Raw genomic sequence first — 72,089 nt, 5'->3', positions numbered from 1 at the left:
AGTCCCAGGGAAAACTGTGGAATTGGATGACCTTTTTTTCCCCTCAGGAGTTCTGGAAGGCTGGAGGCTTCAGTGTGTAGTTTCTTTGAAATTAGAGGTTAGTGCAAAAAGCTTAAACATGCCCCTTGTGAAACACAGAGGTCAAAAAGAGTAAAGATATGGAGACTCCTCTTCCCTCATGCTGATCTGGCAGATAAACCAATTTTGTCTCTCTAGGAGGGGAAAGAGCTTGCAGCCGTATGGAGAGTACAGAAAGAGTTGGGAGGCCCATCAACCCTGCTTGGCTCAGAGCTCTTCCTTGATGGCCAACCCTCAGAAACGTTTCCAAGCCTTTCCTGTCATTAGCTGGTGGGTTACTGGAAGAGGTCCCTTTCTGGGTGAGCCCTGACCCATTTCTCCAGACCAGTGTACACACCTGTAATGACTGTCCCATCCTCAAGGGCTTGGCAGAGAGTAACACATGGGGAGCACAGTCCCCTACACCTGTGGCTCAGCAACCACCTAAAACAATCTGTGCACTGCTCCTGACTGGGCTTGCTGGTTTGTTTTTTTGTCTGTTTTTGTTTGGTTTTTTCCCTTTAAATTTGTCACCTCTCTTTCTGCTCCTTTTCTTCCCTTTCAGATCACGTGGTGGGAAGGACGGGAGGGAACTTCTCTGCATTTCAAAGTCACTGCATTGCTTTGGTGTATTAATGTGCATTCAGACAGATTTTCAAACTTCTCTTTGTAACATATTGTAGGAAGTAATGATATATTTTTGCAAATCTCTTGAAAGACTTGAAGGAACAGATCTATCATGAACTCCTGAAATTTTGATAATGAAATTTACTCAATTGATTCAGCAGTAGGTTTTTCTCTCCCCCTTTTGAAGTCTCATCCTCTAGAGGCAAGTGACTACTTGAGAAATTCAGCTTTCATTTATTAAAAATATTTTTTTCAGTGCTCATAATCATAGGTGGATGCTTAAAAAATAAAAACCCCAAAATCTAGGTGTTGACTAAGCTTCCAGGAAGATAAGGAGATTAAGAAGAACCAAATATTGTCAGGTTACAATTACTTATTTTTAAGCTGCATCTCCTGACCATCTGAATTTAGCTTTTTTTTTTTTGTTTGTTTTTAGAGTGCCACAGGCTGTCAGTACTTGTCTCTACTAAAAATCTCTTCCTAATAAAACCAATTTTTACTGGTGTGATTTCAGGCCTGATCAGTCCCATGCTAAACTAATTTTAAATTCACCTTGGCCTTTTTAGGCAAAGTAATAAGTTGTGTTGCATGTTATTTTACCAGTGTATTGTGGTTATCGTTGTAGTTATATAGAGTTTTTCCCTTTTATGTGATAGATTTACCCAGTATAGACAGGAGAGTTCAGATACACATGTACTGTATAGGGTACATTTGTAATTCTTGGGAAGCCAATAACTAGCTGTGTTATCCCTAAATCCCTGGTTCAGATCTGGCCTCCAGTACATGGTGGCTGAAACACCCTGCCGACTTCTTCCCAGCTTCAAGCCAGTGTGATGACAGTTGAGGATACTCAGGGGCTATATTTTTTTTCCCCATTTCTAATGTCTGTGACTAAGTAAAAATGAGGCTTTGCATTGATGATTCCCATCCCCTCTTTTAGATGCAAGAGCTGCTTCTCCTTATTTTTTTTTTTTTCCAAAAAGTCTACTTCCAGGACATGGAGCTATAAATCCTTCCCAGCTGGATGTGTGAGTATATTGAATATGTTGATCTTTATAATTTTGAACAGACTTTTTTTTTCCCCCCCCGCCTTTTCTTTTAACCCCCAAACCACCAAAACTCCTGAGTGGAGAAGATTTCTTTCCTTTTTGCCCAATGGCACTTGACTTCAGCCAGAGGGGTTTGTGGGCAGCCCTTGCGGTGCTGCTGGGTGCGGAAGGCAGACAGGAGGGATGGGCTGAGCGGGCAGCCAGCACTTCCCACTCGCGGTGGCCTTGCAGGCAGCTGATGCCAAGCAAGTTTCTCTGTGTGGGGCTGTGAGTCACTTTGTAGCATCGTTCTGCCAAAATGAGGGATTGAAAGGTATGTCAGGGCTAGTGAGAAAGTATAATGGAGTGATGCCTGTGCCTTTTTGTGCCACATTTCAAGGAGTGTTTGTTTGGTTTTGTTATTTATTTTATTTTTTTTTCAACAGTCAGTTTCTTAGCATCTGTAAATAGATTAATCTTTCTTTTCTTGTTTGGCGTAGTGTCATGGTCCTCTCCCTCTGGATCTGTCAGCGATAAGAGTTAATTTGCATTGTACCAAAGAGACTTTGTTTTGCCTGGCTCATTTAAATGCAGAAATCATCCTTTGAAGTGCCTGATGTTAACTTCTCCACTCTGCACACAGCCCTCCATCTCTATGGTAGTGGGACGCTCCCATGGCCATGGTGGAAATCTTGTGTAATGTCAGCTGTGACAAAAATCTTAGAAAAATGCTGACAGTCTTTGCAGCTGAAGCCAATACCAAAGAAGCAACGGTGTGCAACCAGCCCAGGTCAATGGATTTCTCCTCAGGTGTTTGCTGCCCATGGTGGTCCAAGGGCCCTTGCGTGAAGCCTTGGAGAAACTCTTCTCACTGACATTTGGCTTTTGGTGACTTTTTTTTTTCTTGAAAGTATATGTTAGGCTTAGCTCCTAGGTAACTTATTGCATATCTTTGTGCCTTTGAGAAAGGTGATGCATAACCTACCCTTTCTCATAGGTACTTCAGCTTCACAGTTGTGTCTTTTCCCTGCAATAATAACTGGCAAAAGGCATCTCTTGCCCCATAATGATGATTGATAGGCAGCACACCGGGTCTGCACAGAGCAATAAGGAGTTGGGGAGAGCTGATGGGAAGAGCAGATGCTAGGACCAAGCAGGTTGGCACCAACACCACTGGCCACCATCAAAGCCAAAGGGGTTTTCTGACAATAGTGTGGCATTTGAATTGAGGCTCCTCTCTAACGTGAATTTATACTTCTGGAAAAAAAAGTACACATGGGATTACATTTGCCAGCTGTTTGATTGATTTTGTTGAACAGGAGCAAGTGTTATCACTTGGTGTTTGCTGGGGAAATCTTCCATCCACAACACTGAAGGCTTCATTTATGTTTGGTGACAGGCTGATAAACATCACCGGTCAGGTTTGTTCTCTGCACCCAAACAGAAGGATTAAACTGCACGAGTGGCTTAGGAATGTGGGACTTGGCAGGATTTCACTTTTTGAAAGAGGAGTCCTAGCAAATGGCTGCTCAGTGATGTTTAAGGAGTCTTTGATGAGAACATTTAAAGAGCCAAAGTTAATATATGAAGGCCATTCCCCTTTTGTTTCTCTACAATCTCTGCTATTGTTGTAAAAGAAAACACAGCTAGTTGCTCAGTGGTAGAGCAGAAGGCAGTGGGACAGTAGTATTCCTAGAAAAACAGTGAAGTCTTCCTGTTTAGTGATTTTGTGTAAAAAAGAAATAAGACAACCATCCTTTCTAATCCCAGGTGGACCTCTGGAGAGTGGTAAATGGCATTCTGAATGATCCCACAGGCTTGAAGAAAGCTTCTGGGCTGTATGTGCTGGGCTGAGTGGGCACAGGAGCAGCGAGGCTGGAGGGATGGAGGCTTCTCCCCGACGGGTGTTCGCCAGGCAGATTCAGCAGCTGTTGTGGTAGACTTGGTCCTGCCTTGTGCCCTGGGCATCAATGAGGTCACTCACCGAGGTTTCTACCAGCATTGTTTTCTGTGAGTCTCAGATTGCTTGTATTTAGACTTAACCTCTGCTTATCTGCTGCATGAGATATATTTCAGTCCAGGGAATTAGGTTTATTTACCTCCATTTTGCTCTCAATAAGCTGGCAGAAAACTGGCAGTAAAAAAGAGAGAGTTGTGTTTTTGTTTTTTTGTTTTTGTCTCTCTTTTTTTTTTTTTAAACTTTCAGAAGTGAAGTGCTATTTAAAGGTGACACGCTACTTTCCAATTGCATCATATCAGCATTAAAAATGTAAATACAGAGAGAATTGTACTTGGCTTTGAATTGCATTTAATTAATCACCCATTAGCTATCCTTAGGATTTACTATTAGTGATCTATGATCAGAGAGCTTACTAATGCTCCAAGTAATCTAGGTGTGCACAGTGGATGGGACAGAGGGGCAGAAGATGGGTTTCTCTTTGCAGCTCTTCCTGCATGTAAGCTTGCTGGAGTCTGATGGTGTTGCAGTGGAAACAGAAGAAAGCAAGTAGTCCACACCAGGAGGCACGTAACTCCCTTTTAATGTTAGTAGACAACAAATCCGTTATTTTTCAGTAAGCTTTTAAGAATTTGCAATTGATCTGTATTGTGTTGCTTATTGTTATTAGAGAGCAAGAGTAATTGATATATCTTTAGCCTGAGGCCTAATTTTTCTTTATACATGCAATGTAATCCTTAAAAGCTTTGAATATTGATGCAGTTATGCAATTGAGAAAAGAAGGCAGTAAGGGGGAAAAGGAAAAAAAAAAAGATCATAAAGGAAAAATTAAGTGGTTAGGCAAGAAAAAGGGATGATAATTTCCTAATACTGTCAGCATCCTGGTATGGAACAGCACAGGGGGTGACTGTGACTCCACAGCAAATGGAAACCCTGTGGCCAGGTGGAAGGTGCTGGGCAGCAGCTGCAGGGCACCTGTTGACTTCTCTGCATCCCTTGCAGGTTTTGAAAATCTCGATGATCTGGGACACTGCTTCCCACCCAAGGAATTCCAGTGTGTTTCCATGTCGCTAGTAAACCCTCAGAGGACATAGAATCATAGACTCATAGAATGTCCTGAGTCGAAACGGACCCAGAAGGACCATCGAGTCCAACTCCTGTCCTTGAATAGCACAACTCCACAGTTCACACCATGTGTCTGAGGGTGTCGTCCAATCTCTTCTTGAATACTGTCAGGCTTGGGGCTGCAACTGCCTCCCTGGCGAGCCTGTTCCAGTGCTTCACCACCCTCTGGATAAAGAACCTTTTCCTAATAACCAATGAATGATGGGAGGCAAAGGACAGTTGCTGGTGCTGCAGCTCAGATCCCAGCACTGAGCCCAGCCAAGCTTGTTCATCGCTGAAGGCCATGGGCACTGTGCTCTGTGGTGCTGGTGAGCCCACCCAGACTGCTCGGGGCCCACCGTGTCCCTGCCAGTGCTGGGACTGGATGGCCAAGTGGTGCATCATGGCATGGCTGGTGCCACAGCCTGAGTGACGTGTGGGCAAGCAGGAGGTGGCTGCATCGCCTGCAGCCAGCTTTGCACATACACACGGTCTTGACCCTTTACTTGTTCACCAGCATCTTATTTTCACCATTTGTTGCTTTTGCTGTGCAAGTGAGCACCAAAAAGCAAGCAGCTCAGGAGGGTCTATATGTTGCTGGAAAACAGCCCAATAAAACAAACAGATGCTGTCATTAAAAGTAAAGCAGAAAGTCTGTTGAATATAGCTTCCCTTGAAGAAAAGGAAAGTATTTCGTGCAGCGTATGTTACATTTCCTAGGGTTTATTTTGGTTATTTTGACCTGCAAATTTCCCAAAGCCTCAACCCAGGTGTGCATGTTGCCGTGAGACTGCACATGCTTGGAAGGGGTCTGCACCCAACGCTGAGAAACTACAGTGGCTGAATTTTTCAGCAGTACCTCAACGTTGGTACATTGTACGTGCTGGCTTTCCAGAGGAGCCTGCTATTGAATTTTACATGCAGAGAAAAATAGTTGAGAAGTATAAACTTTGAGCTCAGAGGGCCTCAACTATTTTTTTTGTTTGTTTGTTTGTTTGGTTTTTTGCTTTTGTTTGGTTTTTTTTTTTTTTTTTTTTCCCACTTGAAGAGAACAGGACTGTTTCTTGCAGTCTGTCTTTCTGCAGAAAACCTGCCAAGACAAAATTAGCAGATATTTTGAGGAGTAGGCCAGCTGCAGGGGGATGCTGAAAAGGAAACCCCGCTGCTTCAGGGTAGCCTCAGCTCTTTGGAAGTAGGAAAAGACAAAGACAGCATTGACCTGTGATGCTTCCTGAGGATAAACTTTACAGCACTTCAAAGGTGGCAGCAGAAGTACCTTGACAGATTTTGGAGCAGTGTCTCAAGGAAGGCTAGAAGATCAGGAATCCTCCTTTTCTCGGTGGTCTACTGATACAGCCCAGACTTTGGTGTTACTGAGGAGACATCTGATGATTTAACTCACGCTAAACCTTTCAGTTTTATGGATACGTGTCTCTGATATGTGGCTGAATTCCTTCACTCTCAGGCAAAAGCAGCAAGAACTATTAACAAGCAGAAAAGGAGTAGGTAGAAGTGGCACAGCAGTAGTGATCCAGGAAGAACCTCTTTTCAGCCACCTCATATCACATCATTACTAGTTTTAGCTCTGATGACATGTTGTTCTAAGACTATCACATTTTAGGGTCTTGCACTCTGTGATTGCTTTTTAAAAAATGTTATTTTTAAGTTGAATTTTTTGTTACAGTCTAAAATGTCTGTTATAACTTAGATACTGTATAGTTAGTAGTCCATTTGCCAATGAGATGCTTGGATATTGCAGTGCCCTGGCACTTCCGGGAGTATATTTCCCTTTTTGTGTAGCATTTTTTAATAGCTCTGTAGGGAAAGCTGGTTTGGATGTGGTTAGGCTTGTGAGTTACCCTACAGGGAATCTCAGACAGGCCCAAAACCAACAAGTAAACAAATTCATGTTTTAAGGTTTCTCTGATAGTTGTTTGTACATGTGTTAGGGGAATTAATTCCACAACTTCTATAATGTTTGAATTTCTCATTCCTTGTCAGTACTTCAATGTCTTCAGAAGGTTTTGATCATCCTGAAGAATTTTCCTAGTAAGCTTATGTTGGAAAATCTTTCCCTCATTATTAAAAAAAAAAAGTATGCTATAATATTTAAGGCTGATCTTTTTATGGCCTCACAAAAGCAAGGCAATGGAAAATGGCACTCCATCCTGGTTTATGTGCTGGTTACTGACAAGGGACACTCCCAAACTGAAAGCATGAACTTTTTCAGCTCCAATTAAGCTTCTCTTTAGCTGTAACAGACATGTATTTCTATGTCTCCGCGCAGAGAAGGACTGGAGTTGTATCTAAATGTATATGTATCTGCTAGTAGTACTCATCAGAGAAGAGCTTGTTTGAGATTTTTGGGGGAGGTCCCCCTTCTCACTCCAAGTTATTTACTTGCAGAGACTGTGTGCAAGAATTCATTTTATTTCCATTTTAAACTTCAGAAGAAAACGTAATATAGTAAATATGGTTTGAAAGATTGTTGTGTTTTTTTTTTTCAAAAATCCACTTTGGAATACATCTTTCTGAAACATTTGTGATAGAATAAGGTCCAACTTCATTTCATTTTCATGAGATTGTTTCACTCTATTTTCTACCAATTTGGGCAGAATTGAAGCAGCATTTTCCATTGAAAAAAACTGCCAGTGAAAAAAATGCCTGGATTCTGTCCACCTCCTGTGTGTACACATCTACATGTGGACCTTGTGATGTGGCAGTGCTGCTCTTTGGTCCATGGACAATGGACTAGTTGTGCAGGCCAGAGTTTCTGCACAGCTTTCATTTAACCTCCCACTACACTGCAGATTTTCTCTGCTATTCTGTGGAGCTCTTCTGGAAAGTTTTCCTTGCTGCTGTTTCTTTTTTGTTTCCATAGAGCTGGAAGTAGGTTCTCCATAATTTAAAAAAGAAAAATAGCTTTTATCACAGGGCCTATGCCAAGGTCGTGATTACTGTAAATCAAAAAGTTGTTGGTGGTTAATTAAATGTGGTGGAACAGTAACCCTGCTTTAAAAAGTATATTATTTCTTTCTGGTAAGGAAGGGTGATGCAGTTACCAGTGTCTAGCTGTGTACTATGAAGTGACAGCAACTTTGTTTGCACTGAAAAAAAAGTTCCATATGGTGAGTACATAAATTAAAGTTTAGAATTAAAAAATATTAAGTTAAATACACCTAGGTGAGATTTGGTGGTGTATCAAGGAATCCAGTAAGGCCTAGAAAGATGCCTTAAAAACTGGCATGTCAAGACCAGATCAAAGTATGCTTGTTGGTGCCATCTTGATTGTGTGGGTTTTTTTGTTTGTTTGTTTGGGTTTTTGTTTGTTTGTTTTCTTTTTTTTTTTCTCTCTGTTCTGGTTAAGGATGTTCATCCTTAAATTTTCAGCCTTGATATGTGCATTTGCACTGTGGCGTTTTGGTTTCTTTTTTGTGGTGTTCTGGTGAAGCTTTTTTTTTTTTTCTGCCAATCTGGTTAGGCTCTTTTAGTTTGTAGATTTTGTCTTTATTTAACCTTCTACAAGGGCCCCTTCCTCCAGCGCAGCTCAAGGGATACAAAACAGCTGTATCTTGAAGCTCACAGTGAGGCTCCTTGGCTGTGATACCCCACAGCCAGAAGAGGCTACCACCAGAATCTCACTTATCATGGTCTGTCACTGGGACGTAAACCATGTCTACTGTTACTGCTTTGTATGCAGATGACCTTGCTGAAGCACGCCATGAGGATCAAGTTAAGTTTTGTTTTTGATTTTTTTTTTTTTTTAATTTAAGTTTCTGTGGGATTTTGGCAAATTGTTTTGATTGTCTAGTCCCTTGATTCGACACCAAACCAGCCAGGGAAGAGGTGGTGCCTCAGCAGCTGTGAGCAAACCCACTGCAACTAGATCTGCTGTGTTTCCTCCAGACATCCGGCAGGTCTTGCAAGTGAAACTTTGGTGCTAGAGCCAGCCATGGTGAAGCTGTGCTTTGCTGTTTCCATTTTCTGTTTGAGAGTGAAAGGCCTGGCATCATGATGCTGGGGAGATGGTCTGTTACCAACATGCTAAACCCATGCTGAGTGGTTTGGGATGAGAAAGGCCAGTCAAAGGTCCTCCCCCACATCTCTGGGGCTATGAGCAATGCCTGTTGACAGCTTGACCTCTCCAGCCCAGTTGCGTGAAGGGTAAAATACACCTGTCTAAAGGCTTGTCTCCCTTTGGGAGACTGATGAGTTAATTCAGGTACGCTGAAGCACCCTCTCGGGCACCTCTTGTGTGGTGGTACAGAGATGTCAGGGCAGGGTGAGCTGAGGGATTCATGCACTACATGGGGGACAGGCGCTTGCTCAACAAATGTCCTGCCTGGGGGTGCAGGGTTCATCTGGGGCAAGGGAGGCACAGGCAGAATTAAGCAGGTTTGCTCTGCCACACCATACCACACCACATCCCACTATTACAGCCCCTTGTAAGGAAGCCAGGGGTGAGGGTGTCCTCAGAGTAATGAGGTGCATGGGATGGAGGGTCTAAAGGTGAGCACGTGGCATGGTGTTTCTCAGTTGTGTGGGAGACCAAGAGAACTGGTGAGAGGTGGAAAGAAATTTTAGCCCTGTCTCAGGAATTGCTAAACATAAAAGCAAGCCTGGCGATTCAACAGACCCAAGCAAATTGTGTATTTTTCTGCAGAACATTTTAGAGGGTTTATTGGTATGAGGTGAAACCACTGATGTCACCCATAGCATCACTTACTATGGTGACGTTATCACTACCCATACCACACAGGCAATCGGCAACTTTAAGCTTCTAGCTTTAATCTCCTTGTATCCTAATCAATGTTATAAATTTGCAGAGTACCTTTTTCATGCCCCCTTCTTCTTTTCCTTTGGAAAGCAAATTCAATTCATTTTTAATTCTTCCAGAATTAAAGGCAATGTTGTGGGAACTGTGTCCGAATGTAAATGTCCCTTTTTTTTGCTAACATATTATTGTCAATAGTAGTTTGTTTGTTTGTTGTGTGCTAATTTTAGGATAAAAAAGAAAAGTCTAGTGACAGCTGGATTTACATTAATCTCAGCTAAAAGCTTTTCAGCAGATTAACCCTGGAAGGCAAAAAGGATGTGAACACAGCTGGAATAAATGATTGTTTTATATTTCAAAGGAATACCCATAAAGCTCTTTATTTTGGGAATTCACATAGAGTATTACAAAATTATCTCTTTCTGCCTTCCTTCAGACTTCCCTTTAAAAGTGTCCCAAGAGGGACTTACTGCGTAAGTTTATCTCTGTTAAGCTGCTAAAATAAGTTGGCTAAATCCTTCCTACTCTTCTTCATGACTATTGGTGATAGCTCTGATTTCTTAGGGATTTTACCTTTTTATAGTAAATTTACTGGGAATTCATTAGCGGTAAGACCAAAATCAAGGATAATAGAGCATATTCATTGCTTGGTGCTTGTGCTACGCTATTGTGGTCATGTACCTGTTCTGTGTTGTAGTTTCCAATGTCTGTCTGCAAAGTCCGTATGGACTGCTTGCCTTTCTCTGACATCTTCACCACAGCATTTGAAAACTTCGTAAAGATTTCCAGGTTGTTCCTTTTCAATGCCGGACTCAGACACATGTTTTGTTAGGGACCTGAGAGGGTGAGGGATACATGAATTGTGCAGCCCAAGGGTTTACAGAGAGCTTCTGACAGCCAAAAACCCACCCGACCTCTAGTTGTGGTTTGATGTGAGGGCCATAAAACCCTGTCTGAAACATTTTTGATGACAGATTGCATCCTAAGAAAACATTGCCAGGCAGATTTGGAGAGAGGGTATTTTAGATAAAAGGAATATTAAGAAGTTCTCTGGGGCAAACATCCAGGAGTGACTGGATCTGTAGTTTGTTTTCCTACAGTTTCTTGAAAAAATGAAGGATAATAATAAAAAAATAATAGAACTTTTACAGCCCATATGACATCATAGTTCCTGGTAAGCAAAATGTTTTCATGAGAAATGCTGTAATCAGGTTTTAGTTGATTCTTTAGCATTGTTTTGGTAGGGATTAACCATGAATGTTGACTGAGGATGCATGTGCTTGAGCTCCTGTTGCTTTCTGCTGCAGCTGTGGCTGCTGGGGCTGGCAGAGGAGGAAAAGTTTCCCTGCTTGACAGGCAGTCTCCAAAAACTGAAGAGCTCTTCATTATTCTAGAGCTGAATAATTATAAGAAAACTACTATGACGCCTGCTTAACCTATGGCTTCTTTTGGTCACATCTGAGGTAAGATGGGGAACTTTTCTCTTATGCTTTTCTCTTCCTCCTGTGCAGAGCAACATGGACTATTGCACACCCAATCCCTCCCATCTGGTCACAATTTCACATGTGTCCAGGTGATGTCCAGGTGTTGCTTCAGAGGGGTAGGTCTCTGACCCACCCTTCTGCTGCACTGGCCAGAGAGCACTGGGACCTTTAACTTGCTGCCTGAAACTGAAAGCACAGAGGGTGCAAACTCTTTAGTGAACTTTCAGTGAAGAAAGAAGCCTTACCTATCATTGATTTATCAGCATTATAAGAAAAAATTTGAGCTCCTTAGTGAGAGGGACCTCAATGTGTTCCTATAATACAGTAAGCCCATAACAAAATTCTGCCTTCGGCTTCACTGTAGGCATTTGTCTCCTTTGTGCACTTCAGTTTGGGGAAAACAGGGAAGAAAAAACTTAGACCATCTATTTTATTATTTCCCGGGCTTTATGAATCACCAGAAAGCAAGCAATGCTTCCTGTAAAGTGTGGTTATTACTGCTTTGTTCTTGCTTCAAATATAAATGTTTTTGAGATGTCCTGCTCTTCTAACTGAATATGTTTGTGTTAAATCAGTAGTTACATTTTGCCTGTTAAAATCAAACTTTCCCTTCTTGAGTGTTGTTGCAGAATTAATTACCACCATTTTACTGAGTTCCTTTCTTTTTCAATAAGGGAGAAATAAAGCAGCAGATGCTGGGATTACAATAGCCACAGCAGTTTTCACAAAGCTCTGACTGAAGCCTTGAATTTGTTGTTTTTTTATGCATGTTTTGACCTACAGATTTTCTGCATCAAGGCATTAGAAGCAATAGCTCATATTTACACCCAAGAAGGCCCTATTAGGAGGGACTAAAAAGAAGACCATGTATTATTCTGCAGACCAGGCGTTTTCTCCATTTCTTCCCTCTGATAGTCTATGGCAACAACTAGCTCAGCCTTTTGCTCTATATTCTTTTCTGTTAATGCCCTATAAACTTCAGGGCCTGTTAAGAACTGGTTGGTGTCAAATGTAGTACACGCAAGCTCTGCATGTTTGACATACCCTGCTTTCGTGTTTGACATACCCTGCTTTCATGCCTTGGAGCCGGACATCATGTGTAAACCCATGGGTAGTTCTGCTAAAGTCAATGGTTTCGGTTACACCAGAGTAAGTTTTTTGGATGAGAAACATGGCTGCTTGCCTGAAACGGCAAATCTTGCAGTTGCTTTGGCAAAAGCTTCATGTTCTTGTAGAAACCCCACCCATGTCATCCAGTTTTATATTTTCCCATGAGTTCCGACATTTTCTGTGTGTATTTCCATGAGTAGCCATTTGTAATGCTCATTTTCCTATAGCAGTTCTGGAGGAATTAGAGATATAACTTACATAGGCTTAAATGAGACAGCCGAGCCCATGGCTTGAGCTGGGGGATGGCCCAGGGAAGGCAAGCCCAAATCCAGCAGACCTTAGCCAAGCAGGCTGAAATTTTCTGGGTTTGGGCCAGATCCCTCTTCATGCTTTCAGACACATCCTTGGTATGTGCTCACACACACTGGATGAGCAGCTACTTCTTTTGATGTGGGTCACTCTCTGTGTGTTTGCGGTGGAAAAGGAGCCTGGCCGAGGTAGGCAGCTGCTACTTGGATACGTGCAAACAGCTGTGCTGACAACAAGAGGAGTTTGGGTTCCCTCTGGCTTGGAGGGGTCTGGGCTCACAGTTAGCAGGCGTGCAGCTTGGCCTTCCTTCAGACTGTGCTATTTTTACCCTACTCTCCTCCAAAGTTTATTTGCCGGTTGCCAGCTCACTGAGGTTTGTCTCCTCAATTAATCTCAGCAGAGTCTGGGCAGCAGCAAAACCAAAGCCCAACCCTGCGGTACAAGCTGGAGAGCATCTGGACAGCAGAATGTGGTTTCAAATAGCAAACGCAAAGCATGCACTTAAAAGTGTTTTTAGTTTTAGCAGCCGCTTCCTTCCTCAGTACACATGGATGTTTCTGGCTCATGGGATAAAGGAGGGAAATGCCTCACTGGCTGATGATGGAGTGAGGCATGAGAGCTGTAGTGGGGCTGGAAAAACACACCTGCAACAAGGGAAGACCTGTCAAAGGCGATGTCAGTGTTCCAGGAGCTGAGACCTGGAAGAGAGGACAGAAAGAGGAATCCTTGGGAAGTGGCCACAAGCAGCACAGAAAACTGCCCGTAGCACCAGGCTTCAGGAGTTTATTACAGCTCTGACAGAGTCTTTTTGGGAACAAGGTTCTGTCCAGAGCACACTGGACCTCTAAATGGGCACTGCAATGCCATCTCATCTAAGAGGTCTGAATCTGTAGTGACTACAAAGGTGGAGCTGCAAGGATTGTGGGGGAGAACAGGTATTTTTCACCAGCTGGAGAGAGATGGAGAGTTAGGACTATGATCCAGCCAAAATATTCTTCATTTAAGTGTCAGGGAGAAGAAGTGAAATGGAAAACTGGATTTGCACAATTTGTCCATTCCTGACGAAAAGGAATGTGTGTCTCTGCAAAAGGATGCTGGAAACCTTCATGCAAAGCGGTGCTATGTAAGGAGATTCCTTAATCTTGGTGGCTCCCCCATATAATATCATGGCCTCATTTCCTGTTGTCTGAGCACTGGGAATTGGGAGGAGGATTTAAAAGAGTAAGATGCAGTGTTTACATAGTCCAAGTGTTCCTATTTTATTTCAGTCCTGAATCAGTTCCAGCTTCAGGCACTTCTGGATGCCTGTGGTACCCCTTCTGTCGCTATGAGGCTGAAGTACCTGAGAAAAAGGAGCCAGGCCCCCAGCTGAAGCCATCAGCTGATGATGTCTTGGCTGAAAAGGAAAACATTCACGTGTACACTAGGAGGGACAGTGTTTTAGAAGGTGAAGCGGTCTGTCCTTGCAGTGAGCTGTTTGCTCGCTAAAGTGTCAGAAGCCACGGCTGGGTCTTGGGGAGGGTGGGAGCACCTGCATGTGTGAAAAGCACTGACTGCTGTGGTTGGAGCGGAAGCTTGTTGTGCATGGGCAGTGCTGGACTAAGATATGAAATGGAGGAATGATGACTGCATAGCACAAACAACAGAAGTCACCTCCTGTGCTGCTTACCTGCAGCTCAGGAACTCAATAAAAAATTGGCTGCGGGCTTAAGTGGTGCTTGTTGTTCATGTGGTGTTTGTATGGGTAGTATAACAAAATGTAAAATCTTTGAGACACACAGTATTGAGTGATTTCTTTTCCTAGGGTCTGGGGATTTTTACTTTTTAATTAGCAAACATCCATGTGGTTAGCAAAGAGAAAAGGGAAAGGCTGTGAAAAGTCTGAGCTCATATCTCTGCGTAGTAATAAGAGGTATGGCACAGGGATGCTGTGTCTCCTGGCTAGATAAATTCCAAAGTGTTGTTGTGTTTTTTATTTTATTTTATTTGTATTTTTTTTCCTACTGGCTGCTTAGAGCATGTTCATTCAGGGGAGAGACAGTGTGCTATGTGGTTAAAATGATAATGGAGTTCATACAGCAAATCCTAGCTATTACTCACTCACTGGAGTTTGTACTTCGTACTGTGCCACCACCCACCCCAGCAGCATTTTGCGACATAAAATCTTCTAACAAAATCTGGGCATGCTAGAGAAAAGTGGCTTCGCACTGAACAGCTTGATATTGCACAATACTAGTTATCAATAATATAATATACTTGATTCCGAGGCCAGCAAATACCAGAGAAAAGGGCTAGTAGATTCTATGCTGGGGAGTAAAAAACTTGAGGTCTAATGAAAGATAGATGCTTAGATGCTTCTAAGTTTTGAATTGTTTTCATTAGTCCAAAATTTTAAAAAAAGGCATTTTTCCAGCAGTCAGTTTAAACCAAAATTCATTTTTAAAAAAGTAATTCAAACCAAAATTAATTTTAAAGAAAGTAATTTGGGAGATTAAATTAAAACCATAATTTAGCTGGCCAATAGGAGAGTATTCTCAAACATTACCTGGATCAAACTTTTCTTTTGTTTGTTTGTTGTCAACGCTAAGGATTTAAGCTCAGTTGTCACTGGCAGTTCTCATAGCGATAAAGCAGCTACTTGCATCCAAGTGCTGTCACCCTCTGTGGCCCAGAACGTGGCCTGAGACTCCCAGCAGGTCTCACCAAAAACTTCCCTGATGCAAGCAGCCTCTTCATTTTAAATCTGCCCTACCTTCTGTGTTAGTTTTTTAGATTGTGAAAGAATCACCAGCAAGGCGAATAGTTTATTTCAGTGGGACAGACAGTTGGCTGAGAAATACTATGTTAGTATTCCCTAGCTCAGAAAAAATAAAAAAGAACAAGTAAGAAAAATAAAGAATAAAGCAGGCTTGCACAATAGCAAAGGTAAATATGCAGGCATACACTCCATATTAAAGAGTGTGTGTTGCTTTAGTTTTTAGTATGAGCACAAGCCACTAGGAAATTCAAGCCATTATACACTTGCACATGAATGCCCACACATACCTAATGCATTTGTGTGGGTTTTCTGCCCCACCCCCCCAGTCTCAATTTTCCACACAAATTAGATTAACTGTTGAGAATAACTTGGGTGAAAGGGATGGGATTTTGTTTTCTTGGAAGTAAACATCAAAACTAAGATAGGTTTTCTCCCCTTGTCCTTCTGTACTGGTGAATGACAAACAGATCAGCATTCTTGCTGCTTTTGAGCAAGAACAAACACTTTATTTCAAGGAACTGGCTGTGATGCTCTTGTTTGTTTATGATTCGGTGATAATGGCTTGGTAATGGTAGTCTGTAAGTCACTATCAGCATTTTAACATCTTCTATGGAAATTTCAGAGATATTTAATTTGCTCACTTGGTAGACAAAAGCTGTTCCTGCTGAGCGTAATGTGTTGAATATAATTCTTACTCAATTACTAGAAGCGCACTGTAAAAATTGTTGAAACTTCGTAAGGGAACCATAACACACCTGATAATTCAATTTACCCTTTCTCTTCTCATTTAGCTGTTTTCATAATTGCAAGTGCAGTTTGAGAAGGGAGTGGGTTGTGATTATTCGTGTGTTTTTAGAACTGTCTTTTGTCCTCTCCTTTCTTCTGCAATACATCTCCATAAGTGTTAGCACAGTGGGATGTAATTGTGGTCTGTTAGAGTTGCAAAACCCCCCTAGAATTATTGAAGTGTTGCTTTAATGAAAATGATCCTTTTCCATTTTTGAGCTGATGTGCATAGTTACAGAAGCTGCAGGAATTATGTTTCATGAAACATAGGTATGTTTCATGAAACAACTGTCATTACAAAGGATTTTTTTTTCCCCAAAATTTGGCTTAAAATTTCTGTGGGTTTTTTTGACTGTTTAGATGTATTCCTGCAGCACAGTCTCTAGTCTGGGGTTAGTGACCTGATATTGTAAGCATAACTTCTAATTAGAAAAGGTACTTTCTGAGTTTGTACCTGCCAGTGTTTCACTCAGACATTAAAGATTTTAGATGATTCAAGGAGGACCACAAGTGCTGGACAGGACAACAGCTTAGGAAACCTTACACTTGGGAGCTGCAGGGCAGAAGGGATCAAGAACTGCTTCTGTACAGGGAACCAACTCGTACCGAGAGGCAAGAAGTCCCCCAGGACTCTCCCTCCCACCCATTTGCTGTATTAGGATCTAGATGCCCCATGGATGTTACTGAAATTTTCTTAAGGAGTGAGTGGATGGAGGAGAAGCTTTAAGTATAAGCAAAGCTACCAACAGAAAGCAACAATGGTGGTGGTGGTGGTGGGGAATTGTGGATTTTTTTGGTGGTGTTTTATATTTTTGGTGGGGGGACATGGGAGGGTGAGGCAGGAGTTGTGTGATTAATCCAGTTGTCAAAAATGTTCCCTTTTACTAGGATGAAAGCTGAAATTTCACCTCTGCATACTTAATATTTTTGGAATACTTGCAATGGTACCTCCTAAATGACAGGTGACAAAGCGCAGTATGTTTAGAAAGTCCAGGCCTTTCTAGAAAGCTGCCTGAGTCCTTCAGCCTGGCAGAAGAAATAAAACGCAAGTCTTTGCTTTTGTGGATTGTTGGTCCTGCCTTTCTGTGCAGTTAAACTGTGTTTGCCCCTGCCTCAGCTGGGTAGGTGTACCTACCATAACATCCGTGTGGGACACAGCACGTTGTGTGTGGGAATCTCAATGTTGCTTTTTGCTCAGTTGCATGTTTGTCCTTCTCTGTCACGCCTGAGTTGTGGAAAGATTACGTTTGTTTCTTAGCACTCTATGCTCAGTATCTCATGTTTCCCTCTTAAGTAGCTGGTTTTAGCAACTGCTGGAAATACGATGCAGACTAAGTGGACAATGTATGCATTTATGCAAATCCAAGCATCTTTCTTTGCACTAAATACACTCTCTTCATTTCCCCTTGTATAAACCACGTGTATGAACTATGGAGTATTGGTATCTAGGGATTTACCTGCAGATGAAAAGGGAGACATGAAGTTTTAACCTAATGAAAGAAGTGGAAACTCAAATCTCTACAGCTATTCCAGACAGTCTTTGAAACATTAAAGCAAGTTTTATTACAGGTATTAGTTTACGTTACACTCATTTATTAAAACCTAAGGACATCTTTATAAAAACTACGGTATATAAAGACAAGAGCAGTGCAATAGCAGTGTAAAACACATTTTTGGTTTACTTGGCAATCACTTTAGAAAGACAACATGATTATTAATATGAAGTTAGATAATGCTGCAAAAAATAGGACAGGATTAGATCAGAAATTAGATTAGCAAATCACTGGACACTGGCATGTATTGATTTCAAACATCAAATGTTATGTAAACAGTATTACTGTCAATGTATTAATAAAGAATGATAAATCACTGTAACCCTAGAATTTCTGGTTAGCTTAATTAGCCTAAAATTTGACTGCAGACCATTAAAATAGACTATTGTACTGTATATATTATCTTCTTACTAATTTACTATTTATGCAAAAGGAGGACTAGGATAAATACCTGTCTTATACAAGAGAATTTTTGAAGCTGAGAAAAGATGCTTCTTCCTAGCAAGTGGGTGAGGTTACTGACTTTAAAAATCACTTTGACATGTTACTTCATTGCTTCTTCAGGTGGACAGTCCTCATATACAAATTACAGCCATAATAAAACTATTAAAAACAGTTATCATCTAAAATAGCTGCTACAATATGCTGAAGTACACATTAAGAGGCCAGATTGTTTTTACTCTGTGCTTTTGTAAGACCGATAACCAGGCACGAAAGATGGTTAATTACAACACCAAGTCCTGCACAAGCTTTATAACTTATCTTTTTATGTCCTATGTTATACACAGCAATTATTAGTAAGTTGGACACTCAGTTCTCAGTAAAACTGAAGAGAGAAAATCAGTTGGACAAGGAAGGGAGCTTCTGGAGCACAAAGGTCATTAATAGCTACTGAGACAGACATCTGCCATTGTTAAACAGGGTGTGCAAGGGAATTATACACTTCTGTAAATGTTAATTTCATATCCTTTATTTTTCCAACTATATCAGGATGGGCATAGAGAAAAAGATATCTTAGTCCAGGTCTTTTATTTTAGAGATATACTGTCTTCGAACCAGTCTCTTTCTGCAGAAATAATTGAAGAATTCATTGCAGTTTATCTGGTTCACCATAATTTTGATTAGATAAAGGCAGAGGGATATTGGAGCACCACTACATAGATGAGTGAGATGTTCAGGTGACTGTTTATCTACCCAGTGCTCTTCTACAATGTCCCAAATACTAGGGGAGAAGGGCCGATAGCAATGGTGGTAGGGAAACGTGGTGAGCTATTTCCCCTTAGTTTAAGGCCCAACAAGCATTAGTCTTGTTCAGGATCCTACATTCTGCTAAACTAGAGAGGCTCTCAGATGATTATAACAATACAATTGATGAACAATTGTTCATCAGCTACAACATAGATTTATCCATAAATTAACTAGTAGACAAAACCAGAATTTCAGCCAGAAAGTATCTACTTTACATTAACTGGCTCTGTACCGAGAATAAAAGAAAGCAAACAAACAAAAAGCACATCAATTACAAGGTATACATGTACTAGAAGTAAAGCATAAAACTGCTCATTAATAACACACAATTCCCAAAGGGAAAAAAACCCTTACAAAATACAGTAAGTCACACAAACCAGTATCTAATACAAATTCCTTCATGAACATAAGCTTTTTACAAAGCTCTCTGTGGTGGTTATCACCTCACAAAGACAGCAGGTGCTGGCAGAAAGTAAAAGGAGCAAATAGTTACTGCTAAGCGCCAAGGTAAGACTGACTGCTGTAAATACAGACTTTGTTGGGTATCTGCAGGGGTTATGGATCTTGGAGCTGACGTGCGAGTGTGGAGGGGATGTGATGCTGGCAGAGGCATGGATGGCATTGCTTCCAGCTACCTGGCTTCTTTTGCTTTTCTTGCAAGCTGGCACTTACAGCACCACCTTACATCTCATAGGATCAATTTCCCCACCGTCAGGAGCACTGACCCTTTCCCTGCTGAAGCTCTCATCATCAAGGAGAGAGGAGTTTGCACTGTCTACCGGTATCTGCAAGCTACTTTACAGCAAGTCTTGGCTGTAGGTCCTTTTTGTTCTCAGCTGAAGTGTTTTGAATGGTTCTGCAGTGATCTGATGAAATGTTCTTTTTAGAAAACTATAATCTTCGGTTTAGTGTGAATCAAGGTGGAAAAAAATACCGACTCCATTTTATCTGAAGTGCTATGTTTCTCACAATGTAGAACACCCCAGCTGCATTGTGGCAGCTCTGCAAACTGAGTTGCATGTAGAGGTGCTTATGCAGGAGTTTCTGTGAGGAGAAGCCAGGCCTTTTGCTTACGCAGGACAGGATGGAGCTTAATGCCTGCAGGGTGGCACTCCCACCTGTGGCATTTGAATACTTTCTTATTAGCTGTTGCCTGCCCTTACTCAGTAATACTTGACATCTTTAACTAGTTCTATTGTAAAGAAAATGGGCATGAGCAGATTGTTATCCTACACAGACTAAGCCTTTTGTGAAGACTGGGCACTCCTGTGGTCTCCAGCCTTGTTGGCTCACCCAGCACTATTTAATCCTCTGTGGCTTTAGACATGTGCCATCATGCACTCTGGTCTGGTAGCTGTGAATTAGCTCAAATCACTCAGTAGTCTATACCTTTCAAGTTCAACAGAAGACTCAAATGCACTCAAATCAAAGTAGTACAAAAGGAAAACTTGATTGTTTGTTGACAAGGTGTTCCTCGTGTTGGTTATGCAGTAAAATATGTAGTTATTTTCAAGTTATTCAGATTTGCAGGACAAAATATTAGGCATGAAGGACTAATTTGGCATTAGCATGGTTTTGCGTTATCATTTCTAGATTGATTCCTCTGGTTATCATTGCCAGCTTCTCTATGTGTATATCTTGAATGACTGATTTTACAGGATTTTCTCATGTAATTGATAGTCCATGATTTTGAAATACACCTGTCCTGTAGAAAGTTAAGTCAAGCTATTGCAACCTTGTGACTAAGTACTCTCCACATACTTCTGCGGTAGCATCGTTACCCTTCTGGCCTACAAATGAATTCTTAGATTTGTGAGGGGTAAATTCTGAAGCCAATCAGTGGCTGAGGAAATTAGATTATTGCCTTGTAAAGCAGTGGGACAAGTGTATTATTGCTCTTGAAATATATAGTTTGTTGATTTTCTTCTGTTTGTCTTTCATCTTCAAGGACTATGGGGTGGAATGGGGTGCCTGTGTCGCTTCTTAATAAAGCTTCCCTCTTCAGGAGGGTGTGTGAAGCTGAAGCCAAGATGTGCTCAGATGTTTGACATCTTAGTGGAATCATTGCAAATGATCTTAAAAGGTGTATTAAGGTTGACATGATTGCTACCCTGCAGTTTGACTCAATGAAAGAGCTTCACTTACCTTGTGATGTATATAACAATTTAACAGCGATGGGGATTGCCAGCATCTACCCTATTGTGACAAAATATTCACCAGAGAACTTTGGAAAAACTCACATTCAGTATTCTGACACTTAGATTAGGCTCAAATGGCAATAGATGGATGGGAAGGCAAAGTAAAAGTTATCTACCAAAGGTTTGTCTTGTGATCTTTTTCCACATTTGTGTGGATTTGCCAGAGCAACTGAATTTTCTTCCTCTTTAGCATTTCCTCAAATATGATGATTTCTTTCAGAAAGAATATTGTCGGTCTAGAATTAAAATATTGCTTACAGACTAGTTTCTTCTTCTATATAATTTTTCTATAGAAGTTGTCTGGATGGTGTTTCTCTTCAGGTGACTTGTTCAACCTCTCACATAGTCTTTCTGTCTCCTGATTATTCATCATTTTTTCAGCTCTTGTTATTTAGTTGATTTTCTTGGAAGCTGCTCCTTCAAGTTGGATCTTACCTCTCCCATCTTGAGGCACATCAATATAATTTTCTGGAAGAAATAAAACACAAATGTTACCATAATGTTTAATGAGCACACAACATCGAAGTATTTCCTGTAAAGAAAAACTTGTAGTTTTCTTAGTTGTGGATTTGATTTGGGGAGGCAGGAGAGAGGACAGAAAAGCATGAGAAAGAAATAAGAGGTCCCAGTAGGCCTCTGCCTTCCCTCACTAGCTCTATATGGCCCAGTGTGAGATTGTGTGATATGGATGGTTGCACTCTCCTCTTTTTTTTCTATATAGTCAGAGTGGGAGGCCAGCCTTTTTTCTCCCTGTTCATATTAAGCTGCTCCTGCAAAATATTAATCACGCATTAGGTGTGCAAGTTGCTTACTCTTACCTGTAACCTGGGAGAACATAAAGTGCTGCCTGGCTTCTGGGTTTGGGTGCACACCTGAGGTGCTGATGATGGGCCAGGCCCACCACCAGCTGAGCATCAACAAGAGGGAACCCTGACATCTTGGCAGGGAGGGAGATGGAATGCTTTCCTGCAGGTGATGGAGCCTTGGCTGCTGGAGATAGCAAGGCTGTATGCTACACGATAAAAATAAGATTTCTCCCCAAATCCCTCTTTCTGTACATATGTCAGTGTACCCATTCCACCTTGTTGTATTGTCTGCTACCTGTGAGATTAAAAGATCAATTATTTGCCTGGAAAAATGAAAGAGGAAATGCAAAGAACTGCTAAACTTTTCATTTCTACTGGCTGTAGTATAACGTGAAAATACAAAGTGCAGAGGGCTTCCTTCTGTAACCATAAATTTACTTTGAAATAAATCTTATTTCCTTGGATTGTCTCACTGCTGTGTATATGAGTGTGCCTGTGACCGTACAGAAAATGTCTTTATTAAATGGCACAACATCTTCTTACCACACTCATTATCAAGTTATGCATCAGACCAAGCATCAGCTGCCTACTTCTATTCCTTTCACATGATGAGAAAATGCACGTCTATTTCCAGATATGTAAACGAATAAATTTTATATTTATGTGCTTTCCTCACAGAAGTGTTCTGAGTATTCATAGTTTTTTGCTTACAGTGCCTTCTGCACATAACCAATGCTTTAAATCTGCCCATCTTCACCTTGTGCAGTGTGCGCACGTGTAATTTGCTTTGTGATCTGTCCATATATGAACTATGGCAGCGTGCAGGTAGATTGGCTGAAAGCGCAACTAGGTAAAGCTTTGAGGTAGACCAAGGTTTGTCATCATAATAATAAATCAAAGCAATGCATCTGCTCAAGCAGGCAAGCACAATGGTACGAAGATAAGCTGTTGAAGGCATGTTTGCATATCCTAGTAGCAACAATACTTAATTAACTTCTCTCACCAGACAGAGTTCTTTGCTTATTGGGTGTTCCCAAGTCTATGTGCTGCATTATACATATTGCATTCTATTAATGTATAAAACATAAAGAAACATCTAGTTCAGACAGACGTTTATCTGTGGGAATCAGCTTGTCTGAGGTTATCTAGTGTTTACCCATCAAATCTATTCAGTATATGAACCTGAAGTCTCAGCTTCTGCGTCAGCATAACTCTTTTCAATTTGCAGCAATGAATCTGCTCAGAAGTGCAAGGTCAGGTAGGCAGTCTCCTGAGCTGTAACTGAACTGTAGTATCTTAATTCAGATTTAGGCATTTCTTGCAGTGCTGTTAGCCAAGGTGGACCTCTGAGTAGAAATACATAATTCACTCATAATTAAATCAGAGGATTTAAGCCTTCAAAACTCAACCAAATGAAACCTATGTCAAGGTTTGATTGCTTTCTAGTGAATAGCCTAGCCAGCCTTATTCATGTTAGAAATAAAAAAAAATTACTTTGTGTCATTTTGTTCAGTCACTATCCTTTTTCTGATGTTGGTAGAAAGGAATACCAACAAAACATTCAAACCTGCCTCTTGTGAGGTCTGTAGGCAGCAAAGTTTAAAACAAGTTTGTTTGCATCCAGAAGAGAGTATCCTGATACTTAGTTATAACTAATCTAAAAAATATCTGGGGAGAAACTGAAGAGTATGAGCACTTATCATGGCTTGGAGCCACCTACGTCCTTCACAGCATCTTCAGTTGTTTTGTTTCACTCTTCTGTAGAGTGCTACGTGTACCTTAGCTCAGATCAAATGCTTTACTCATCTACAGTCTGCATAATTTAAATCATTAGACTGTTGGACAGGATGCAGTTTCTTTTATCTATTGTTTTTTAAGAGATGTTTAGAGATGGAACAGGGAGAGCAGCCATTTGCCTGCTTCAGGACACATTGTCATTTTAAATACGACATTAGCCAGTTACTCTTTTCCTGCACCTGAGAGTCCCAGAATTGCTCCTGGCCAGATCATTCTTCCAAGGTTAATGTAAAATCAAGAGTGTCACCAAGGTGGTGTAAAATGAGAGTTCCCACATCCAGAGACCATAGAAAAGTTTATGAATATTTGTATGCAGAACAGGAGATAAAATACCACTCGTGCACGTAGCTTTGATTCTCTGCCAGTTCCCCTTGTGTGTATAAAGCTAAGGGAGAATGAGTGGGAGGATGTGAACAGCAGAGCCAGCAACACATAGACCACACTCAGCTCTGAAAGCCTCTTACATTGAGTATGAAATATTCACCCTGTGTTTTCCGAGCTCTCGGTTGAGCCTGGTGCTGAATGAATAGCTTCTTCCTGAAACTGAACCCTGACAGGGCAAATGCCAGGCTAAAAGGTCCTCTTCCTCTAGTGAGATATGAAAGGGAGGGTGTGATTGACTGATTGATGACTGGACCGGTAAAACTGAGTGCTTTAGATCGTTTTTTTGGAAATCCTTGCGTTTTCCTAAGACAGATGAATGCAAATTCCCATGTGCAGTCATCTGGAGTATGATATCCCAGCCTCCCAACACAGCATGCTTGGCCACAGAAATCCCCTATTTGTCACTTCTGGTCACTTTTACTGCATTTTAACCTATTTATTGCTGAAGCGTGTGCTCTGAATCGGGCTCAGGTTGCTCGTGCTCACTAGCAAAAGTTACCAGCAGCGTTTAGCACCCCAGGTTGCCATCGCTGCTCCACCTGACTGCTCATTGAACAACACCCAGTCGAGCTGCATTGATTTTTGTTGCCCGGCAAGGAAGTAGCTAACTAAAAGATTGCCTCCTCTTCCACAGCTATAACTTTGCACGGTGGCTTAGTTCCGCTGGAAAAAATGACATCCATTAATAATGAAGGAATGATTCAGAGCCTCTGGAGACAAGTTTTCTTCAGGAACTTTTGTCATTTTCTGACAAATGAAGTAAACAGTTGCCACATTCACCGTTCCAGAGCCTCTTGCAAAGTTAGTGTTCATATAAAAGTGCCATCAATCACCGCAGCCCCTTCAGACCTGAGATAACAAAGCAAACAGTTTCTGCAAATGTCCAGATCTTGCTCTGGCATAAAATTGTATTACACCGATCTAAGCAGACCTGCTGTGATCTGAGCCTGCTGAGGTTTTCCTGCAATGCCTTCAAATCTGATCATGCTAGGAGTGGAAGAAAAGCTCTTACTGTCTCTGTTCATAGGAAGAGCTTGGGTACCAGGCTAACAAAACAGCTTTCTGTAATAAGAAGTCCTTGGCAGATGCATTGATTATCGCAGGCAATTGGAATGTCCTTCTTCCCCATAAATGGAAGAACAAGGGAGGACAAAGCACAATGCACTAGATTTTGAAAAAAACCTCACGAGATTGAAAGGAAAGGATATGAGACATGAATTGCAGGACAAGCACCAAATGAAAAGCCATTCAGTTGTCTAAATATATTACAAACCAGAAAGAAATAGAACATAATCTAATCCCTCTGTCTGTAGAATCTGCCAAAGAGCAGGGAAATGATTTTGAAAGCTTGGCTTCTGTATACTCATATGTCTATACCATACATAGCATATAACATTATATGCTAAATACATGCCGAAAAGCTGCTCTGGTTACCAAGTCTAATTCTTAAAAGTTACTAAATGCCAGAATGAATGCTGCTGGTGAAATCTCAATTTGGCCCTCTTGTTTACTTGAAAGAAAGCAGAAAGTCTCAGACTTTTTTAGGTGGGACTTGTCATATTTTTTCTTTAGGAGAAAATAAAAATAGCTAAAAGATTCAGGTTCTTCCAATGCAGGGGAAACTTCAACAGCAACTAAAATTTGCTTCAGTTTGGCTCAGTCCTGAAGAGGTCAAAAATTGCAGTTTTTTAAACTGACATAGTCAACATTAAGCAGTGGCACTGGATGTTGCAATCTTGCCATACAGGGGTGGTGGTTTGACCCCTGTTTTCATCCTGAGGCTGAGTGACCTTTTATGGGGCTACATCACTTTTGATACAGCACAAATTCTCCTCTACTCTAGTTGTGAAATGTGTCACGACACCTGCATGTGGTCAGATGAGAGGACTGCCTTAAATGATGGCAAATCAATTTTGTCACAGCCATTATGTAAAATGACCACCGTCACTGGTAGCCATCACTAATGTTTCTAAAATAATAGCTGGCTAAGGAAAGATAGACATCCAGTGCTTAAGAGTTTAAATAAAACCAAGGCACTGGAATTTTTCAGCTTGAAAAACAGATCCTGAATTTTCAACTGACATAGTATTTCTACTGTAGCTGACAATTCTGCAAAAGGGGAGAGAAATGTCAAAATATGTTTGGAAGCAAATATGTCAGGAAGGTATTAGGGATTAAACAGGATAAATGTGCAATACATGTCAGATTCCTCAGAGTTAAGCAATCCCTTACCTGAAGACCTAAGAAAAGAAGGTGGAAATACCTATGATGTGTTAAGAACAAAAACAGAAGCTTCTGCCCCAGTAGGTGTGCTCTTGGTGGTTGAGGGACACATAAATCAGGCCAATTGAGAGAATCTCTTTGATAAGTAGTGAGAAATGTCTGGAATGTTTCTATTCATCATTTGTTAAGAAACCCTGCAGGACTTCATAAAAGTTCCATAAGCCCCAGGGAGGCATGGGATAGATGGGTTTGTTGAATTTTGATCATATTCCATGGGGATGTTTTGGAAGGGCTCTTATTTGAGGGCAAGTACCAACTGTATTAAGCTGGCAGCCCATAACTTACCTAGTGCAGGTGTGAATGACAACGAGAAAGGTTATTACACACTCTGGATTAAGCACAGAACTGTGAAGCCCAAGTTGTGTGAGTGATCAAGTTGTGTGAGTGATGGACCTGGGCAGGTAGCACCAGAGTGCTAAGGAGATTAAGCAGTTGCCTGTTGGTTCAACAGAAGAATTTCTCAGCAGGGTTTCTCTGTCTTTCTGCTCTTTTGGAGGATATAACTACCCTATTGCTATCATAGCTTGTGAATTCCTATCCTTATTTAAGAGCAGCATGCAAAAGATAGATTGGTTGCAACAGTGAGTGGAAGAATATGCATTTAGCTGGTGTCTTCTGAAAAGACAAGGCCTGCTTACAAGTCTCCTGCCATGTTCCCTGAGCTGCGCTGGGAGGTACTATGTACTTCAACACACACAAGGCTATCAGGAGAGAAAGCTTTTGCTGGTGTGAGTTAAGTTCATAGTAGTTCAATTGAAGGACCACAAAGCCTGCTTTCCATGATATGCTCATAAAGCCACGATCACACAAGAGATGCTGTCTGCTCATATTGTTGCTTTGCACGTGGGAAGAAACCATTTGGATTATATTCATTTCCTTTGGATTCTGTTTACAGCAATGTAAAGCTCATGATGCAATGTGCTGGTATCAGTACAATGGTGTGCTCGATGAGGAACAAGTCAGACACAAGGCATATATAGGACCAGCTTAAAACCTCAGGTGGAATAGGTCCTACCTACCAGCCACTAAAAATGGGGTTGTATGTCACCTGTCAGACTGTTCTCCTCCCTTCTACCTGGGAAATATAGGTGGGAAGTAGGCATGTGCTTACTTCCATTATGTTTTCAGAGAAGAATTGCCTGTCCTAGAATTTTATTTGTTGCAAAAGACCTTGAAGATCATCGAGCCCAACCGTTAACCTAACGCTGCCAAGTCCACCTCTAAACCGTGTCCCTAAGAACCTCATATATGCATTTTTAACCCCAAGGTCTGTGTTATGGAAGCTAGTTATCACATAAAGGCTTCATATATTGCAAAAGGGAATGCTGCCAGCTCTCTTAGACATTGGTGCATTGTAGCAATGTATTCAATAATAACTGTTGACAATGCTTTAGAAAGGGTTACTAGGAAAAGTCAAGTGCACAAATTAAGAAGCAGTGCAATTTTTAAGAAAATTCCATTTTAATAATTTGCCATGAGTGTTGGTAAATCTGGTTTTTAGATTGCTTGCTCCATTTCTTAAGAATCCCATCTCTTTTGGTCTGGATTAAGCTTGCGTAACTCTTGTATGGACTGGGGGATATAAAACAAACTGCACTTCTCATCACTGCTGAGAGCTGCTCACTGGCTTTAAGGGCGCTTTAGAAACTCTGGAAAGATCTTGCATTCCTGGGGTAGGCTGGCTTGGGCACTTGTACCGGAGAAGGAGCTGCTATTGGATGGCAGGTACCTGCTGGCCAGGTCCTTCGTTGTGCTGCTGTCCTGTAGAGGAAAGGCTGGTGGGTCAAGGGAGGCTCAGGGCCACTCTCTGTACCAGAGGGACATAGAGCAACTTGAAGTATTTACACTCTGCTGCTGCTTATTTCCGAGGTAAACCTGAGCCCAATACTAAGACCTGTTAATTAATAACAGCCAAGTCCCCCACTGGTGTGTAGTCACACATGAGATAAGGTTCCTTATACCAGTGGAGTGTCTTTGTTTGCATCTTTAAATTACTTTTTAATTATTTGATTCCATGACTTCTTTTTGCTAATATGGAGTTCAAAGATGCTTTTCAGAGGAATACTTTCTTTATAGGACATATCTGGGCTTCATACTGGTGGGTCCTCTGCTTTGGACTTGTATATAGGGCAGCGCTCTGAGCTGGTAGCCAGAGAACAGGAAAACAAATTGCAACTGGTTAGAAATTGCCTTTTAGCTCCCCCCTGCAATGAAGGGGAGAGTCCTGCACCAGTGCTGGTTTTGGAGCAGTGCATGGTCTTGTTACCAATCATCTGGCTGCCTTTTTGCTAAGAGAAGCTTGGGATCTGCTCACATCCCAGGTCTGTCTCACAGATGGACGTGGGAGGAGACTTGGCACTTGGACTGAGCCTGGAGAGCTGCTGCAGGAAAGGACTTGCCTTCCCCACCTCCTCCACCAGAACTGCAGGTGTTAAAACAGCAGCGGGCTTACTTGTGTTATTGTAATAATATGGCTGCCTGGCTAACAGACCCAAGCGAAGACAGAAAACAGGTTTCCTGTAGAGTCTCGGAAATATCTATAATTGTGCAAATTAAGTATGTCTTTTGTCCCATCAACTGGGTTGGGTGGGAGTGGAATGAAACCACACAGGATACAATTTTCTCTGTTTTTTACTAAAGGCCATATTTTACATTTCTCACTTATAAAGAGCAGTGATGTGAAACCAATAGGGTTGCTAACATAAATAAATATTACTTACTGTGAATAATGGTTTCTGAAGTAATTCTATGCTTCTGAAGGTCAAGTACTTTTCAGTTAGTAGCAATGTTTTTCATTTGATAGTTCCTGAAATGGTCGACACTGCTAAACACAACCCTGGACAGCAAAACCATCCAGTTCTGTTGGAGAATTTCTTAAGTGTTGTTGTTGTTTTGTTTGTTTGTTTTGTTTTCTTTTTATTTTTAGGAAATATGAAGCATTCAGAGTTCTGATTTATGAGTGCTGAATAGAGGAACAGATGAAGGTTTGAGGACACAAATTGAAAGATGATCACTGTAAAGCTGCATGTGTCTTCCCTCACTGAAGCATTGCTGCCTGATTTTTAATGACCTGAAATGTTTTCTGTCTTCTCTTCAGGTTATTTCAAAAACATATTCAAACACCCTAGGCCTTCCAAAGTATCTTAAAAGTGTGGATGGCCAATTACAAGCAAAACTGAAACAGAGCTGGACTTACTAATTTGCCAGGCATCTATGAAACCTTCGAGTCACTTTCAGAGCACCTGAATCATATGTGTCACTTGAGGCTGAAACCCATTTGGCTGATCGTTGCCAAATTTTCCTGTAGGCTAATGTGTGTCAACCATTAAATAACTAGTACACCTGAGGGCAAACTAATTCATATGGTTCACAAGAAAAATACAAAACAGAACAAAACTGGTTTTGTTCTGTATACGGTTTGAACTGCCTTCAGCTCTTTTCAAGACCTCAATGAATCACGATGCCAAACTGAATAGGGGTATCATGTAATGAACTCAGACTTCTTGTTCCACGTGAAACTGTGCTCATTTTCACATATTTTCAGCTAACTGGAGTGACTAAATAGCTTGAATTGCATGCCCGTCATAGAGGAAGATGACTTGAGATACTTAGACATGGAGAAACCAAGAGGAACTATTGCTATAGGCAAGACAGTATTTTTTTTTGCCTGTTTCTTGTAAGATTTGGGGCAGGCATGTTGCTTTGGAGAGGCGATTATTGCTATGTGTAACTTAACTGCATAGACAGTGTAAGTGGGTTTCATCTCACCTAACTTAAGACATCAAAATGGTTAGATGCCTTAATTTTCAGTGGAGCACCTCAGGCTCCTTTATTGTTAACAGACAGCAACAGGCACCTCTGCAGAGCTACTCTCATTCTCCTGGGATAGCTGTCAAGTTGGGTGAGTGATGCTGTGGCGGCTCCCCTTGATCCTTACCGATTCCAAAAGAAACTGATGAGTGATAACTTCAGGTGCAGGTGCCTAAAAGTCCCACGCCTAACTTAGGGAATGAGCAGTCCCACTGCCACCAAAAACTGAATTACAAAAACATGTAATGCTAGGATGAATTTCAGTTACCATCGTGTTCAGTCTTATATCGCCACATGCAAATATATAATCTTCTATGTAAATTTGTCTAATTCTAATTCTGTTATTTACAATCTGATACCACTAAGTGGAAGTTGTTCTGTATTCTCCATGCTCTGGTCAGAAATCTTCTCTCGTGTTTATTAATGACCAGATTTTATTCATATGTTTAAAACCTGTAACATACTAAAAGGTTTTGATGGAAAAGCCAAGATCTGTAGATATTTCCTCACATACAGCTACATCTGGAAAGAAAACCAGCTGCTTACCCTACACGTGCATATGCAGTCCCAAAGATTTTTTTTCCGCCTCTCTCTTATGAACTTCCATTGGCTAAATGGCAGGAAAAGTGCATCCCAGAGGCTCGTGACTGAACCACCCTAAGAGATGCTGCATGCTGCTGTGCATGGGGTAATAGATGGGCACTCTTTGGAGCAGGGCTTGATACTTTTTTATTTCATTACTTTTCCCCTACAGTGGAAGCTCTTGGTACTGTTGTAAAACCTCTGTGAAACACTGAGTATTTCTATATCAGTGGTAAGGACTGAATTATCTGAATGTCTCTGATTTCAGCTCATCTCAGTTTCCCAAAAGTTGATGTTACAGACTTTCACAATCTATTCTCACAAAGGGGCTTTGACGTGCCTAAGATACTCAAGTATTCTTCATTTTTGCTGAGCTCTTACACAGCAGTGTCAACCCATATATCTAAAATTCAAGAGAGCACAATGAAAACTACAAGAGGCTTTACAAGAGTGTGCCCTTCTATGTAAAATTCAGGTACATGATACGAGAGAAGGGCTTCCTTTCATGCTGGCTGACAGTTTGAATTTAACAGATCCGTATTATTTGCAAGATACTGCTTTGCTATAAATTGATAGCCAGGTTTAAAAAGCAAGTAGTAAAACTTACCATGTGATGCATGATGTAGCTTGCTAGAATGCTGCCATTCCCTGCTTATGCAATCTGCTACTATACCCCAAAATTTTACTAGAGATACTTTAAAAACAAAGACACCAAAACTTTGGCATAATGGTTGTGCCTCATTCAGAAAGAAAAGCAGTTATAGAGTGTATTCTTTTATTAAGTCTAATCACTTTCATTTTTTTTTTTTTTTTTGGTAATTCATTTCCCACAGAGTGACCAATAATTTATTTATAAATTAAGGACATAATTTAAAGGGATGTTTATGCAAGCTATACTCATTCTGAGTATCTTTACTCATGTGGATAGTCAATTCTAAACGTTGTAACAGGTCTTTGTAACTTACATCTGAGGTTAAATGAAGCTTTATTATACAGGATGATGTATGTGGTTTATGCTTTGAAGTTAATTGAGCTGTACAAAAAAGTTAGTAAGTGAAGGAGAAATGTGGACACATGTAAGGAAGTATGTGGGTATCTGTATAGTGGTATGAGTGCACATGCATGTGTTTATGTATCTTATCTATGTATCTATTATTTATCTGCCCTTTATCTCTGTAGATAATCTCCCACATTTTATACACAACTGTAGCTTAGCTTTTTGTAAAACTCAAAGCTAAACAGAATTAGTCCAACCTATGTCAGGTGAATATACTGCTCCTTTTATCATTTCTTTTTGCATGGCGCTCTTTGCCACCGGGGTATCAGGAAAATTCAATCTATTAGAATTGCTGCCCAGCATGTCCTGAAGTCCAAGAGAGGATAAAAACTAACACATTCTTGGAAACTGAACTTTGAAGCATGCTGAAGGAATGAAAGGGGTTAGCCAAACATTAGATTCGAGCATTTAGGTACCATCTGCAGAGCTTCGAGGTGGTGACTTCTTTCAAGGCCCGTGGAAGTCAATAAAACTAAAAGGCACTGAGTTTTCAGAGGAATTAAGTTAGAAGTAGGAGAAGAATTTTTTCTAGATTCCCCTTGAAAGAAGCTGGCAAAGCTGGTTTCCAAAGCAGGTCAGATTAATACATGGCTTGATCCCAACTGGATCATCCGCACTTCGCAATACCCCAGGCTCTTCATTCCCCTGGCAGCAGAGTGGGTGCTGCAGGGGTGAGGGGACAGAACAGTGGCCCTGTAGAGGGACGTGGCCAGTTCCTGTGTCTGTATCCAACAACCACTCGGCAGCGAGGTTGGCTGTGAGCCCTGCTAGATGCTGGAACAGCCCCCTCAGTCCCCACCCAGCCTCTGCATTTCTTTTGCCTTACTACGCTACTTCTCATTCTTGCTCTCGTTTCCATTTTTCTCTCCTGCACATAGAAAACTTTCTGTAATAACTGCTGCTTCCTCCAGGAGAGCTGAAACAAGATGTGTGCGCTGCTTCCCTCAGCCTTGCCAGCGGACCAACTGGCTCCAGCTGCAGAACGGTCTGTTTAGGAGGGACGAATCTACTTCAGCACTTGAATTTTGATCTCCAAACCTGTGGTTTAGCCCGGTCTTGTATATGTACTTCCAGTTAAATCAGCTTTTTTATTTACCTCTGCACAATACAGGAAATTCTTTCATTTCTGGAAATAAAATGCATATTAATGACATATGGAAAAAATTGTTTCTTGAAATCGTTATTCCTTTTACCAGAGAGCTTTATTTTCTGCTTTCAATTCATAGTATTAAAAGGGCTAGTCTTCTGAGTCAGAGCTCAAGAAAAAAATATGTAGTAATTACTGTGTTGAGAGCTAGATTTCAATTGTGTTTCCTGTAACTGTTCTTTCTCTGTATGATTTTTCTTTTCTGAACTGATTTTATGTGGCTTTTCTAGCAGTAGGAAATCTAAAACTATTTCTTTTAAAATAAATGTCTGAAGATACTTCAAAAAGGAGCATAGAACAGCTTTTTAGCATTAACAAAATTATCATGGCAACAATTAAAAAATTAAGAGTAAAGCTGTTGCAATTTATCTGGTTACTGTTTGGTTTCCTGTTGTAGATCCAGTATATGTTTCTTTGCACATAACCATCCAAACAATAAATGTTTTTTAACTTTGTTTATTTGTAGTTAGAAGTAGAAGGTTAACAGCTGCAACACCATCACTGGAACCAGCACTATGTGCTGGAAAGTACATTAGAAAGACAATTTTACGAAGAAATGTCTCTTTCCTTCCTGCCTTCCCCATGTAAAAAGCAATAGGAGAAGCTGAGGTGTGTTGAGATGCAGAAAGAGAAGAGGTCAACAACCCTGGACAATTTTAGCAGAATGGAAGAGGTAAGAAAACAATTTCTCTTTCATGGTTACCTCAGCTGTATTGTCGGCTTTACAAAGAAACACGCTTTGATGCCAGTGGTGGGATTGTGACTGGGTTATTATTTTAAAATTGTCTCACAGCTGCATCTAGATATTGGTCTGCTGGGGTGTAAAACGTCCTTTGGCTGCAATAGGGTCTTTGTGCATGGATCAATGACAGCGTATGACCCCTGCTGAGTAGCATTTCTTGAGTCACAGAGAAAGGAAAAATGGTGCTTGTGTGGCGTCATCGGGCTGAGGTACTCCACTTGTTATGGCTTGGTTTGAATGATAATTTATGAAGCATGGAAATTTTTGTTTTGAACAATTATTGCTGCCAGCTGGTGGTTATTCTCTGTTTGTTCTACATTATTATTCATTGTTCACTCATTTGTGTGTGTGTGCATGTTTTGTATTGTGGATCCATTGCATGCTCATTTTTTCATGACAGACATTTAGGCTTCTTGCAGTTGCCCACTTTTGACTGCAGTTTTCAGGTGTGCACCTTAATATTAGATGAGAGGCAGAAGAATGTAATAATTTAGAATACGTAATTCAACAACAGCTATCACATGCACACACTGTAACAAAGAATGCCACAGTGCTGTGTCAATGTTCTTGTGTCCATCATAATCTTGCAGCATTTCCAAATAAAAATTGGAAGCCAGTTACTTACACACAAAAATAATCTTCACCTCTTCAGCTCTCTCACCACCCGTGGCTTTCTGTGCCTGCAGAACATGACAGAAGAGGATTTGGCAGGTGGTGCTGAGATGGGACTTTGCCCAGAGATTTCCATTCTTTGGTGTGATTATGCAATCACCACACAGTCTCACTGGCATCAACAGCTATTAGGCACCAGCTGCATAATCAGGCATTGATTGGAAGAGGTGGAGAGGAAGGCAGCCACATGTTTATCCCCTGTATTCTCTAATGGTAGAGGATGAAACAACTGTAAAAAGGATTGTATGATTTTTTATGTGCAGCTGTTGGTTCATGTTTTCTGACAGCTCTGTAAGTCTGATGAGAAGGTAATGTTAGGAAAATGCAATGTTTGGGTCACAACAACCCCAGGCAGTGCTACAGGCTTGGGGAAGAGTGGTTGGAAAGCTGCCTGGTGGAAAATGACCTGGGGGTGTTGGTCAAGAGCCAGTTGAACGTGAGTGAGCAGTGCGTCCAGGTGGCCAAAAAGGCCAAGAGCATCCTGGCTTGTATCAGGAATAGTGTGGCCAGCAGGATTAGAGAAGTGATTGTGCCATTGTACTTGGCACTGGTGAGGCCACTCCTTGAATCCTATGTTCAGTTTTGGGGCCCTGACTACAGTAAAGACATCCAGGTGCTGGAGAGAGTTCAGAGAAGGACAACGAAGCTGGTGAGGGGTCTGGAGCACAAGTCTGATGAGGAACAGATGATGGAACTGGGGCTGTTCAGCCTGGAGAAAAGGAGGCTGAGGGGAGACCTTATCGCTGTCTACAACTCCCTGAAAGGAGGTTGTAGCATGGAGGATGTTGGTCTCTTCTCCCAAGTCGCAAGTAATAGGACAAGAGAAAATGGCCTCAAGTTGCCAGCTTTGAAAAGAAATATACACCTAGGTGAGATGAATCCCACTGTCAGACTTCAGCTGGTTATATATTAGTGACTTGTATAAGCTCACTTTCCAGCATAATGACAAAAAATAAATACAAGGAAGCTTCCAAGTCATTCAGTCTATCCTAAGAGAGGTGAGATGATTACCCCTCTGGAAATGCCTCTTTCAATGTGTTCGTGAGGATGCCTAAATAACTAGTAGATGCTTGACTTTTAGATGGCTACATTGACTTAGGTTAATTCTGCTCTTTATCACCAGTCAAGATTTGCATAAATTGATCTTCCAGGTGTTGGATCTTTTTCTGCCTTTGTTTGCTACATTCTTCTATTATCTGAAGTCTCCTTGCCACAAAGAATTTACAGCCTGGGATCAAATTGCCTTTTAATGCACTTTTAGCCTTAAGCTTCTTAAACTTCTCACAGTTTGACAGACTTTCCAAAAGTCAAATAAGCTCTGCAGCTCTTTTCTGAATGCCTTCCCATCTGCCATTAGATTTTTTTCTGCTATAGGCCCTAATGAAGGTCACATTTCCCTCTAGTAGTCTCACCACTAAGTAAGATAACAGTTCCTTACTTCTAATTAGCATCATCTCCTCTTCACACACTCAAGAATTTTGTTAGCTTGCTTAGCCATCATACTGTATAGGAAACTGGTGGTGGGTTATTACCTACTGTATTACTGGATATTTCAAATGGTTTCAGGATGTTCTATATCAGTGATGCCTAAAACAGAACAGTAGAGAGTGAGTTATGTCCTCGTTTCTACTACAGAACAAAAATTATGCAATCTTAGCGTTGCGAGACAGGAATTTTGTTGCCTAGGTGTGTGTGCTAAGTTTCAGATACCAAACCAGAGTGTGCCATTATCAGCCTTTAAGAGCTAGACTAAAGCCTGCTGTGTATTTGATCTTTGTAATGCATTTTCAAATTTTTATACAACTAAGGGAGAGACATATGTAGAAACTGGATGCAGTGCCGAAAGTTTGTGAATCCTTTAATGACCATCTTCTCCTAGGTAGTTTACTAGAACCTTGCCAAAGCACTAGATTACATGATGCATTGTGTGAGCAAATCTACTCATATGGTCTCCTCATAGCATGTCATGTCAGGTGCAAAACCCAAGTAGAAGAATCTGTGTTCACATACGATCGTGTGTAGAGCAGGCTGAACCTGGGACTGCTGGGCCCCAAACCTACAGACTTACACATGCCAGACTTACACAATCCCAGAATTACTGCCTCCTAGATATGAAGGAGATACGATACTCTGGAAACTGCAATATGAATGAGACTGGGGGTAGGGATCAATTTCTTGCTCTTATGGTATTACAAGATTTACAAAGTTTTACGCAAATTACAATAACAGAAGTGTTGTCAGATACTTCCAGAGTGGCCCTTAGTAACCAGATAAGCTTTTCTGTCTCATCAGTCAAATGAAAATAACAGAACTTGACTATCTTACATAAGCACTGTGTGGCTAAACACACCATGACTATTAGTACTCAAAAAGCAGTGCTAACTCCAGCTACAGCCAGTAGTCAGGAGAACTTAAGAAAGACAGAGAAACCCTAGCCAATCCCCTAGCTAATTTTCACTACTTTTGTTTTTTAAACATTCTATACCATGTTTGTGCTAATCTAAATGGAATAAAGCAAAAAAGAAAACAAGGCACGGATTGCCCACACAGGTAAAATTTATTAGTGAATATGGAAAGATCAAGATTTACAATGGGAAGATGTGGATTACTTCTGTCACTATCCCAATGCTTAACAAGCTCTTTTTCTGTTCTCTCACTTGTCTCTAACTCCTCCAAAACCTGTCCCTTACAGCCAGCATTATCTTATGAACTTAGGTATTTCACATCGTTGTTGGACTGCTTCAGGTATTTTTGCCTTATGTATTCCCCAGGGAAAAGAGAGGAAGAGTCAATAAGAGCAAGAGTTTGCAAAATGCTGAACCAAATTTATTTTTGTTTTCAATAGTGTCACAGTTAGGTTGTATTTTTAACACATCCACAAAAATGCATCCACATTTTTGTCTTCTTTTAGTTGTTACAAACAGTGGGGCTGGTTTAATTGGGATGTCATTTTTGCTGTGAGCTCTGAGAGGCTTCAGTGAACAGTAAAAATGAAAATGTCAACCCCCAGTCCCTCAAGTACTTTTATTTAAAATGTCTTAAAATGTAAATTAAGCAGGTGTTTTTTTCTAGACTATTTCGGTTATTAACTTCAGCAGCAAAAGAGATGTTTGGGAGGTTTTTGGTGGTCAAAAAGGGTAGATACTGGCTGCTTTCCAATCACAGTATCTTCAGAACTTTTTAGGTGAAACTGTGCTGGAGATGAGCTGTTACCATGAGAATGATAAAAGGTGCTGGGTTCAGCAACTCGCTATGACTCATCACTTTTCAGAGATGAGAAGTTGAGAATGCAATAGAAAATAACTTGCCTCCCTTGTCTGCATGACTGATTAAAATCTGTATCACTAATTAAAGTGGAATGTAGCTAATGGCTGTTTAATTAATTTGCTGTAATTTTTGATGAAGCTCATTGCTATTACTTTTGCACATGATGCTACAAGATAGTAATGATTTTCAACAGAAAGAAGACAGCCTGTGTAGCGTGTGTCAGCTCTCAGGGCAGCATCACTTTAATGACTGCAAGGAATTGCTCTAATACAGAATTCAGCTCAGAGATATGATTAGCTAGTTAATACACAGGATTCCAGTAACTATGAAGATTCCTTTGGGCATAAACTACTCAACTATGTACTAAAGCACCAGTCCTTCAGAAAGAAAAATTGTATAATAGCTGGACCTTGTCCTCTTTTAGATTTGAGCCCATCAGTTCTTGTTCTGCCAGGTGATCAAACGAATCACTGTGCAAACACCTTCACATTGCTGCTTTAAAGACTCACTGAAAATGGTTATGTCTCCACAATCATTCCACCTTTGAGGTTCTTTGGAGCCTAAGTAAAGGTTACCAATATATACAAACACCAGGAAATAGATTACCTTATTGGGAGGTAAAGTGAGGTAGCTTATTTATTTCACATGTAACTACTTACAGTAATTTATACCCTCCTGTATTTTATGATGGGTGCCCACTTTCCACCTTTTATTCCTTTGATGCTGCTCTGTGAAGGCTACACAATGTTGTGCTGATTAAACAGTTTTCTGTGATGTTTAAAGCAAAGCATCTCACTTGTTCTGTTTTGGGATCATGTTATCACCTGACGTGGGACCAACATTAACAGCATCTCTGGTTGTGTTCCAGTGACATTTATCATATTCCTGCCACTTAATGTCTTAAACTGGATTTAGCTCTCTAGCATTTCTGGTTTCCAATACATTTTTTATAGTGAATTTCAAAGTCTTTGCAGAGGCATGCTTTCTTTCTGCAGTGAATAGATCTTCACAATAATTGCTGTAGATACCTGTGTATATGTATTTACGACAGTGTTAATTATGTAACTTCTCCAAAACCTTTGAAGTTCTTCCAAATTGTTTCCTGATTGACATCAGCATTCTCTCATGACTTACTGAACTGTAAAATGACTTCAATGTTTTTCAAATTTCAATCCTTCTTGATCTATTTTGCTTTTGAGACTTAAACAGCCATATACCTGGTATTTTCCTGATGATGAACAAACTGAGTGTGTCTAATTGCCGGCCTTTTCTTGAACTGTGCAGTGAAACATCATTATAAAACCAAGGTCATACAAACATGCTTTATCACTTTTCTGATGAAATGCCTAATTGCTTGCTGCAATTGTTGTCTTCATCATGATCTAATCAGGGAACAGTGACAATAGAAGTAATGATGTGGTAATGATGTGGTAGATCCTTGACCTCAGCTCTCACTGCAAATAATCGGCTGACATTGTTACCATTTATGGTCATGCGTTCAGAATTATCAGATAAGTGTTTGACATTTGTAATTTTCCACTTATTGTCTGGAATTCCATAGCATGTCATTATTTCATGTAGAAATTTTAGCATACTGTAATATATTTTCTGCAACCCCATAAAAGGATTATTTATTACCTATGGCTTTTTATTTAACAGTAACTCTGAGAATAATACATTGATCCATGCAGAACCTTCAGCTCCACTACTTGCTTGTTCCTCCTTGTGTTAGGTACTTATCTGTTTCTTGGTGTCCAAACTATACACTGGAGTTGATTTTCCAAGACACTGAAAGCAATGGGATTTTACTTCAGGGACTTAATTTTTTTCTTCTTCTCACTTCTGTTAAGAGCACTAAGTGTACATAGATGGTTCTTTTGCAGTAGTTCTTTGGGGCATGACCTTCTTAAAATGGACAGTATTCTGTCCAGCGCTTTACTTCTTTTCTTTTTCCCTTTTTTGAAAAAGTGCTTTCTTTCATTTCAGAACACTTGAGTTACGCTAAATCTCCTAAAAATCCTGTTGCAACTTTGCATAAACACATGAACGCTTATCTGTTTAGATCACGAACTCCAGCTCCTTAACACCTCCCCTTTTATTTCTTTTACCACTTGCAATCTGTGGCTGATGCTGTCTATTCTCCCTGCTCTTTCCTTGTTCATCTGCCTTATTTAGTCTCTAGAAAATTAAAAGCAATTAGGTGAATTTTATCAATGTAATAAAAGTTTGGTCTCTGCCAGATAAAACTTAATACGGCTGAGACTGCGTAACTCAAGACAATACATGGGAGCTATTCACTGCTTCATACCTTTGCCTTTGCCACTCTAGATCCAGCTACTTTCAAAAGCATGTCAGAGATGACTAGGATGATTGTCAGTTACGTTTGTATTTACAGAACTATATCAGGAGTGAATGTGAACATCTGATGTAGATTTTAAAATGCAAACACGAAAGTGCAATCAGCCTGCCTGGACACCTTTGATGTGCTATTGAGAGACATGGCCAGACTGTATGAATGTACGTGGGTCTGGAGCTCAGATGTTACACTCAGTTGTACTTTGAAGGGGGCTGGGGCTGTTCTCAGCTTTCTCTGTGATACTTCAGGACCTAAGTTAGGATCTTTAGAATAACGTTGTGTCCTGGTTTTGTTAAAAAACAAGTTCTCTTTTAGTGAATTTGCCTGTCAGCTAAAGCCTTCATATTAGCTGCATTTTCCTGGAGAAACAGACACATGTTTTGGCAAACATAGCAATGGAATGTGAGGTTATTGATAATGAATTGATGCACCTCTCATAAGAGGGGCAATGAGAAACAGGTGACCAAGAAACTGACCAACTGAGTATAACCTCACATTCACGTGAATACTTCATATAAAAGTGGGAGATCATGAGGAGCTGGTCCCTTTTTTGCTTATGGCCGACATTAGGAGAGGACCTTGCTAGTCGTCCCTGCGAACTGAGGCCTAGTGAGAGACTGAATCCAGCTCCGGTTGGCTGCAGAGTCCAGTCCAGGACTTCAGGTGCTGGCTTTGCAGTTGTTGGGACTTTCAAGATTGGTTTTGTATATTTTGTATTATTTTCTCTATTCTTATCAGTAGCATTAGTAAAACATTTTTAATTTTTCCAACTCTCTTCTCTCTGTCCTTCTTTCCCTCCCAATCGCCTGTCTTTAGTGGGAAAGGGGGAGAGGGAGGGGCTGACGGGGGAAGAGGAGGTTAAAAATACATCTGCCAGGGTTTTATTGTCACCCCGCAATCTAAATCCTCGACACGTTGCTATTTAATTTTTCAGTGCATCTATAAAATGTGTAAAACATGCGTGTGCTATTACGATTACTACTGAGCATCTGGCACCTAAGAGGATAAAAGGGGTAGGAGTTTTGTAACTACTAAAATAACTAGAGCCTTTTAAAATTAAGTGGTTTCTATTGCGACCGAGAAGACAGAATTGGTTGATAAAAGTTGGGATGCCACCGTCATTCCTGTGAATGATGCTATGATGTTGTGACATTATGCAGTGCAGTTGTGGAGTTAACTGGAGTCTTCTGATTTCACACAAATGTTACACTGCTATCTGCTTCTTCACTAGCGGTATTCTGGCTTTGTTATAATGTAGATGAGCTAAGGATCTCTATGCAAAAAATTCTACTCAAAATATATGGGAATTTAAAATTTAAAAATTTTAAAATGGAAGATGTTCAGAACTGGTTTCCAGTGTTTTTACTGGCTTTCATTTCTCAATGTGCAGAGCTCATTTAGCAATAGTCTTCAGATTACTCACTTTTCTTCTAATCGCTCTTTTCCGACAATTCATTACTACATTTAAATCACTTCAACTGTACAGTCCATATAAAAGAAAGACTTTCATGAAGCTGATGGATATGCCAGTCCCAATTTGATGGAAAGGCTGAGAAACAGCTAAAATAGAGAATATCAATCAACCCATATCCGTTGAATCTGCAGTTAACAAGAATGTAGAGAAATAACTGTTGCAATATGGTGTCTATAATTTACACAGCAAATGAAAAAGGAGAATAAGGCATGAAATGAACAATATATTTTACATATATATCAGAAGACGACACTGTGTCTGTCAATATACACAAGGATTGCCTATACTCAGACTGAGATGGACAGAAACCCTGCACATTGGCTTAACTTCACCTGCTAAGAGTGAATTTCTAAATACAATAAAGAAAGAAAGCACTCACTAACTTGTGTATCTTGAATTATTTAAATGCTAAGGATGAAATTAAAACCTAAATCTTCCCCTTTATTTGCATGATTATAGGACTGAGCCAAGTAAACAAGGCTTGGAGCATTGCTGATTTTGAGCTGTTTGCTTCTAAGCCCACCATCTATTTGTGCTCTGGGTGTCCTGCTCTGACATAGGCAGGAGAAGGGATAGGCAATGCAAAACCAGTTTCACCATCTGGCTCTTCTAGGAGCAAAGTCATTTCTTTATCTTTGCTTTTGTTTTTAAGCAATTTCTATTTTTACTGTTATGCCATTCCTAGCAAACAGATAAGAACATTTAGAAGAAAACACATTCATCAATATCTCTTATTCTAACCCAATATATTCAGAAGGGAATAAAGGCACACATGTAAATGTAGATGTTGCCCAACACGCTTCATGTCTGTTACCAGACAGATTCTCCAGATGACGTTAATTTCCAGACAGTTCTTTCATAAAAGCATTATATGAGTATTGAATTTTATTTCTTTCCATCCTTTTGAAAAACACTATTGGTGCTCTGCTTTGCCATATTTATTCTGAGTATAATATAAAAATCTAGGTAGGGGCTGTAAATTAAAAATATGCTCTGCCTTATGATGCAAAATTTTGCATCTTTAAAATAGTATCATCTTATTCCTGTTTAATGGTGATTTTGCAAATGTAAATTTGAGATCTTTCTTATTTTCAAAACACTTTTCTTAAAATGGAAGGAAGTAGATTTTGTCCACTTTGTTACTGTAAATATCCCATTACAAGAACAGCCTCTGCCCAAAACCCTCTCACCACCCCAGATCCTAAAGCTTTTGGTGGACTATGGCCGTGTTCACACTGCACAGCCAACCCACTTCGGTGCCAACGTCCTGTTTCAAAGTTTGGTATCAAAGGAAATTATTTCATGTAGCCTTTTTAGCCACCAGCAAAGTATCCCCTGCATTTTTTGCACAGTTGCTGTGGACATGCTCAGTTACCTGCTGGCTTCTAAACACTGCCAATATTTTTATAGGCTTTTTTCTCTCTTTGTGCTTTGGTAGTCATTTGAAGAGATGTCAAGTAGCAGGTGAATAGCAGCGGGCTAAAACCTATTCTACTTGTTGTCTAGAAGACAATGTGACTCAGAGGAATTCACAGCAAAAGCAGATCGCAGCATCTAATAAGGAGAAGTAAAATAGGCTTGCCTTTGTCTAACCCATTCCAGCTGCATAAAGGAAATAAGCACGGGCTTATCCTGCTGGGCTGATACTATTCCTGCTTCTGGACAACAGCAGGTTTCTGAAACTTAGAGTCATGTAGCATAACATATATGATCACATACAGTGCAGACATTGCCTCTCTGTGCTGTTGTGCAGGGAACAGAGTGACAAAAATTAGACTTCAAGACAGTGTTCCCTGTGATTTGCATCCTTGATAGAGGTGGAGAGGAGCTTAAGATCATCAGAGCAAGGCAGAGTGATCATGTTCATCTGTTCCCCTGTCACATCTGGAACACAGCACGGTCATGGAGAATCTGGAGAAACTCTGCCAGGGTGCCCTGGCCCACACTCCCTCTTCTGTGATCTTCCTTGCTAGTCTGACCTTTTTTAGTTGTTATTAACAACAATCCAGTGGTTGTGAGGACAAGTTTTTTCAGTAGTCAGGATTTTGATTCCTCAACTTACAATATTTCTGGTTTGTATTTTGTTAAGCAGTAGTAATAATTTGCCTCCTGTTTGTTGCTGTTTGATCTCCAGCTGTTAGAAGCTTGCTCAGGCTAACCAGACTGTAGGTTCTTACATGGACCAGTGTGCATGGAGGGGCCCAGCTCATGCACCTCAGCGATGACCTGGAGGAACCACCACAACAGTTAAGATTATTCACTTGCAGTCTGTGACGGTGTTTGGGTTGCAGAAGGTACATCCACCAGGACCTTCGGACCACACAGGCCTTTGGACAGCCCTCAGATGGTTTCCATACTAAGGAAGAAATCAACATTAGTTGGGCCGTAAAATCCAGACACTACATGACGAAGCAACATTCTAAATCGGGCTCGATGTTTCTGAGATTAATGATTTTCCTTCCTGTCCTTGCACAACACTGCAAGCCCTCTGCAAAGCAGCCTGCAGCATGTATAATAGATTCCAGGCGTCTTTAGTTATAATAATATTATGGCTATACATGGTCCTCTTTGTCTCAAGTAATAATAAATTGATCTGCTACAACAAAATGTTTAAACATCTTGGGGATGATTCTACCCGCTATACACTATGGCTTGCTTGATTTTTCTCTCTGACATATCTGCTTCAGTCATTGATTTCATTGCCAGTTCACAGCATTCCAACTAGAACAAGAAAAGAAATTGTAAAATAAAAAGCACTTACATATTTTTTTTTAATCGAGGAAGATCCCAAACTGCTTTATAAACTATAGGTTAATCCTGCCGTCTCTCTTGGGATAGTTTCTTACACTGTCAATTCTCTGCAATAAAGATACCTAAGGTCTTTGGTGTTGCTGAGATTCTTGATGTGCAACAACCAGTTTCCTATTATCATCATGTAGTGTCTTCTAGGATGGGCGTTTTTTTTTAAAAACTCTATTAGAATAAATGCAGTGCAGGAAGCTAGCAACTTCAACAGCATCTGTCATCATGAAAACCTGCAAACTGTTTTGCAAAATGTTTTTAACAGTATTTAAATTTTTATGTTCTGGGATATATGCATATCTCACAGGATTTTTTAAAAAAAAAAAAAAAAAAAAAAATCTATTTTGTAGTTTCAAAAAGCTCACCTGATAACACCAATATGTATACACATAAGTGTGTTTGTGAGATGCTAAAGAAAACTGCTTTTTTCTGTACAGAGGAAAAAGCCAGGATAAATTTAGGACACATTAAAAATGCCAACACAAACTGAAAAGTTCATTTTATAGACTGGAAATCTGTTGTTACCAAAGCAGCTGGTATCATCATCTAGAATAATTGAAATTCAGGTATGTATTACAAAAAGATATGAATAGATGAGGCAATTTTAAAACCAAAGATGTAAATAAAAAACCCAGTAACTTCACTGCACTTCACTGGCAGTATAATTGCATTTTGAGAAGAGAGTACTGAGGTCATTCGTTAAATACGGACAGTGGCAGAACCAGACTCTGAAAGGATGCCTAATTTTTAGATGGCAAAATTATCACATTTTCATGTATATAACCTGGAGATTATCTAACAGAGAAACAGATAGCCAGGCAACCTCCTCTTACTCTCTGCTGTCTTAGCACACAAGCCTGTCATTTTCCGAGGGAGCTGTTTACTTAAAAACCTCTTTTACATGCTAAACACCTTGGCTGTGATCACCAGTGCCCACTATCTTTTTCTCCGTATTTTTAATGTATCCAACTCGCGCTGAGTCATCTATGCACTCAGTTAAGGGGTTGTGAATTTCAAAAGTTGCAGGTTATAAGTTTGAAAATATGGCATCTCTTGTAGTGTTTTACATGCTGAAATACAAGGGATACATATGGCTTTGCTAAGGAAACATCTACTTGTTTCTTTATTGAGCAGTCAAAGGATTAGGAAAATAAGAAACAATTTTATGGGAACTGAGGGGAGCACAGACAGACAGTTCACTGGGGAAGGGGTGAGGGTTACTGGAGTGATTTATCAATGCTCATTTCCTGCGAACACAGGGAAAGGAGCATATGGGATATGCTCACCTGATCCTAACATACATTCTCCGCTTAATGCTTCAAAAAAAGCAAAGAAACAAAACAACAAAAGTCAGTTATGGAAAATGACCAAGAATTCTTCATGAATTATTGAATAGTTTCCTTCAATTTGTAATGTATGGCAGAACTACCAAGTGGTATAACCAGGTTAATTAATATTTTATACATATATATGTTCATGAAGTCATGATATTTCTCTATATACACACATGCACATACACATGTATTTAGCTAAAATGCAATTATTGTACTACAGATGTTGGTCTTAACCTCTATGGCAATTCTAACTGAAGACTGGGAAATCAATGTGCAAAAATGCTGAAGGAATTAGAAGAAGAAAAAAGGAGGGAAGAGGAAGAAGTAGTAAAAAGAACAGTGCTTACAACTGAGCACAGGCAGGTTTCTATCTTAAGTAGCACTGTTAGACCCTTCTGTTTGGAGAAGGCCTGCTAGAAAGGTCCTTAATTCTGATCTGTACTGGATACACCCAGTTCTGGCTACTATGCAAACAACTTACTCTTTCATTGATCCTTGTTCCCAGTTGAACTCTCGCTACCTTTCCTGTTATTAAAAATCTTTGACCCTATTTGCTCTAGATTTACACTTAGAGAGCAAGTTATGAAATAAAAAGACTACTGCTGTCTTCATCATGTCTGCAACACAGTGCTATCCAAAGGTTTCGGATCAAGATCAAAGATGTGGCTTTACACACTCTACAGCTTTGGGAACTGTTGTCACCTTTTTCACCCCATTCATTCTTAGATCACTTTATTTTGCCAAAACTCACCCTTCTGAAATGCTTTTGAAATACACTAGTGGCTCTGTATCCTCTCTGCCCTCTTCCAAATCCTAATGCCAGAGGCATCAAACTCATTTTCACCGGGGGCTGCATCAGCCCCAGGGTTGCCTTCAAACAGCCAAATGTAATTTTAGGACTGTATAAACGTAGTTACGCTGTCTTGCCAAGAAAAAAGTCCCTACCCTTCTTGACACCTTATTCAGAGCATTGTTTTATTCAGCTCTCTTCCTTTGCTTGTGTTTGGTAGAAACAGTCCAAGTTCATGCAATACCATTTTGTCTCATGGCTATCAGTATTTAGTTTCTTCTATTTATATTGTGTGTTCTACCTGCGCCTGAAGTATCCTGTCTCCCATTTGGTCTGGCTTTTTTTTTTTGACAGGTTTTGTTTTGTAGCATTTAACTTTACAGTAGCCTACTTGTGTCACCCTGTCAAATGAGATCAAGCTATGCTTTTTTGGCTATGCATATAAAAAAAACTAACCTGGTTTTTATGTTGTTTCTGTGTCTCATGTCACAAACAGTGTGAAGCTACTTCAGTGTTGCTATTTATACAATCCTTTAAAACCAGACCAACAGATAAATAGATACACAAAGCAACTAGTCTTCCACACGAGATTAAAATTAATTTCATGACTGATGTAGAACAAAGATTTGTAGTTTATTTGTACCACAGAGCTGTAAAGCTATTTAGCACTGAAATACAGCAGCATCCATTTTTCTGAGAACAGTATTAAAAGATGACTTAAGATATTCTGGAGTAAGAAAACACTCAGTAAGACAGTTCACAATATAAAGAATTATGTGCTAGAAATAGCGCTGTTCAGCCTGGATTTGTGGGCACTTCCCAAACACAGGTGAGAGTTTTCAGGCTGCAAAACAGCAGAGTCAAAAAATACGTCACAATATGGCTTAATTTACTTACCAGGCAGATGTACTCTGAAAAGACATCAGGGGTGGGCTTAAAGCATCTCCTTTTAAAGTATGTACTGTCTGTGATGTTTGAGGCTGTGGCTGAGTTTGAGGCTGTGTTTCTGGCTGAGGCTGTGTCTGTACTTGGCTTGGGTCCCGAGCAGGATTAATCCATCGGCTCTGTCCCTGTGTCATCCACTTTCCCTGGATTCCCCACCGTGCCAGGTAAAATTTGCAAATATCATAGTTCATTGAAGAGTAATATAAAAGGTCCAGTACCAGCAAGATCACCACAAAAAAGCCATAGATCCACACTCCTAACAGTGCACTGTAGTTGCTGTGAAAAACAAAGGAGGGAAAACAAAAAAGTAAACTCATATATCAATAATAGTAATTGTGTAAGTTTACCAAGGTTGGTTGTTTCATTAATTATATAAATATAATATAAAGATGGATTAAAAAAACCCAACTTATTCTAAAGCATGTGTAATGAAAAAACATTTATTATTTCAATCTAAATACTGATATTTGCATGACACGGGCTGTTTTTAAAAACCAGGCCTCCCTGTTTTAGGAATATATTATTTATCCCTCTCATCTGTGTATTTCTATCAGCCCATAAATTTGGTGTACAATTAGCTTCAATGCTTTAAAGCGAGACTACTGACATGGCTGATGGCTCCTCTGTCTTATTCTGCAAATCCTCACCCCCAGAGAGTCACCCTGCTGATAGTGATAGGGCATTTATGAGAATGAGGCTTAACCATACAAAAATATGCTGTAATAGTGGAGACCGAGTGGTATCTATACTATTGAAAACACTCACTGCTGACACACATTATAAAACACTTATCTTAAAATACATTTAATGTGCTTGAATTTTCCCTGAATTTAACAACTAACTATTGCCGGATACAGAAGATATTAGTAGAAGTATATGCTTCCAAGAACAACTGCTAAAGATCCCTTAGTTTGCTGGTAATAAATTTAAGAAGGAAGAACATTGATAAGATCATATACAATAGGTTTCACAGGAAGGAAAATAAGTACTATGTTTCACTGTATATGCTGGTGTAGTTATAATGCGTGTGTATATATATATATGTGTGTGTATATATATATATATATATATATATATAGGTAAAGGCCATAAAAATTATCACCTGCTGATATGGTACATGGAGCTGTAACAGATGACTCAAGATATTAAAAGAAAGGAGGGGAAAAAAGGGAGGAGAAGGTGTGAGGGGTGAAGAATTTGGAGATCAGAAAGGGGAAGAAGTGCTGAAGTTCTGCTGGAGATGCAACATAATTAAAAGAAAAATGACTGTCAGGTGTAAACACGGTTTGGATTGGAAACTGTGTTAGTGGGGAGGATGAGGTCAGAAGAGAGGGGAAAGAAATGGGCAAGAATGAGACTGTTAAGAATACACAAAGGCAGCTATCCAGACCTAAGGGCTAATGTGGAAGTATGTGTAGAGGGTCTGTAAAAAAGAGATCAAGCAGAAGGGATACCAGTAAAAATGTCATTACGAAGACAGTCTTGGAAAAAATGATACTGAATGAATAGGTGGGCAATCCCCATCTACGTGAACCTGAACTTAGATGAATAAAACTGAACACACACTCAGCCATGCTCTCCTTCATAGACATGCAGAGAAACTTTGAGGGAATTGTATTTTATCAGAATATTGATCAAAAATGGAAATGCTGTGAGAAGAAAGAAGGCTGAAAACACATATTACAGACACAAGCCAGAAAGATATTCTGACATTTTTAAAAACATGCCTTTTTGGATCTAAAACATTTCAAGTCTCTGCTTTGAACTTTCATTTCCATTTAAACTTTTGTATGACTTTCATGTTATACTTAAAAAAAAAAAATAAAAATCAGGATTTGAAGCAGGAAATCAGATAAGAAATCAGTATTTTTATTTCTGTGTTGCTGCCCATCAACACTTAAAGAGACTGATTCTCCTCTCCAGGGAATGATTTTTCCAGTACACTTACATTAAGTGAGGTTCTATAGCAAATAACTGTTAAGTAACTAGAGGAAGGTCAGACATGTTAACAGGTCCCTTCCTGTGTACCTTTAGACTATGCAAGCCCAGGATTTTCAAAAAAGTTCAGTAAATCTCCATGAGGATTAGAAGTAGGCAAAATACATTGCTTCTGAAAGCTCTTAGCTCAAGAGTCTTGGCTTTACTGAAGACTTACACGTCTGCCTAACTTCACACAACAGTGTGTAGACCTTTGTAATGCATTAAGATCTTTGCAGTCCAGGCACTTGAAAATATAACAGGGCCTGGTTAATCCAGGCTTCTCAGCAGTGCTACTCTTGACTTTCAGTGGATTTATTCCTATTGGGGTAAACTCTTCTATTTTCTGCTAATATCAATAAAAGGGAAGCGTAGGCTGGAAAAAACAGGAAGAAATCCACTGTAACAAATCTTGTTCTCCATCCCTGATGCCAACAGGATCCATTTTACAAATAGGTGAGCTGTATTTGATCAATAGTAAGAATGGAAATATTAAAAAACATGTTATTTTTGTTTTGGCAACATGAGGGTAGGAACACTTCTTATAGTTAACTCAAAATAATTTGTTTGTATTTTAGGTGTTCAGTTTCACCCGTCAAAATTTTGGTTACTGAAATTTAGAGCTATTTTGAGTGATCCAATTTAAAGCAACAATTTATTAATCATGCCATATGTGAGTTATCCATCTGCTCCTTCTGAATAACATCTGTTTCTCACAAGTACAAAAATGAAAGATTGCTTTATTTTAACAGACAGTAGGACAACAGCACTATCAAAAGGGCCTTGTGAAACACCACAAGCAAAATTAATAAGTAGTATGTTTTGTACATAAAGGGAAATTCCACGCTTTGATGTTTTCTGTTTCTCAGACTATTAAGATAGCAGAAAATATTGATTTTGCTGATGGCTACTACTTGTAGTAAAAATTAAAACTTCCCTACAAATTAAGATGATGTCTTAATTAGAAAATAAACAATCTTACTTGCACTGAATAACAGTAAGGCCAGAGGCATAGAAAAAAAATGGGAATAAAAAAACTCCTAGGACTTGCTTTGATTCTACCAAGATTCAAATTATAAGTGTTTGTTCCTTCACAGGGATAATCAAGTATAAGTTCTTTTGGTATGGTTGTATCTCCCCTCCCCTTCGCCAGCTGGAAACCTTGCCTTGACCTGCCCTTCTAGTGCTCTTGCCCCTTCCAATCAGTCATTTTGAAGCTTTCTGTTTAGGTTCAACATGAGGTTTATCAATATAACACTGAAAGTTACTTCAAAAGCCATGATGCCCAGTCCTCTGCTGCTGCTGGCACACAAAAATGAAAGCGAAATCTGGAGTAAAAGTTACATGACGATTTCCTTTTACCTTCTCTGTGAAACTGGAGAATTCACAGACCTACCAGAAAAGCTTAGTGCCTCATTATTTTAAGATACTTTGTCTTCTATAGAAATATGATGTATACATGGCATAGCCTTGATATGAAGCCCACTTTTGTAAATTGAAAGATCTGCTCTGACTTCAGGGAGCCTTGAATTGGGCTCTCTGAGAAGAAGAAGTACTTCTATCGTCCATCTCCTCCTAGTCCATCTACAGAATCCTGCTTAGATTTATCTAACATCCCTACACACAAATGAAGACAGGTTTTTGTTTTTGTTTGTTTGTTTGTTTTTTAAAGTATCATTCTTACCCATACGATTCCTTCCATCTAATTCATTAACTTTTTGAGATAGATGACAAGCAGGTTAGGACAAGGCTACATTTTTTTTTAGAAGAGTTTGTTGTTTTTTATGTGCAGCACATGCGCAGAAAATAATTCATTTGGGAATTCAGGCTTAAAAAAAACAACAAATCAAAACAATTGCAGCAGAATTCTACAGCTGCAGAGTTTAAATGTGGGCAGATGGCCATGGAAACTGTTTCTTTGCCTATTCTCCTTAAAAGCGGCTGTTACTTGCAGTAGTAACACTTTTTAAGTGTTGCCCCCAGGAAACACAAGCTGACACCCTTGGCAAATGCCTTGGTACTTCTAACACTGAGGAAATCTGTGTAGTTTTTGCATAGACATTTTAGATTTTCCTATTTTGTCTTTACTATAATCTCAAGGCCTTTGCCCAATCTTGTGTTTTCCTGCAGAATCTGTTACTGTAGTATCTAAGAGGTCTTCCCTGCTAAATTATATTTTTTTGCAACAGTTGGTAGTAGAATTGACTTTTTTTTTTTTTTCCTTTATTGTAAATATGACTTTCTTGGAGATCTTTAAGCAAATGCCAGCTCTGCAGGGGACATGCTGCACATAGAGAAAGATAGTGTTATTCTACCCTTGTGTTGCTTTTGGTGCAATGTTGTAGCGTGGCGTGCAAAAGCCATTCAGCCCTGAAAAACTGGAATAAGAGATAAGGAAAAACATGGATGCATTACAGAGTGCCATAACACAGTTCCAGTATCAGATAAAGGACCCCCAGCATAGTACTATTGCTAATAATCCACCAAAATATGCATAATAGAAAATCAAAGAGTGCACGAATACTAGATTCAAGTGAACACTGCTTTTTAAGAACAGTTAAACAACTTATTAGAGAAAGTTTTACAGAAAAATACTTTGGGTGGTAGAATTTCTCTTGTCTGTTAAACATCACTGGTATTTCTATTTTCAATACTAAATGAATTGCTCACGTTCAAAAATATTACAGACCAATTAATCTGCATGATTGCAAAGATATAATAGCCTAGCATTCTGCACTTATCAAAACATAGGGATCTTTAGTTATAGTAACGGCAAAAACGTAAATAAACTTCGCTATATTGTGTGACTATATAAGACAAATGCATTTTTTTCAGCTGTGTCATGACAAAGAAGTCACAAATCACTAATTTTTTCCCCTCAACTGTATTATAAACCAAGAAATTTGTTTTGATGATCACAAGAATGGCTGGGGGGGGGAAATAAACCAAATAAGAATATTGAAATAAATCAAATAATAATATTGAATCATTCTTCCCTGAAAAGTATAATCCTTTTTTTTTTCAGTTCATTGCTGTTCCCATATCCTAAATCATCCTCCCCAGCCACAGTACAACAGATTCCATCAGAAACTTTTTCAGTGGTGTGTGAAATTAAATCTAAACAAAGAGCTGATTTTGTTATTGTAAAGTGAACCCTGGATGAATGAGAACCCAAATAAAGTTAAATTATTGTATATGTTAAATAAAATCAGACTGTGTTAAATAAGATGCTTTTTACAATAGTTTTAATGTAGACATCTAGGCTTCACTCTTTCTGCCCCTCCACAATACGGACATTATCAAGAGGTTTTCTAATGACCTCAGTGAGCCCAGGGTGAGAAGATCTCTCTCCTGATCTCACTACATTTGTGGAGTTTTAAGTAGAAATTTAGCACCTTTTCATTTTCCTGGCCCTAACTGATTTATTGAAAGTGATGTATCAGGAAATTACAAAAAGGCTATACCGGTGCCACTCTTGCATTTCTCTAAGCTACATCTCCAGAAGCTTTTTATTGTATTTAGCATGATTTTGCATACCTTGGCAAAAGACCAGCACATAGCACACGTGTGTACACATACAGATGTGAGTGGACATGCAGCACATGCAGGAGGCAGAGAAATGTTCTACATCCCAGGGCATATTTTGCAGTCAGACTGTACCTGTTCCTTTGTGCATGTCTGCTTTGGAAAATGGCTGATTGCCTTGTCTTTTTCAGGTTGTTGGTGAAAGGAAGAACAGAAGGGCCTTACCTTGGTGAGCTCTAGCCATGGCTTTACAGAGTAGCTGCTGAGACACTGGAAAAAGCCTGAAGCATTGGCTTGCTACTTGGCTGAATTACAATTTGCCAGTAGCATCCCAGACTCTGTGATGAAGCTGCCTGTTAGGCAGACTGGGCTGCTCAGCAGTGTTGGTGCTGGGTTTATGGAACAGTAAAGGAAGAATTAGAGCAAATTCGCTGTGCGCAAAACAGAGAACTGGAAAAGTGTGGGGAAAATAGCCACGCTAGTCCACTCTTGAGACTCTTGTTTCATCACTCTGAGCATGACTGTTTCTGTCTTTGTCTGCGACTACATGCATAGCCCTTCTGTACTGAGAGTCCTGTGAGGGCCTCTCTTCAGGCAGGCATTCAATTCCTGCTGTGGTAGCATGGTCATCCCAGTAAATAAATGAGGAGCACATTCTACTTTTACCATGGAGTGTACGTAGAGTATGCCTTGCATGGGGGCACTGGGACACATGATGAGGCTATGGTATAAACTCCATCAGGTTACCTAGAGACACGTGCATTGGCAGAGCTGGGAAGTCCCAGGTGAGGGTGTTACCAGTTTCTAAGTTGTCCAGATCGCACAAAGGGTGAAGAAAATGGGTGGCCTTTCATGGGCCTGTTAGGCTTGAAGTATGTCCCCAGTATTCTGTGTGATACGTTCTCCTGGTGTTCACAGAAGCACTACAAGGCCAGGGCAAGGAAATTTCACCTCAAGGCCACAGCTGCACATTCAGTAACAAGACAGTATAGGTGCACATTGATTTTATATTAGTAGAGTCTATTTTATCTTTCTTTTATACTACACAGTACACAGATTTCTTCATACTAGGTGACTGTCACTTTAATGCCCATAAAGTTAGAGAATGCAACTTCTACATCTATGCAAGATTTAAACTTCTCTGGGCAGAGCTGTATGAGGGGTGGTTGTTAAGGAAGATAAGATTTTGCTGAATCCATAAACTGTCTGCTGCTGGATGCAGTTAAAAGAGCCACTATCAGTATTTCAGCACCATAGTCTCCTAGCAGACTTACACCTGCTTCCATAGGAATGAATGACAACACAACAACTGACTTTTGCACCGCAGAAGAAAATGCTAAAAACCATGTTCTTTAGAAGAAAAGTTATTGACATTTACCTGAGAGGATAGGCCCCAGCAGTACATGGGAGTGTCCCAGGGTAAGGAGACCACACAATGTTGGTGTATAAGCAAATACATTCTGTTCCCCAAGGTCAGTGATTACAAGAGATTTATGTTCAAAACATGAGAGATTCAAAATAGTACATTTGTGTTGATATGGGAAATGTCAGCTCACTCCTTCTCTCCCCTACAGACAGCTTTGAGGTTTATTTTTACTGATACACATTTAAACATAATTTAGATCAGACTGGGATCAGGAGAGAAACTTTTGTAACTTTTATATGTAACTTTATATTTGTTACATTTATCTGAAACTTTTACATACATGCTCTCTTAGCAATGTTTATAGTTCATGTCAAAGCAAAGAAAGAAAAGCTGAAATTTCCTTTCTTTTAGGAGTTCGCTAACAGCAAAAACCTTCTAGTAATGTTTCTCCATATGTGCAATTGTGCTAATTGCTTCCACCATTAACTACACCTTAGACTATGTTATTAGACCAGGAACAGTTTGGGGAAGAGTACTTTAAAACTCATTTACTTACTTATGCATATATCCATCTGCGTTCCCTGTTAAGTTCATCTGCATAACAGTCTGAAATTCTGTCTCATTGCAGCAGTATTTAAATACTGTGTTGTTATGGTGACAGCAAAAGATGTAAGATTTATTGTCAGAAAGACGGGGGCAGTGAAAACCAAAGTGGTAGCGACCTTTGTAGTCCGTATATGGCTCACAGACCCGAAAATGTGCAGACAACACTGTAAAACAAAGAACAATATTGGCTTTGTGAGTCACTTGTGTTATCTGTATTTTATGAACTATAATTTTCATTGGTTAAGCTTAAACAATTGTTGTTTGATTTCTGAAAAAACATTAATATTTCAGAACTTTCAACATCATAACATTTAGTACTAAAAGATTTCTATATTTGGCCTCTTGTATTTTGACTTTTATTGTTACTATGTTTCTGATTAATATTATTTCTTTTAATAGAAGAGAAGAAATGCCCTCCATGCGAGGAAGCACAAAAATATTTAGGGAAACATTTTCATACTGCTGTTACAAATATATGGATATCCAGAAAGACCCAGTGATGTTCACATTTGGTTCTCCTGGGGTGACTTGTTGGATGGCACTCAATTTACAGTCACTGTTCTTGACAGAAAAGTATCTTCTCTACTGTAAAGGTCATTAATTGATAAGGATTATTCTTCCAGAAACTAATTACAAAACAGTATAACAGATCTGAACAGCTTTGAATTTGAAATAGATAGAATTAATAGAAATACAGCTATTCCTGGGAGTTCTTACATTTCTTTATTAAATTATCATGTAATGTGTTTATTACATCTCTGAGAACATTTTTACAGGAATATGTCACACTGATTTCACCTTCACTTTTCCTGAAGGGAATAAAAAAAAAAAAAAAAATGAGAGTGGGAGAAAGAGGAGAGAGGGGGAGAAGAAAGAGGAGAGAGGGGGAGAAGAAAGAGGAGAGAGGGGGAGAAGAAAGAGGAGAGAGGGGGAGAAGAAAGAGGAGAGAGGGGGAGAAGAAAGAGGAGAGAGGGGGAGAAGAAAGAGGAGAGAGGGGGAGAAGAAAGAGGAGAGAGGGGGAGAAAGAGGAGAGAGGGGGAGAAAGAGGGATGCTCTCCATATATATTGTTTGAATGCAGACTTGAGGCTGACTGTTGTGTGGTGACAGTCACACAGTGGTTACATGTACATGCTAAAACTGTGAGCAGATGCAAACTCTCTGACTATGCTTTAAGTCTACAAGTTGCAGACAGCTCTGACTTGGAAGCTGTGCAATCATCTTAGTTCTCCTGAGCTAATAAACCATGCAGAGGAGCAGGGTATAGATCCTTTCCAGGACAGTGATAGGCAACTGCACATGAATTTCTGGTTCATCTGAAAAGTCTGGTAAGAAAAAAAACCCTACAGCCAATATTTGGCTCCACATCCTGCCAACATTTTAAATGATTTATAGTTTGTATTATAGCAGGCATCATGTAGAACTACATGAACCCCCAAAGGCTTTACACTCTAAGGAAAGTGAAATGTAGAAGTCAAGAGTCTGAACACTCTTAGCAGTGAAATGCTTTGACTCTGCTTAGAGAACACAACAATGCTGTGGGTAGCTGCACTTCATAAGGTTACACCAATTAATAAAGCCCTTTCCTGAACTCTCTCCAGCAGCTTCATCTCCCTCTTGTACTGAGAAGCCCAGAAATGGACACAGCCCTCCAGCTGTGGTCTCACCAGTGCTGAGAGGAAGGATCACCTCTCTCGACCTACTGACAGCACTCCTACTAATGCAGCCACAAAGGCAAAGAGATTTCCAGCCAGCTGGCCCCCAGCACATACTGGCACCTGAGGCTGCTCCTCCCCAGAAAGGTACAGGCCTTGGCACTTCCCCTTGTTGATCTTCACGAGGTTCCTGTGAGCCCATTTCTCCAGCCTGTCCAGGTCCCTGAGTAGCAACAACCCTGTGGTCTATCAGCCACTTCTCCCACTTCCCCACGAACAGGAAACTTGCTGAGGTTGTAACCTGTCCCGTCCTAATTTTAGTTTTAACTATGTATCATTTGTTTTGGGAAAAGTTACATTTAGAAAATAAGGGAAGAGACGTGGCATGGGAGAAATTCACAAACAGACCTTCAAATAGAACTTTTAACTAATTATTTGATTTATAACAAGAACAGGAGCCTCATTCAGTTACTTAATACAGGTCTCCAGTACCACCTAAGACTTCCCTAGGCTGTTCTGTCTGGTATATCCAGCTTTCGGTGGAGGAGTTGCAAGTCTCTTGTAAGTCTGGTGTACACATGGATGATCTTGGCCAAGTCAAATGGCATTAGATGTACATGGTTAGGCACTAATAAAAGTCTCTAAGTGTTTGATATCGACTTGCAAGGGTGCATTACATGCATTACAATGTGTGTAGTTGTACTGGTCATTATTACTACCAGAAAAGGTGAGTCCATCCCTGATTCCAACAAATGGGAAGTAAGCCTTATTAGTGGACCACATAAATGCCAGTGAAGGGGTAGCCTTCATAGTGCAGCACTGCACTTCCAACAGTGATGTTTATCCATGGTATTTTTATTTACAGTATCCAGCAGAAGAGCATCCATCTATCTATCTATTCCCCCTCTGATAAATGGCCAGCCTCAGGTGCTTCAAAGGAATATATGTATGTGCTATATCAAAAAAGCTGTGCAATAAACTCTCTAGCAAGAAAAATGTCATTCCACTCTTCTCTTTTAGGCATTACTTATGTTCTGAAAATTTGTGTTCTGGGCTTTTCTCCCCAGCTTGTCCATTGTTCTCCCTATCCAGCTGAAGGATAACTTTCACTGAACCTACAGATTTTTTAATCAGAATAAGATGGCTTAATGAGTGTGATTCTTCAGTTGCAGCCATGGAGAAAATATAACTGAACTGAACTGATCAGTTTGACAGTTCCCACTTTTTAGCCATCTTGTCTTACTCCTTAGTTGGAATATCTGTACTTTGATTATATCAGCTGCTCCTAGGAAGCAAAATTTTCTTCTTTGGTACTTGCAAAGACTCAGAGTGTAACAAAAATTTTGTTTATCATGCATTATCAGCAGAATAGTTGTTTTTTCATAATGCAGGTATAATGCCTTTTATGGCTAAATATATATTAACTTGTTTTTCCTTTTAAAAGTTACGTTATTACAACTACTTACAGGTTAGTAATTTTTGAAGGCCTCAGTATAGATGGTGGCTTCGAGTTTGGGACATTTTAATGGAAGATATTTATTGCTGGAACTAGCTTTGCAAATAACAGGATAGAAAAAGTGTAATTTTTTGTATGTTATTATTACAACTTAGCTTAGATGAATTACGTCTGTGTTAAGCTACTACAATGAACTGCAGCCTGCAAGGTTATATCTGACTTGTACATTCATCTAGTGCAAGTTATAAAAGTTAAAACTAGTGCTTTATATTTCATAAGCAATTGAATATTTCCATACTTCCAAAATTATTCAGTGCTTTGAGAGAGACATTGCACTGTGAGAATGCACTACAGGGCTATAGGACCCTGAGAAGTTTAGCTTCCTTGTCACTACAAAGTGGTTTACCTAAGAGCACATGTGAAAGTGCCCTCTGATCCCTATATGGATTCTTTTCCCGTTTTAAGAGGACAACAAATCCCAAACTTCTTTGGGGATGAAAACTGGAGGAGGGATGACTACAGAATGGAGAATGAAGATAACATCAGGTCAGAGGAGGAGTGATGTCTGTAATAAAATGTAGTCCTAAACAAATCCTTAAATAGTAAAATGTGTGTTAGTGATTAAAATAAAAGCACAAATAAGAGCATAACATGATGATTGAATTACAGTCTGAATTTGGTAGTCAGTGTGTGGTGGGTTAACTCTGGTAGGCAGCTCAACACCACAAAACTGGTTGTTCACTCCCCCTCCCAGTGGGATAGGTGAGAGATTCAGAAGGGCAAAGAATGAAAATTCATGGGTTGAGATAAAGACCTTTTAATAAATGAGTAATAAAAAAAAAACCCAAACCAAACAACAACAACCCACAAGTGATGCTAAAGCAATCAATCACTCACTGGCAGACTGAAAGAATCACAGAATCATTTCAGTTGGAAGAGACCCTCAGGATCTTCAAGTTCGACCATAACCATTACCTAACCTAACTCTAGCACTAAACCATGTCCCTAAGAACCTTGTTTAAATGCCTTTTAAACACCTCCAGGCATGGTGACTCCACCACTTCCCTGGTCAGCCTGTTCCAGTGCTTCAAAACCCTTGCCGTGAATAAGCATTTCCTAATATCTCCTCCCCTGGTGCAACTTGAGGCCATTTTCTCTTGTCCTATCACTTGCTACTTGAGAGAAGAGACCAACACCCTCCATGGTCCAAACTCCTTTCAGGGAGTTGTAGACAGCAATGAGGTTTCCCCTCAGCCTCCTTTTCTCCAGGCTGAACAGCCCCAGTTCCCTCAGCTGCTCCTCATCAGACTTGTGCTCCTGGCCCCTCACCAGCTTCGTTGTCCTTCTGTGAACTCTCTCCAGAACCTCAATGTCTTTACTGTAGTGAGGGGCCCAAAACTGAACACAGCATTCAAGGTGAGGCCTCACTATTGCAGAGTTCAGTGGCACAATCATTTCTCTAGTCCTGCTGGCCACACTATTCCTCATACACACCAAGATGCTGTTGGTGTTTTTGGCCAGCTGGACACACTGCTGGCTCATGTTCAGCTGTCTGTCAGTGAACACCCCCAGATCCCTTTCTGCCAGGCAGCTTTCCAGCCACTCTTCCCCAAGCGTGTAGCGCTGTCTGGGGTTTTTATGTCCAGCCAGTCCCCAAGCAATTTTTGAACAAACTTCCACCCCAATTTCATTGCTGAGAATGCCATTATATGGCATGGAATATCACTTCGGCTAGCTCAGGTCTGCTGTTCCAGTCATGTCCCCTGCCAGGCTCTTGCCTACTCCCAGCTTCCTGGATGGGGTGCTCAATCAGAAATACAGGTGGCCTTGACCCTGTGTAAGGGCTGTACAGCAATAGCTAAAATACTGGCATGTTACCAACACTGTTTTGATCACCAGTCTAAAAGACAGCACCATATGGAATGCTGTGAAGAAAATTAACCCCATCCCAGCCAGACCTAGTACACAGTGGAAAAACTTTATCAGTTTATTGTAATCTCTGTAATTTTACTTGCTGTCTTTGCTTCTCTGAAAATCACATTTGTAATAAAAAAAGTGAATTTTTTTTGAAGTATTTTCCCTGACAATAACCCTGCTTATGTCCTGAGGATTAAGGAGTCTAATTTCTACAGAAATACTTTGGATAAAAGTATTGTACCTGAAATGCTCTTAAGTTGTGTGTTGCAAAGATGGCAGCTGTTTCTGAGGTGAAGTTGCATGTGCATATTCTAATATTATTTTTGAAAAGCATTACTGAACAGGTAAGTGATACAGATGCTCCTGTCTCTGTTCTTCCTAATTTTGAGAGGAGAATATTCTGTTATTCTCTACCTATTCACAGTTAGAGATTTGTGTAATGCTGATTAAATTTTTAATCTAGCTACTAATTTTAAGTCCCAAGGCTTTCAGAATGTCTGGTGTTTATAAGCTTTCCATATGGATCCACAGAAATATTCACATGTATGCATTTTACTTAGTATGATGCCAATCATTTGAGATCCTCTGATAATTTTGCTATAGGGATGTTCATTTCCTACTTTCAAGAAAAAAATATACTGTAACGTGCAAATAATCTGACAATTTTTGCTTGTTAATGTAAGCCTTGCTGTCATCCCTGATTTTATAAATGTGTTTCAATTCAAATGCTGGAAATTAAATCTAAGAATTAAGGTGGTCTGAAAGGGTATTCTTCTAGCATGACTACATGCAGCTCCTTCCTTTAGTATGCATTCCTTGTGCAGCCAGTACAAATAGTAAGTGTTTAGAAATCCTAAAATTGCATGCCATTGCGATCTTGATATTATTGAAATAAAAATCAGCCTTAAGTTTCAGTATTCTCAATCCATTTTTTTTTCTTAAAAGGAGCCATAGCCTAGCTACTTTGAACTGAAGCCTTTCTTTTCAGCGTTGTCTCTAATGCAAGAGCATTTTGCCCACATTAGGCAACAGCATCTATTTCCTGACCACACAACTAATGCTGCCAAACTTCATCCTCACACTGAGCTATGACCTCAGTATCTCACCACACCTTTGCTCCACTGCCACTGTAGCTGCTTCTCCTTGTCTGAGACAACGAAGACCAGGTTCTGAAAGCAGCTGCTCTGGGAATGTTTCTGTTACTTGTGCCCTTACTTTCATCCTTCCTCTGGAGCCAGTGAAAGTTATGCTTCCAATTGTTAAGAGCAGTTTTCAACCATGTAAAAAGATTTTAGAAATTTAGTATTAAGATTGTAAATCTTGGTATATCAAAGATTTGGAAGCAAAGCATAGATTTACAGACTTCTGTCTGAGAGTTTAAGGAACTCAAAAGGAGTCTTGCCATTAGATTTTCGTTTCAGCTCTGTTTAAAGATGATGTTCATGTCATTCCAGCGACAGTAGCATCCTTTTTCCCCCTTGTCATTTTGGCTGCATAAAGCCAGTAGTTTTCCTTTATGGAAGCTGACCTCTCTTCAATTAAAAAACACAAAACAAAACAAAAAAACTTCACGCTGGTTGCAAAATAATAACTAACAAATTTAATCCTGTAAAATATGTGTGAATTAGCAATGACCTAAAACCACTCCTACAGATGCCAGTAGTAAAATTCCCCAAGGAGCAGAGTTAGGCTGGCATGAAAGACTTGTGATGATTTCAAATTAAGCCTGTACTCTAGATGCTAATAACTGCTGTCAGATAATAAAATACTAATAGCCAAGGAGCAACAGAAGTTAAGGAACACATTTACAAAGATAATAGTTTGTGGTGTTAATAGATAAATTATGGAAGAAGTAAAAGCTATACATAATTAGTTTCAAATAAAAATGCTGTATTTCAGGGACAGTATTTTCTTCTAAGAGAAAAAAAAAATATCAGAACACTTGCTTTATCTTTGGATTTGAGAGAGTAAGTGTGTATAGGCAACAGTGGCTGACTACTTCTATTGGCACACATGGTGTAATTCCAGTGTCCCAGTCAACTGGAACAAAGATGTTTCTATTTTATATGGTTGGAAAAGTGGGATATCAGTAAGTCTCTAGTAGAAGTCCCCTGTAAAGAATGATAAAGGCATAAAAACTTAACAAAAAACAACAGAAGAGACTGGAGCAGCTGGAAAAGTTTTATGATGTTCGACCACTGAGATACATTCACTGAAGTCTTGAATAACTTGTTTCATTCATCCACCAGGGACATAGCTTTCTGACATGACTTTAAACCAGAAAACAACAAGGAAGCTGCTAGAACCCCTGTGCCTGATGCTAGCACATGGGAGGAGGGCAGTGACATAACTAGGGATGCAGCACCGTACGTAGGGATATCAGTGGAAGGACTCTAAAGGAAAGTTTTAAGATCAGGCAGAGAAGTAGTCTAGTTGATAACGTTAAACTTTGCTAGAGAGGGGACTGTGCCAGCTACAGCTAAATAATGAACTATCATTAGCAAGAATCAACTTGAACACTTGAAAACAAGCAATGAGACTGTGGGCAACAAAACACACTTGAACTAAGTGATGAGGATCTAAGACTAAATATTATAAGCATTAGGCAGACAGGCAGACAGAGTAGTAACTACTCTTACTGGAGCACAAGGATACTTTAAGATAGATAATGCCTGTTAAAGTTTTAAGTATGTTGTTTAGGGATATGATGTAGTACCAGGGAATAAGGATCAGTGATGTAAAAAAAAAAAAATAAATCTGTTTGGATTAAAAAGCACTTCAAGTATGGAGGACAAAAGAGGTTGTACTGAGAGTTAAAAACTCATAGGATCAAATCTACCTGGACTAAGAACCCTTTTTTTTTTTCAGTATTCATTCATCATTACAGAAGACCTTAATGTCATAGATAACTCCTGAAGAATGAATGCAACTAATAATCACAGCATTTGACTAATTCTCCATCTAACAGCTGTCAGATTTCTGCACAAATCCTTTCTGTGTGCTAATAGCAAATATCTAGGGTAGATATACCAAGCGTCAGGACAAAAATCTTTGGAACCACTCCCTGGTCCAGTTAATTATTTAGATTCAGGGAAATAACAATGTTTGCATACCATGATGTAATGCATTTTTCTTTTAAATACATGTAAGAGAAGTTACATTATATCTAACATGTATTCATCTCAAGAATAGCTGAATTTCCAAGTTCAGTCCTTCATGTGCTTACATACTCATGTGTGAACATACGAAAATACACAATTGCAACATGACTTGCTCTGTTTCCAATAGACTGTCATTTAGCGAAATGACTAGATCGTATGGTGGTGTAGAGCTTGCTTTTTTCATTTAGATGAGTTGAAAAAATAGCATATCTAAACAGTAGCTTTGTTTCTTTTAAATTTTCAGCCTGCTTTACCATGTCAGCATCCCACCATCTTTTCATTTTAAACAGAATTTTCAACTGCATTTCAAAGTCCAACTTTCATTTCTTAAATACGAAGATGCTTTATGTATTTATTACTTAATTAACAATCATCTGATCTTTTTTGCAGGAACCCAGTATTAAACTGCAATTAGATTTTCCCTGGGGCACACATCAATGAAAGATAAATTTGAAGTATAAAAAAGTTACCTGCTGACAAGAGTAATGAAAGCAGAACCATCAGCACATTCAAGGAATGTTGACCACAACTTGTCATCATTGGCTTTCATTGGTCCATTAGAGAATTACCTGTTTGACAAGATGCAACATCATGGTTAAGTGTCTATTTCATCACATTTGCATTGTTCAAACTTGTACTTACCCACAAAGCTTTGGTAAAAATGAGATGGCTTCACACAATAAGAAAAAACACACACACAAAAAAACCCCAAAACAAAAAACAAACTTTTTTTTTTCTGGACTTAGAAGTGAAATAAATTTTTCTTTCCATGATTTCATTAACATTCCTTTCTCATTTCACCATGAACGTACACAGCTATTTACATACTTTTCACTAAGCCAGAGTAGAGATGAATCATGTAAAGTCTTTATTGGATATTCACACATTCCCTGTAATTTACTTTCAGCAAAACTATGCTTGTTTTACTGTCACAAGAATGGGCTGTTGTATTAAGCTTTTAAGGACTAGAGGGATATAAACGATATAAAAATAAATGGTCTGCTTTGAAAGTCAATCTGTTTTACCCCATTAGAGGGTGCAGTCGTTCAGAAAGTGGGTCGATCAACTGAGATGGTTGGAAACATTTCAAAAAAACCCCCGTTGTTTCATTAGAATCAGAGCATTTAATGGGATTATTATTTCTTGTTTTCCTAGAAATGAGAGTGAGATATGCAGTTTGGCTGGCACTCATCATAAAAAGCCTATCCTAGTTTTTTTTTTGCAAAACAGGCCCACAACAGGGTGAGTCCAAATGCATCTTATATCCATATGGACTCAAACGTCACCAGCTGCAAATTCTACAGCTCTAGCAGAGGCTCTTTCCTAATGCAAGTGTCATCCACAACATCAGCAGGAATGTCTGGTACCCTATCCTGTTGTTGCTAATGCAGACCAACACTCGACATAAAAGGTCTTCAGCATCCTGAACTCACATTGACATTAGAAATAATAAAGAAGTAATTTTTTGGCTTGTACAACAACACTGGGAACTTGTGCTGTAAACCAGAAAGCCTAGGTGGTGCTGCTGGAAGCTGGTGGGGTGAGTTTAATTCTTGGGTTGTTAAAATTGGAAGCAATTTGGAAAAAAGAAAGGAAAATAGCACTTTATGTAAAAAATTACACTGTTGTTTCTGACAGCTCAAGAGCAACATGATGCCAAACATTTAAGAAATCAGTGCTGTATCATATAAATACCAGATAGGTGTCTACTGTAATCTAGCGGATCAAATTAAAATCCTGAAACAATTGTGCCTGCATGTAACAAAAGGGGAGGGGAATTTTTCACTGACAAAAAATGGTGCATCCAGTACAAGTAGATTCTCTAAGAAGTCATGCTAGCAAATGAAAAAAAACCTCACCAGATCACAAAGGTAAAAATCAGTGGTAAATTTTGTACAAGAAATCATGACAGTTTATACTGTTATCTGGAAGCATGATTAACATCCAAACAACTGTATTTGTAGGCTTAAAATAAGTCAGTTCTTAAGTCAGTTCTTCCAAGGGGACAACAATTAGAAACCATAACACCATGAGGACAAAAACTGCAGAAAATTTGAATGCTAATTAAGAATATTTCTCTAAGTTTCAATCCTGTTTGAAAAAGACACCACCTTTTTTTCAGAGGGAATATCATATTAATTAAAAGCACCAAGCAGATTTGATGTTAGAATTGTGTAAGAAGGAATAACATTGAATATAAACCAGAGGTTAAGAATGTAGGAGGTTAATAAAGAAAAACAGATAAAAAGGACAAGCTCTTACCAATATTGTTAGGAATAAAAGGAATAAGATTTTTCCTGAGTAAAACAAAGCTGCAGGAATTTTGATAGTGATTCATTAATAGACGGAAATCTGGGGTTTATTAACATTTAATTTAAAAAGAGATATATAAGCACTTCTGTTGTGTATCTGGGAAGAGACAGATGTTTGGTATTGTGAAGATTATTAAATATTTCCATATCAAGAATAATTTAGGATGACATTAATGAGTTGATAATAAGGTTCATAATTTTATATTTATAATTCTGTGTAGTTTCTATCCAGTTATGTTAGCAAAGCTGACTGGGGGACCTATATATAAATTTTTTTCATTTTTCTGGGAAACTATGGCATCTTTCAGAGAACCTAAAGAAACTCAAGGACATTTTTAGAAGTAAATTAGATAATCCAGGTAATTACAAGATTGTGAGTGTGATGCGGATCTAGAAGAAATTAATGTAATGGTTAATACAAAATCCAATTAATAAATAATTTAGGAAAGTAATATAATTATTGGATATCACTGTGGGCTTATGGTAAATTTTATTTCTCTCAATGTTTTTGTTGGCAACGGTAGCTTAAAGACAGTAATAATATAGTAGATTTCTGTAAAACAGTAGCATGCAATTTGACCAGGCAGTGAGAATGATACAAAAAAACAGGACAGTGTATCAGTTATGGAAGACTAACTCAGATTGGAAATAAGATGCATATTTTATGAAAAAGTACAGTCTTGATAGTAATTGAGTACATGCAGCCTTATTGGTAACTTTTGAGTCTGTACAGAATGTAGCAATCTAGAAGCTTTTCCAGGGGGAAGATCTATTCAATTATATCCAGCAGAACTGGCAACAATGAAATTGGCATTTTAATCCAAGTCTTGTGATGCTTGTATTTTATTAAATGCCAGCTGGGAAGACCAGAGCGAGAGACTAGAACATTAGAGCCACACATCAAAGGCCAGGAGAGTGACAGAATACGTGTGTATGTATATGTGCCTACATATTTGTGATGATAGGGAAATGTTCTGATTTTATAACTACTGCTTCAGTGATGATTAAACTGAATATGACTATTTTTAGGAGGATAGAGATACAACTAACCATTCATTACTTGATTATTTTGAAATGTTATTTGTTTGCTTTTACATGCTGTTGTCTGACTAAAGCAGTCATATTTAGTGAAATATCATGAGGATGTCTCTGAGCTACTAGAGTTCAATCAGCTAGGTGAAAGAGATGGTCAGGAAAACAGGTGGCAGGCTAAAAGAAAGTGCCTAGATCATACCAAATATTTCCTACTGCTATGCCACAGAATAGAGGTGATGAAAACACAGTAATTAGCAGTGATCTAGCTGAGTATTTTTTTAGAATCATTATTAGTCAAGACTGACAGGGCACTTTAAAATTAGAGAACTACATTTGAAGGAAAGAAGAAAGATACTCTTGGTTGTAGTTTTGTTTGTTTAAATAAAATCTGACTGCCTGGAAGCTGAGAGATTAGTTTTTCTTTCTAGTTGTGTAAATCAGCAATTAAAAGTGTAGTCTAATACACCGGTTTTAATTTTTAATGCACTATTCTAAGCTTATTTTTGGTCACTGTGGTGGGAAGGAGAATATTCATCCTTTCCCACATCCTTTGAGATTCCCAGCTTCACATCACTTCCTTCTGCTAAAAATCACAAGTATCTCTGCAGCTACATCACAAAGTAGACTAAAGAAACAGTTGAGGAATCACAGTTTTTCACTCTGTGTTTCAACATGTCTACTATAAAAAAAGAAGAAATGGTCCTTACTCATGTTTTTAAAGTGCTTTGCTATCTTATTTTCAGAGTAAGGATTATGTTAGGATATTGCTTTCCATTGCGGAAGACGCAAAAGTGAATGATTCAAGAAAGCAACATCCAAAGGAAATGTGCTGTAATGTCATAAGCAAGGAGAACTTGACATGAGACACAACAGGTGGGTGGCTTTTTGTGTCTGCCAACAAAGAGCCTGCAATTGCATTGTAACTTCTAATTTCATCAGTACAGAAACTCAACTCATTTGCATTTAACCTCCCTCCTCACCATGGACTTTGGGTGCAGCAACCAGACAGATATATCTGATCATTACATCAAATTTTACTTTTTACTTACACACCATGATATCTTAGCTCTTACTCTGCTGCTACATACATTGCTTTGCTTATCATTAGTTTTATCTAGCTGCCTTTTCTTGAAGGGAATCAGTGACTCATTGGAAAGAAATGCTGCCAAGAGAAATAACTATTTCGTGTGGCAAGATTTCTGTGTAGAAATAATTTTCCCCTCACTCTGAAGGAAAAGAAAAGCTATGTTTAGAAGAGATGTTTGAAAAACATTGCACATTTTGCATTTTTTGTTATTAAGAGGAACAAAAGGAGCTAGCAAGAGAATTTATTAAATACATCAGCACTGCCTCACAACTTAGCTCTCTGTATAGAATAACAGAAAATAAGGTGATTCAAGAGATCATGTATTCCATCTTTCTATCACAGGATTAAGAACATCTAAACCATTCTCAGTAGAAGTTCACATAATGTCCACCACCGGAGGAATTTTCCAGCCTTCTCAAGCAATTCCCTTCCAGTGTTTCTCTAACTTCATGGCTAGAAAGGTTTTACAATGTCTTACTCTCAGCTCCTTTGTTTTGACTCAAGCCCATCCTACAATCAGTAGAGCTGGAGAACAACTTACCTACAGATACACTGGTTACATTTCTCTTTACATCAGTCCTAAGGCATACAAAAAGTGCTATCATATCTTCACTTTGCTTTTTCTTAGGCTAATAACTTCTACTTCTTACAATCCTTCCTTAAAAAAACGTATTTAATATATCTCCTCTTATATCTGGCTCTACACTTCGTGGCAAGGTTGTGTGTGTGCCCTGGTTTTGTTAAAAAACAAGTTTCTCTTTTAGTGAATTTGCCTGACAGCTAAAGCTTTCATATTAGCGGCATTTTTCTGGAGAACCAGATACATGTTTTGGTAAACATAGCAATGGAATGCAAAGTTATCGATAAGCATGGATGGACATTTCGTGAGAGGGGCAACAAGAAAGAGGTGACCAAGAAACTGACCAACTGTGTATAACATTCCATTCACGTGAATACTTCATATAAAAGTGGGAGATCATGAGGATCTCGTCCCTTTTTCCTTTTCTCTTTTTCTCCCTTTTCCTTATGGCCAATATTAGGAGAGGACCTTGCTAGTCACCTCTGTGAACTGAGGCCTAGTGACAGACTGAATCCAGCTCCGGTTGGCTGTAGAGTCCAGTCCAGGACTTCGGGTGCCAGCTCTGCAGTTGCTGGGACTTTCAAGATTGGTTTTGTATATTTTGTATTATTTTCTCTATTCTTATCAGTAGCATTAGTAAAACATTGTTATTTTTTCCAGCTCTCTTCTCTCTGTCCTTCTTTTCCTCCCAATCGCCTGTTCTTAGTGGGAAGGGGGGAGAGGGAGGGGCAAAAGGGGGAAGGTGGGGGAGAGGAGGTTAACAATACATCTGCCAGGGTTTTATTGTCACCCTGCAATCAAAACCCTCAACGGTGTCTAACTTTAGTTTGAGTTGCTTGTATTTTCTTACTGCCCAGAAGGTCCTAGTAAATACCCCCAGTAGCTGCCAACTCTTCTAAGGTAAATAAAATTACAGCATTACAAAAGTGCAGAGAGCCACAGAGCTTCTGCTAGTCCTCACAGTTAATCAAAACACACACAGATGTACCACTGTTATACCAAGACAGGTACATCTACATACAGACATATCTATATAGGTAAAAACATACCACCGCACATGACCTAATTAAGGATGACTCCCTCTTTTTACACTCATGTCCAGCAGGCCTTCCAGTCTTAGTACCAGTGACCTGGCCCTGGCAAATCATGCCACAGCAGCAGTTGCAGTGATGGGATGGCCTCCACTTTTTCCTCCATTCTCTTGGGACATGGTTATCTTCCACAGTTATCATTAAATTATACCTAGAAAAGCTCTGATTTACAGAAATCTCTTTTTCCCTGTCTCCTAATGGACCCTCACCGACCCCAGATACATAATAGCTTTGCTGCACTTCTTACATTATTGGGACAAGGAGGATCACCAGCAGGGATGTGGCCTCCTCTCAAACTGTTTGCTCATCTGTAGACAACAGACAACGCTGGTTGCATTATGGCACCAGTGAGGGAATGAATAATGTGGCTGAGACAATTGTTAAGAAAGCTGTTTAAAATTAGATGGAAAAGAGAAGGCTGTGATCCAAACCTAACTGACAGTCCAGCTTTGTTCACTTCTAATGTTAAAATAGGCTTAAAAATGCATCTAGAATGAGTTCATGAATGCTATTACAATGAAATTATAGTCTTATTACAAAGGCAGCAGTGTAACTGGCATGAAAGCAAACCTGATTATGAAGAAAACGTGGTTTCACACTGCAATAACCTCAAGAAAACATTTACAAAAAATGGATTCTAGTTTTCAGTTGACAGTTGTCTTATTTGAAATGAGTGAAACAACCTATGAAAAGGAACTGCTGGTAGAAAACCATTTGGATTATAGCGCAGCATTAACATTACACAATGTCTTCTCCCTAAAAACATCTTATTACACATATGCTTGAAGTTAAGCCTGTGTGAGTCTCTACACAACTGCAGATAAAGCATTGCAGTTAGGGTTTTGGTATTGCTAAAGACTAGAAAATTTATATAACACTAACTTAGTAATTAAATTCTTCCCTCTTATTTTATAAAATTGAAAATATTAACTACTTGGTTTATTTACCCCACCCATGCTTGTTATTTCCCCTAGCTATTCCCAAACAGTTATGAAGAAACAATATGCACGAGTTCTAAAAAGTAAAGTAATTAAGTACAGCCTGAAGACCATCTTCTGAACTTCAAGCAGTCTATAGCTGTTATTAATAGAACAAGGCCAAGAAACCTGTACATGCTACATCTGTCAACTGTCAAAGCTGCTCATTCATCACCTGCCTCTTTTACCCCTTTCTCCTTTCACCAACACATTTAGTCAGCCATTGCGACCTGTTCTACACCTACATGACAAGAGAGACATCATCCATGTGCAAGTTGGAAATGGATTTTAGCAGTTCCCACCCTGCCTAGGCAGTATACTATGCAGTAGAATCTGACACAGAAATTAAATAATTATTGTATTATAAGAAAATCAATTTTAGAGAATCAGTGCTACATTCAGACCTTTAGACCACAAAATGTAGCTAGTGAGAATCTTCCCTAAGATAGCACAGAATCTTTATTAACAGCCAAATTCCTCACTGTCTCCATAGCAAAACTAAAGACATTGCTATAACATAGCCATAGGGCAAATAAACTTTAGCTAATCAACTGCTTGACGGAATTATTTCTGTATTTGCATTTGGTAGGATAAATATTTGGTTTTCTGGATTCATTGCTGATAAGGGTCAGGAACTTTTAGATCTTTTTATGTCCTACAACTGGCTCTTCACTGTATACATTCAATTTCATTTTGGGGAAAAATAACTAAATTCCTTTGTGGAGATAGTCAGCTATTTTAAAATAACAGCTATAGTTGTGATGATTTACTGACACATAACTAACTTGAGCTACAAGTTAGCAGCAACTTTCTCACTTTTCATGAGCAAAAGTCCTTCTGCAGCCAAGATCTGCAATCTTTCCTAAATCTCTGAACAACACTTAGTTTTGTTAAGAGACTGAAATATTCATATATTCTCATTTGTAGCTACTGTATCAGCATAAGGGTAGGCAGCTGACAAAGATTTGTTAGAGTCATCTAGAGACCATATTTTTAATGAACTAAACTTTCATTTGCAGACAACACTAAATTGGCTGGGGGTGCTGATCTGTTGGAGAGTAGGAAGGCCATACAGAGGGATCTGGATCAGCTGGATCATTGGGCTGAGGCCAATTGTATGTGGTTTAACAAGGCCAAGTGCCAGGTCCTGCACTTGGGTCATAACAACCCCAGGCAGTGCTAGAGGCTCTGGGAAGAGTGCCTGGAAAGCTGCCTGGTAGAAAGGGATCTGGTGGTGTTGATTGACAGCCAGCTGAATATGAGCCAGCAGTGTGCTCAGGTGGCCAAAGACACCAACAGCATTCTGGCTTGTATCAGGAATAGCGTGGCCAGCAGGACTAGGGCAGTGATTGTGCCACTGTATTCAGCACTGGTGAGGCCCCACCTTGAATCCTGTGCTCAGTTTTGGGCCCCTCACTACAAGAAAGACGTTGAGGTGCTGGAGAGAGTTCAGAGAACGGCAACAAAGCTGGTGAAGGTTCTGGAGCACAAATTGTATGAGGAGCAGCTGAGGGAACTGGGGCTGTTTAACCTGGAGAAAAGGAGGCTGAGGGGAGACCTCATTGCTGTTTACAACTCCCTGAAAGGAGGTTGTAGCATGGAGGATGTTGGTCTCTTCTCCAAAGTAGCAAGTGATAGGACAAGAGAAAACGGCCTCAAGTTGCACCAGAGGAGGATCAGATTGGATATTAGGAAAAAATTCTTCACGGCTTGTGAAGCACCGGAACAAGCTGTCCAGAGAAGTGGTGGAGTCACCATCCCTGGAAGTTTTTAAAAGGCGTATAGATGAAGTTCTTAGGGACATGGTTTAGTGCAAGATTTAGGTTATGGTTGGACTTGATGATCTTGAGGGTCTCTTCCAACTGGAATGATTCTATGTATACCTGGATAATTGAGTCAAACAAGGCAGTTGAGTGATTTTGTGCAATCAGCTTCTAAGATTAGCCAGTTGTATGAGCTGAAACTAGTGCTTCATAAATGAAATAATAAATAAATCTTGGAAGATGAAAATATCAAACCTGATCTATCCATGGAGCAAAGTAATCTGAAACAACTGAATTGTGACTCTGAACTTATGAATGCTCTTGGTCTCCCATGAGGTAGGA

General features: G+C 39.5%; 1 protein-coding gene across 1 annotated transcript; it reads right to left on the bottom strand.

Annotated features, from left to right (window-relative positions):
• Positions 1-47,189: 47,189 nt before the first annotated feature.
• SHISAL1 (shisa like 1) lies at positions 47,190-63,442 on the bottom strand (the record flags this gene model as incomplete). Its single annotated transcript, XM_080363474.1, has 3 exons — positions 47,190-47,517; positions 54,666-54,879; positions 63,373-63,442. 3 exons carry the CDS (start codon positions 63,440-63,442, stop codon positions 47,190-47,192), a joined length of 612 nt encoding a protein of 203 aa, XP_080219600.1.
• Between the last annotated feature and the right edge of the window lie 8,647 nt (positions 63,443-72,089).

This window comes from Nesoenas mayeri, assembly GCF_963082525.1.
Source record: "Nesoenas mayeri genome assembly, chromosome: 1".
NCBI classification, from domain to species: Eukaryota; Metazoa; Chordata; class Aves; order Columbiformes; family Columbidae; genus Nesoenas; species Nesoenas mayeri.
This window is presented reverse-complemented; position numbering and strand designations above follow the sequence as displayed.